Source organism: Canis lupus, chromosome X (assembly GCF_048164855.1).
Source record: "Canis lupus baileyi chromosome X, mCanLup2.hap1, whole genome shotgun sequence".
Taxonomy (NCBI): Eukaryota; Metazoa; Chordata; class Mammalia; order Carnivora; family Canidae; genus Canis; species Canis lupus.
In genome coordinates, this window is record NC_132876.1 from 16,703,247 (window position 1) to 16,774,729 (window position 71,483).

At 43.5% G+C, this 71,483-nt stretch overlaps 2 protein-coding genes across 5 annotated transcripts; both read right to left on the reverse strand.

The window, feature by feature from the left end:
- Positions 1-1,024: 1,024 nt before the first annotated feature.
- On the reverse strand, positions 1,025-31,306 carry VGLL1 (vestigial like family member 1). Of its 2 annotated transcripts, XM_072815404.1 has the most exons (5): positions 31,178-31,306; positions 25,441-25,667; positions 11,192-11,635; positions 9,169-9,228; positions 1,025-2,308 (listed from the first exon to the last, which is right to left on the reverse strand). In XM_072815404.1, exons 2-5 carry the CDS (start codon positions 25,640-25,642, stop codon positions 2,268-2,270), a joined length of 747 nt encoding a protein of 248 aa, XP_072671505.1. In that variant the 5' UTR covers positions 25,643-25,667; positions 31,178-31,306; the 3' UTR covers positions 1,025-2,267. The 2 variants fall into 2 exon arrangements, 1 of the variants encoding a protein (XP_072671505.1); XR_012026099.1 differs by lacking the exons at positions 9,169-9,228; positions 11,192-11,635; positions 25,441-25,667; positions 31,178-31,306 and adding an exon at positions 7,063-7,295.
- Positions 31,307-50,170: 18,864 nt separating this feature from the next.
- On the reverse strand, positions 50,171-68,141 carry HTATSF1 (HIV-1 Tat specific factor 1). 3 transcript variants are annotated; one of them, XM_072817287.1, is made up of 10 exons: positions 68,001-68,141; positions 67,560-67,807; positions 65,671-65,851; positions 64,770-64,817; positions 64,085-64,239; positions 60,932-61,095; positions 59,737-59,836; positions 54,094-54,183; positions 52,930-53,067; positions 50,171-52,435 (listed from the first exon to the last, which is right to left on the reverse strand). In XM_072817287.1, exons 2-10 carry the CDS (start codon positions 67,743-67,745, stop codon positions 51,191-51,193), a joined length of 2,307 nt encoding a protein of 768 aa, XP_072673388.1. In that variant the 5' UTR covers positions 67,746-67,807; positions 68,001-68,141; the 3' UTR covers positions 50,171-51,190. The 3 variants fall into 3 exon arrangements, with proteins under 3 accessions (XP_072673388.1, XP_072673389.1, XP_072673390.1); XM_072817288.1 differs by lacking the exons at positions 54,094-54,183; positions 68,001-68,141 and having other exon boundaries at positions 67,560-67,886; XM_072817289.1 differs by lacking the exons at positions 59,737-59,836; positions 60,932-61,095; positions 68,001-68,141 and having other exon boundaries at positions 67,560-67,886.
- Positions 68,142-71,483: the final 3,342 nt, after the last annotated feature.

Sequence of the window (71,483 nt, forward strand, 5' to 3'; positions counted from 1 at the left end):
GGTGGGAAAGGAAACAAAGGATGGGTATAGAAATTCAGGAATCTAAGACTAGGATTAAGTGGTTGATCTGGGCAGGGATTTCCCAGTATGTCAGAGGAGCAGGGGTCTCTCAGAGGCAGGATGCCTTGTCTTCCTCCTTTATTACAGTGGGTAACTTCAGTACAGCTTTCAGCTTCATTCAAGAGAGAGCTTCGGAATTTGCAAGGAAATGTTATCAGATTTTACCAGGCTACAGAAGATGCCAGCCTTCTTGGAATCATTTCTTCTTTTTTCCTAAAGAGTATATATTAAGGGTTCAATCCTGATGGTACATATTATCTTTGAGCACAGATCAATCTTTCCAGCGTGAGCCAGAAGAAATACACACTTGGATAATTATGCATCACAAGCCTCCACCCTGAACTTCTCTCAGCCATCACCAAAAAGAGAAATGGCTTTTGAAGGTAACTTTGAGAGAACCTGTATTAGCCAAGTTTCTTTTCTCTTACTAAATCTAGGAAACAGGGACACCTGGGTAGCTCAGTGGTTAAGCACCTTTGGCTCGGGGCATGATCCTGGAGTCCCGAGGATCAAGTCCCATGTCGGGCTCCTTGCATGAAGCCTGCTTCTCCCTCTGCCTGTGTCTCTGTCTCTCATGAATAAATAAACAAAAATCTATAAAAAATAAAATAAAATAAATAAAATAAAATAAAATAAATAAAATAAAATAAATAAAATAAATCTAGGAAACATATGTAACACATTGTCTTGAGACAGATTTACTGTATTAAACTGCCAAGGTCATGGACTCACTCAAGCAAGAGCTGTGGTCTTTATTTACACAGCAGATGGGAGGAAACATATCCAAGAGCCATGCTGATGTTAACCCTTGAAAAGTCATATGGTGGGGAGACGTGGGCAGGTCATTTACCAATGCTAAGCCTCAGTACGCACATGGATTACGTGGAGGTAATACCAGTCCCAGGGTTGCTGGGAAGTTGGCAGGAGATCATGGATGTGAAAGAATTTGAAACAGAGAATAGCATAATCTAAAAAAGTAGTTTTATTGTTTATTCACCCTCCGAGCTATTACACAGGAGCAAGTGGGGGTGCTGTGTGGACAGCCAACACTGCCAGCAGGGGATTCTGAGGTTGTCACAGGCTACCTGCCAAGCTCACGCTGACTGCAAGGCTATCTACTAGATTAGAGACATGAGGGAGTTCGAAGAAATTTGTCATTTTATCTGGAACAATCTGTAGGGAGGTCCTGCTGCCATGTCTTGGACTAAGCCTTGTCTTTCACCTCCAATTTGTCTAAGATGCTGTGGGTACCTATTTGGGTGGCCCTAATGGCTCTGTGCCAAAAAGAGAGCTAATGGCTCCCAGATGTCACTAACAGTGAAAGAACTAAGGGGCAGGCTTCATGGTCTGTAGAAGCCAGTAGAGGTCCAGATAAACACCTGCAGGGGGTCAGATGCGAGAGTCATCCTCAAAGGGAGGGCATAAAGCAGTTGGATCCACAGCTAAGAGATGCTCTTGGCACAGAACTGTCTAGGCCCAGCTCGAGACAGGGCAGTCTGTTCCCTAACTTCCAATAAGTCAGCTCTCAGGTTTCTCAGCAACTCTATTTGGAATCCCTTTTTCAGAACTGAAGAATCAAACATTCCCAGCGAAAGTACTTCATTCATGAGAGCCCTTCTGAACCTTTTCTGCTTCTTTCCAGACTCTGAGGATGCTGGCAGAACATGCCCAGCCTCAACTTCCTCAGTGGATCTTGCCCACCCCTGTTCTCATTTTGCTTTTGGTGGAGGCAGGAGTGCAGCCCGCCACAGTCTGGGCTCAGGCTAGAAAGCTTCAGGCCATTGCTGGTATGTCATCCATTCAGTTGGCAAACTAGGACAAGCCCATAGGACACCACACGGTCAGTCTCGGTCTGAAAGACTCTGCTGGTAGGGGGTGAGGGGACTGATTTCTAAGTAGGGAGGCAGCAGATACAGGGAAGGTGGGATAAGCAAACAGGGGGCCCTCTAAAAGTTCCCATCACTGAACTGCTCTTTTAACCATTTCATATGCTGAGGAGTCACTGATGTTTGAAAAACTCCTGCCATAGGGCACAGGTACTAGGGAAGAAATGTGTAGAATTTTAGGGAGAACATCAACTTGCTCCTGGCGCAATGCTCTTTAGTGACGGAAAGAGAAAAAGGCGGTGCAGTCTCTAGGCCCTCTAGATTCACAGTAGAAAATCATGAGCAGGTTTGGAAAAAAAATTCTCTTCTTCAGACTGAGTTTCAATAAAAGAACACATCTCTTCTCTCTGGAGATTGGCTTTCTGAAAAACAAGATAAGCATGATGAGGAAGAAGCTGGCTCTGGGGTCAAGTGAGCCCAGATCTGAATCTTGACTTCTCTACTAGGTGCCTAGTTGTGTGACTTCAGCCGAGTTACCTAGCCTCACATTCTCATCTGTTAAATGGGACTACTAATGCTACCTTCCTTCCCAAGATCCTGGAAGGGATTAAGTGAGTTAAACACATGGAAAGCCCTTCAAACAGTGCCTGGAACAAGTATGCTCAATAAATGTTAGCTATTATTTTGAAAGAGGCAGTGTTGGGCAGCCCGGGTGGCTCAGTGGTTTAGCGCTGCCTTCAGCCCAGGGCCTGGTCCTGGAGACCTCGGATTGAGTCCCGCATCGGGCTCCCTGCATGGAGCCTGCTTCTCCCTCTGTCTGTGTCTCTGCCTGTGTTTGTGTGTCTCTCATGAATAAATAAAATCTTAAAAAAAAAGGGGGGCAGTGTCTTTGGGGCACCTGGGTGACTCAATTGGTTAAGCATCTGACTCTTGGTTTTGGCTCAGGTCATGATCTCAGGGTTATGAGATGAAGCCCAGTGCTCAGCGGGGACTCTGCTTGTGATTCTGTCTCCCTCTCCCTCTGCCCTTCCCCCTAACTCCGAATGTGGCTGCTGGCTATCTCTCAAGTAAATAAAATGTTAAAAAAAAAAAGAAAGAGAAAGAGAGACAATATCTTTATATGTATGAAGTAGAATTAGCTTTGTAGGGAAGACCAAGGATTTGGAAGTCAGAGAAAGCAGAATCTGGCACTCACTCAACATTGACCTTAGGCAAATTGACTTAACCTCCTTAAACCTCAATTTTCCCATCCTGTGAATGAGGATAAAAATAGTACCTGCCTTGTAGATAGCTACTGGTTCTTATTTTGCTTCACTTCCACGAATCTTATCATTCTCCTCATCTCTAATGACGACCTTTTACTTCCTTCGACCTCAGCCAGCCGTTCCCATGGCCACACACTAGACTTTGTCATCACCCACAGGTGGTACCCTTGACATTTCAATTTCAAACATCTACTCTCCACCCACCACCTCCCACATCATTGGTGTAAGTAGTCTTAGCACTACATGTTTCCATAACCTAATGCTCTGGTCCATCAACCTCCACTACCCCTCTCCCTCATCGGCCTCCTCCTTCTTTGTGCCGCTCAAAGACCAGGCTCCCTTGTTACAATCACTCATTTGCAAATACCCTCAGCAATTTTTCCTTTCACCCCATCCATCACGCTTAGATGCCAAAGCCAAAGCCTCCATCCCGGATGAACCTCGGATGAACCTCACCATCTTCCTTCTATGCATCACCCTAACCAAACAGCACTCAGGCAAATCACACTACCCAGCTCTTTCTACTTGTGACTCTTGACCTCAGACTTCAGCTGGGAACTCAAGAAGTTGGGATCCCTGGGTGGCGCAGCGGTTTGGCGCCTGCCTTTGGCCCAGGGCGCGATCCTGGAGACCCGGGATCGAATCCCACATCGGGCTCCCAGTGCATGGAGCCTGCTTCTCCCTCTGCCTGAGTCTCTGCCTCTCTCTCTCTCTGTGACTATCATAAATAAATAAAAATTAAAAAAAAAAAAAAAGAAGCTGACAACTTTCATATTTGCCCACCTTTCAACACTCAGATTCATTCTCAGCTGATGTTCTTGCCCCAGAGTTGATGGAAAAAACAGGTCATTTGATTGCACCTGTGTCCTTATTCTCCTTTTGTACAGTTTCAGTGCTATCATGTCCCCTCTTTCTAGCCATGTCAGTACTTTCACATGGCCCTTCTCTGGTCTCAATGACCCCCTAACCCCACAAAGTTATCCTCATCCTCCTCCATCATTATTTTATCTCTTCATCTTTGTTGGATCATTCCCATTACCATACAGATAAAAGGCAAATATTAGAGCCTTTAAAAAATATTTTATTTATGTATTTGTGAGAGAGCAGGGGAGGAGCAGAGGAAGAGGGACAGCAGACTCTACACTGAGCACAGATCCCATGACCCTGCGATCATGACCTGAGCTGAAAGCAAGAGTTAGACGCTCAATGGACTGAGCCACCCAGGAGCTCCTGCCTTCTTTTTTTTTTTTTTTTTTAAAGACCCTCTCAACCCCACTAAGTCTCTAGCGACTACATTTCTACTCATTTGGGGCTAAACTTCTCTGAGGGGCTGCTGGTACCTACAATCTCCACTTTCTCATCTTCCATTCAGTCTGCCAGCCACTGCTCCTATGAGGAAAACTGCTCTTTATTTATTTTTTTTTAAGATTTTATTTATTTATTCATGAGAGACACACAGAGAGAGAAAGAGAGAGGCAGAGACATAGGCAGAGGGAGAAGCAAGCTCCATGCAAGGAGCCTGATGTGGGACTCGATCCCGGGTCTCCAGGATCACACCCCAGGCTGCAGGCAGGGCCAAACCGCTGCACCACCGGGGCTGCCCAAACTGCTCTTTAAAAAAAAAAGATTTTATTTATTTGTTCATGAGAGACACAGAGAGGCAGAGACACAGGTAGAGGGAGAAGCAGGCTTCCTGCGGGGAACCCAATGTGGGACTCGATCCTGGGTCTCCAATGTCAGGCCCTGGGCCGAAGGCAGCACTAAACCACCAAGCTACCAAGGGATCCCAGGAAAACTGCTCTTAACAAGGCTATCAAAATCTGATGCCACAGGCAAGAGAAATTTCTCTCTGTATCCAGGAGAAATTTCCCACTCTTCTTGAATATCTCAGGAGCCTAGGGCAGCCCGGGTGGCTCAGTGGTTTAGCGCCGTCTTCAGCCCAGGGCATGATCCTGGGGACCCGGGATCAAGTCCCATGTCAGGCTCCCTGCATGGAGCCTGCTTCTCCCTCTGCCTCTCTCTCTCTCTCTCTCTCATGAATAAATAAAATCTAAAAAAAAAATTTCAGGAGCCTTTGACCCAGTGGATCATTCCCCCTGTTTTGAAACATCACTCCTCAGTATCCTCTGCTGGTTCCTCAGAGCCCCACCCTCTGAACATTGGCACACTCTTGGAGTCTCTCCTCTGTCTTATCTACACTTTCTGCTAAGGTGATCATTCAGCGACTTGAAGTACTGTCAATTTATATATTGATCAACCTCAAAGGTTTACCTAGGCTTCCCTTCTGAACTCCTCACTTATATACACAACTATTTAAGAGATATATCCCCTTGGATGTCTTATAGGCACCTTAGACTTACACGGCCAGAGTTGAATAGAGTCAATAGAATTGTGTTCCCCTACAATTTCCCTTGTTTTGACACATGTACCACTGTCCACCCAGTTGCTCAAGCAGGAAACCTAAGAGCTACCCTGGATTCTTCTCCTTTCCTCAGCACTCCCATCTAAACCATTAGCAGATCCTAAGAGCTAAACCTCCCACATAGGTCTCAAGTGCATCAACTTGTCTCCATTGCAGCCACGTAAACCAAGCCGCCATCTTCTCATGTGTCTTCCCTCCTAACTAGTCTGTTTTCTTTCTTGCCTTCCTCCAGTGTGTCATTTCCATGATGGCTGAGGTGACCTTAGTAAGTACAAATTGGATCACACTTAAAATCCTCCCATGGCATGGCTTACCAAGTCACTTAGAGCATAAAATCCAAACTCCCAATATGACCCATTAAGATCACAGGTCACCTGGCTCCTGTCTACCTCTCCAGCCTGGTCTTGTGCCACACAGCCCTTTCTCACTACACTCTGGCCACACTGATCTTTCTCCATTCCTCACAGACATCTAGACCTTTGCATGGGCAGCTTTCCCCACCCTCTCCATCTCCATGCCAACACTCCTTCAAGCTGGCTCTCCCCTCCCCCTTTATTTGGGCCCCTGCTCACACATCACTGTCTTATTTTTTTTAAGATTATTTATTTATTTATTCATGATAGACAGAGAGAGAGAGAGAGAGAGAGGCAGAGACACAGGCAGAGGGAGAAGCAGGCTCCATGCCGGGAGCCCGATGTGGGACTCGATCCCGGGACTCCAGGATCACGCCCTGGGCCAAAGGCAGGTGCTAAACCGCTGAGCCACCCAGGGATCCCCACATCACTGTCTTAGAGGAGCCCTCTGACCACCTTATCCAAAGTTGGTTCCCATTTTCCCTTATTTCAACACCCTGTATTTTCCTTATAGCACTTATAACTTGTAAATATTTTTTCCCTTTTGGGGAGAGTGAGGTCTTGCCTTCCCCACTAGATTATTAGCTCTATGAGGGCAGGGACAGAGAGGGTCATTCACTAATATGTATGTGCATTGTAACACCATGCCTGGCAGTTAGCAATGTCAATGAGCAATATTGATGTATTATTATCTGTAGTCATTAAAGCAATGCAGTGTCTATTTCTACAGACCAAAAAAAAAGAAGCAAATTTGCTAAAAAATTTTGGCACCAAAGTTTTTGGGACTCACCTCCAGAAAGGTCTGACTACTTTTCTGGCTGATTGCTCTGCTCCACACGGCTCTGTCGCACAGATGTATGACAGATAGCACAGGGTACTGAGCCCATGTTGGAGGGGCAGCAGACTCTACCCTCCTTCCTTTGACAAATCTTTATCTGGGGCCTCACTCAGGAAATCTTTCATAACTACTGAAATTCCTACTGAAAGGTTCATCCAGTTCATTTTGAAACCAGCTTCATATAAATTATACAAAGAATCAAACACATAGAAGTGACAGAGTTCTATGCCAGATCTATTGTAACAGGAAGTGAGGATGCAGAGTCTGTGCATTTCACAAGCTCCCCCAAGATACTCACCATCAGTCAAGACTGGGAGCCTGGTGCATGCTGAAAAGCAGGGGCTTTGCTGGAGTTCCTGGAGGTGGCTCTCTTTCCCAGTTCCCGTGCCCTGCTGCCTCCCTCTGCCCAGAGCCACAGTGGCAGGATAGCTGCCTTGGGACTGTTGGCATAGCCAGTAGCCACTCCCCATCTCCCTTCAACTACTCTCCCTTCAACTACTCTTCCCTCAGGGAGTCCAACCCCTTGCCCATTTCCATAGGTAATGTTCCTGTGCCTGCTTTCCAAGCATCCCCTCCCCTTATTCTAGCCAGTGTCCAGGCCATAGATAGACAGTGAATCCAGATACAGTGGAATGATTTTACCAGTTGCCAATTCCCACTGTTGTACACTTGTTTTAGGTTGGAATTGTTTTTCAAGATTTATGTTTATTGTAATTTAGGATTCGGGATGGCTTCAAGACTGAGAGCAAAAGAGAGTAGTACCCCTGCCACCTATTGCTGTGTGACCTTAAGGCAAGTTCCTGTCACTCGTTTGAGACTCAGTCTCTGTGTCTATAGAATGAAAATAGCTATGCATCCATTCAATCCCTATTTACCGAATATCTGTTGTGTTAAGGCACCTAAGATACGCACATACATAATTCACAAAGTCACTGTGGGCACTGAGCCTTCCGGCTCATTGTCCCCACCTGTACATGTTGTTGCTGTTGTTTTTGGCCTGTAAACAATTTAAAGCATCAAGTTTCCAGTAATTCTAAGGCTTAACATTACCAAGTGTATAAACTATTAACAAGTACTTAGAGAAGACTTTATAATCCTGACTTTCATTAATTAGTAGGCTAGAAGAGCTCCTCTTGGGTAGAGATTAATGCGAAGCCTAACTCAGCCATGCTAAAGCTCTTGAACCAGCCCTAAATCCTCACTTGGGCATGACAAATTAATCACCGAGGGTGGTTTATGGCTTTGTCTGTTGGTCTGTCTTACAAAGGGGCATCAATCAAAATAATCTGTACTATATAGGCAGATGTATTTTTACTCTTTCCTTCTTCAGCATTCTTCTATTGTTCCCAGCATTCACTCATTCATCCACTCAACAAATTTGCATTCACCTCTATTCCAGGATTTGTTGCAGGTGCTGGGATGTGGGTGTACACCCCACAAAGTCTTGGCCCTTGAGCAGCTGACATTCTAGGGAGGTCTACTATTGCCCTCACCCCACTCTATACTAGACTGTAAAGTATTTGAGATTGGGGCCATGGCAGCAGCTCTTCCCTTCCTTACACACACAGCTTGGAGCAACCTGAGGCACACAAAATACCCTATCCTCCCAAAAGTCACTTTTTGATAGCTTACTGTGTGCCAGTCTTATCCTGTGTGTTTGGTGGCTCGTTTTTTACGGCTTACTGTGACTAATTTACAGTGGAATGTCAATCCTCAGCATTTACATATATTATTTTATTTAATCCTCACAGAAACTCGGGGGGGGGGCACAGTATTTTAATCTTCAGTTTACAAATGAGGCAACTGAGGAATGGAGAGGTTAAGAAATGTGACCAAGTTTCTGAAGCTAGTAAGTAATAAGCCCAAATTAGAACCCAGGCCATAAAGACCCCCAGGCCTTTCCATCCAGATTTTCCCTTTGTAAGTTCCTACTGACACCACTTAAACATTGAGTGTGGAGCCCAGAGTCCTGGCCTTTAGCCTCAGGTGACATTTTCCTCGTCCGCAGAGTCCTGGGGTGGCCCTATGTTCCAGGCTGAAAAGTGAACACCTGGGACAAGTAAACTCACCCTCATGAATTTGTTCATTTTGCTGAGTCATCTGGGTTAAATCTAGCTAAGGTGAAAGAACTCAATAGAGCTACTAGGATAGCAAAATAAAGAGAGAAAAAAAGAGACAGAGAGAGAGAAAGAAAAGAAGAAAGAAAATGGCCAAGACATTTTATAAGGCACCAAGTGCATGTGCTCTTTGACACTAAGATGAAACAAATTCCAACTATGAAAATACTAAATAATAGAGATCAAGGTATTTTCAGCTGAGGAGCCTGGTTTTCACATTGGGAGCTTCTCAGGTTTTGTTCTCAAGATACAGAAACGTAGTATCAAAGGCAGAACCAGATACCTACTTTCACTTGCAAGGTTGGCACTGGCAGGTCCACCATCTGGGGGGAAATATATTTTCTTATCTAGAAAGGAAGAACACATGATTAGAAATCTCCAGGGACCCCAAATGGCCTGTCCCTATTTGTTCTTTTTTTTAAGATTATTTATTATTTTTTTTATTTGAGAAAGGGAGAGGGAAAGAGCATGAGCAGGGAGAGGGGCAGAAGGAGAGGGAGCAGCTGACTCTGCTGAGCACGGAGCCCACAGCTCCTGCGGGGCTCTATTCCAGGACCCTGAGATCATGACCTGAGCTGAAGGCAAATACTTAATTGACTGAGCCACCCAGGTGCCCCTGCCTCTCAACTTATAGACTCTGGGCAGATTCTCTCTTATCAGAAGTCACAAAAACAGAGAAGCTTCTGTTTTTAAGGTACCTTGGGTCTTGTTCCCATCTTAGAGGCAGTGTTCCTGACTTCCCCAACAGATCCTAAGAGCATCAGGTCAATTAATACTACTGACATCAATGTTAGTAGGAGAGTGTGAAGTTCGCAGTAGTCAGACTTGGTGATAAAAATTTGAGAACGGGTCTACAGGTTTCAGAAATAGGATCACACCTGCATCATAATTTTGCCATGATGTGCCTGGCATATAGTAGATGCTCACTAAATATTTGCTGAATTGGGTTTGAACTGTATAGTTGTTATGTTTGGGAGGTGAGGATTTGAGCCATCTGTGTTCTAACCAACTATTGAAACGGGGCTCTGCTGTGTGTATGCACAGGCATATATGCAGACACAGTTGGCCTAATTTTTCTTCTGAATCTGGGAGGACAGATTTTTGAAAGAGTACAGGGATGGGAATTTTCATAGGTTTCCCAAGCATGACATTTTTATGATTTACTCTTGAAGTACATTCCTTTTTTTTTTTTTTTTTTTTTGAAGTACATTCCTAATCAAACTCTGGAAATGACAGAGTGGTGTTTTAATGGAAAATTTGTTTTCAACATTAGGCTGGAACACAGTGCCTGACTTAGGTAGGCTACGCTGAACAGGCCCTTTGTGTACTGTATATTTAGTTCAGAGTAAAGGCAGCTTCTAGCAATTTCTTTCAGGCATGGAACACTAGAACTACTGACACATACAGACTAGGGGGCTGTAAAAGAAAATTCGTCCAGAGTATAGAATGCCAGAGGATGCAGAATTGGCCCATTGAAACCATAAAATATATATTATTACCAATGTTTCACATGAAAGGCAAATTTTGTAGCAGATTGGGTTGTTCTGTTGGTGAACGTATACTTCAGACCAATTCTTTTACAAAAAAGGGAGTCTTATTTTTTGGTAGGTATTTGGCATCTAGTAGGCACTAATTAAATAGTTGTTGGGTGAATGAAGAAGTAAATGAGCCTTAGGGGATTTTAGTTCAGGGGTAGGGATAGTGTCCAGGGAGCAGGAACCCAAGGGAGACAGCGCAGGAGGGGCCCAGTTCACAGGCACAAGCCACCGACAGCCAGACACTGTGGCGGTCTCCAGGCAACAATGGGACCGCCTCTATGGTGGCTTTGAATTTTAATATTTGGAACAGATGGTTGGTATACAATGCCCTTGTTTTTACCCAGGAACCTGGAATCACTGCTAGTCACCAACCTGTTTAGAGGATAGAGTTTGTGCCTGTAGGTATGTCACAGAGTTCTGTTTTACAAATGGATTATTTGGTGGCTTATGTGGTGAGGTAAATGCAGGACCCTGTGAGTTTAGGTAGTAGCCTAAATCATTTTTCTAGAATAAGTCCAAGTCAACAGACTGGGGTGAATATTTGGGGACAAGTCCATCTGGTTGGTTATCTATGAACCCTTAATCATTAAACTGTGAATGTCGATGAAGCTTAGTGAAGATCTATGGAAGTTGAAGCAGAACATTCCATATCACGGAAACCCCATGTCTGAAGCAGGAGCAATTAGCCTTAGCACCCCTTCTCATAGCCAACTCCCTCTCAACTACAACCAATCAGAGACCATCCTCCAAGTATCTGGAGGCATTTTCTTACAGTGGGCTGAGCTGGGAGGCAAGCTGCAGAGCAATCCTGTGCCTCCGGCTATCTGGGCAGAGTTGCAATCCTCCCACACTGCAGACTCCTGAGGATGGGCTAGGTGTCGATCTTGCTGGAGGAGACTTAAGAAGGGCTCATAGTTCCCATTGGGTTGGGGCTCTGGAACCATGTGCCCAGTGGAGTAGGCCTGAGAGTAGCCAGGCTCTGAAGAGCTGGGGCTGGCTAGGGAGGGGTAATGCCATGGCTCGTCAGACTCAACAGGGGGGCTCCCCGCCAGGGATGCTGGGTACTGATCCATAGTCATGAGACTAGGCCCATTCAAGTTGCAGTTGGTGGCACCATATGCAAAAGATGCTTCTGGCTCTAGCTCTGGCTCTGGCTCTGGCTCTGGCTTTGTCCACTGAGACGAGAAACGCCACTGGTTTGGAGGCATGTCACTATCTGGGAAGGAAAGATGTACAAGACACGTTAGGTGTTTATTGTTTTCAAAATGGAAATAGCTAAATTTTTTTTCTGGTTACTACACACTCTATTTTTTAATGTCAAGAAAATGTAGAAAAAGTAAAAACAAAAACAAAAACAAAACACCACGCTACCTATAATATCCAGAGACCACCACTGTCCACTTTTAGGTATACTTCTTTCTAGGATTTGTTTCTATTCAGGTCCACAGGTTTTCACATTACATAGGAATTTTTTTAAAGATTTTATTTATTCATGAGAGACACAGAGAGAGAGAGAGGCAGAAACACAGGCCGAGGGAGAAGCAGGCTCCATGCAGGGAGCCCGACGTGGGACTTGATCCTGGGTCTCCAGGACCACACCTTGGGCTGAAGGCGGCGCTAAACCACTGGGCCACCCGGGCTGCCCATCTTCACATAGGATTTTTAAGGCGGCTTTTGCATTATTAAAATACCACAAATATCCTCCCATAGCAATGAACAAAGCCAACACCAGCAGAATATTCAGTTATGTTAACAACACTGCGATGACCATCTTTGTATACACATTTTTGCAACGATGTCCAACGAGCCCCTCAAGGAAACTTTTCTAGAAGTAAAATTGCTTGATTAAAGGTGATTTGTGTTTGGTTGTTGCTAGCTGACTTTATTTTATAGCCAGTGGCTTGAATACACCAAATAAAGGATGCCAAAAAAAATTGTAAAGGGTTTAACGCCTGTGTAAGTCACTCACACAAGTCTAAGTGTTCAAACCCCATTTTCTAGAGGCATCAGGGGCTTGGGGATACTAAGACTGGACCAGGTTAGCAAAGCAGATTAGTCAAGTAGGGAACTGAGCTAGAGCAATAAGTGATGGGTAGGGAAGTGATTGCCCGGACCCCTTCCTGCAAAAACAAAAATGCTCAAGGTCAAGCAGTGATGGAATCTCCTTTGGTCTTACAGATACTATTCTAATTGTGCCTATGGTAGAAGCTGAATCTGAGTGTTCAAAAAGTCTAGGGCAGCTCTCAAAATGGATGGATGTTTTCCCCATTCGCAACACCCACACAAGCAAGAAGGGAGGAGGGAGAGAGCTCTGGCAGATGGTGCTTAAAGCCTAGAGCCTCTCATCTATCCAAGATAATGAAGGGGGGCGTGGGCGTGGAGACAAAGGAAGATTGGAGGGCTGGAGAGAATGTCTGATCCCCTTCCCCCCCAACCACGTGTGCCTCTCCCAGATCTCCTGAATGTTCCACTTCTTTGGGTTTTGTACAAGTTAAAAGCATCTTGAGTGGTCTGCACAGGGACACTGCAGCAACCCACCCTCCCATCATAGCTTTTCATGTAATACAGATGATAAGGGCAAAATAAGCCCTACCCTATGTGGCATAGACAATCTACCCAACATTTCACATCACTTACAATGAGCGGAGGGCTATGGTTGGCCTCTTTTAATGAAACCAAGGGCAAGGAAACATATTAAGATTTGTTCCTGGGGATAAATGCTATTTTTGAAAATTGGTATCTGCAGACCGGTAGCGATTCAGGGCACTGTGTAGCACAAATAGAGCGATTAAGTGGACTTAGTATAATCACTCTGCTTGCTTCATGTTGAATAAGGGTACTGCATGTTCTGAGCACAAGTTAGAAACAATGTGTAGCCTGACAAGCGGGCAGTTTCCATCTGAACTGGCCTTACAGATCTCATACATATGACCTAGAAGCTGAATGCTTGAAATGTGCAAGGCAGGGCCCCAGTGGTTTTTAAATATTTCTTTTAACTGCTTTCCTTCCAGAATTTTCTTTTCAATTTTTTTAGGCCCTCCAGAATTTTCTTTTTTTTTTTTTTAAGATTTATTTATTTAGGGACTCCTGGGTGGCTTAGCAGTTGAGCATCTATCTATCTGCCTTTGGTTCAGGGCGTGATCCCAGAGTTCCCGGATCAAAGTCCCACATTGGGCTTCCTGCATGGAGCCTGCTTCTCCATGCAGATGAATAAACCTTAAAAAAAAAAAGATTTATTTATTCACGAGAGAGACACAGAGAGAGAGAGGCAGAGACATAGGCATAGGGAGAAGCAGGCTCCTGGCAGGGAGCCTGATGCAAGACTCGATCCCAGATCCCAGGATCACGACTTGAGCTGAAGGCAGATGCTCAACCCCTGAGCCACCCAGGCGTCCCATAGGCCTTCCAGAATTTCTGATCAAAATGTTAAGGGGAGTGGGTGGTGTGTCACTGTCCAAGGACCATTTTGTCCCTGAGTGCACCAGAGCACAGTTTGGATGGCAGCATGTGGTGGGGGGGCAGTGTCCCAAATCCCAAATTCACAGCAACCTTATAGTGAGCCTTGGGTCACCTGGGGAAAGCCATCTTTGACAGAGCAGATTTGGATGGTGGTGTCCCAAGGAATGGAGGCCCTGAATTTTGGGGGGCCATTCTTTCCAGCAACCACGCTCATCTAGCCTGTGAACTATGAAGGTATTATAAGCCACAGCCCTTGCTGCCTCAAGGTGGCTGCTGCCGCTGCTAAAAGTGACCCTGGTGACACTTTCTTACCTAAAGTCTCCTTCTCTCTTAGTTACCTCTAGAGATGAGAGAAAGGGAGCCCCGGGGAAGACTGCTGCTATACCAAACCCCAAACTATATTAATGAATAGAGACCAGTCAAGAACATTTTGGTCCTGCGACATTTGAGGCAGTCTGGATTTTCCTTTCGGTGGATACAAAAGGCTTCCATCCCATATACTCCCAACTCTGAGCACCTAGGCCCTGCCTCTCGGTCCCATCCTAGCCTCAGAGAGTACTGGTCCCCATTCCCCACCCCACCCCTTTAGGGTGAAAGCGGCAGTCCATTCCCTTGCCTCCTAAGCAAACACAAACAGGACCCCCACATCCACCCAGATACACTTCTTTTTTTTTAAGATTTTGTTTATTAATGAGAGATAGAGATAGAGATAGATGAGGGAACATCTCATTATTATTATATAATGGCAGTTATAATTATTGTAAATTATTGTTCTCTCAGAGAACAAGCAGGGAACTAGCAAACTCCCCAAGCAGGGAGCCCAAAACGGCACTGGATCCCAGGACCCTGAGATCACGACCTGAGCCTAAGCCACCGAGGTGCACCTGGAATAATCATTCCTAGTGTTTTTTTTAAAAGATTTTATTGATTTATTCATGAGAGACACAGAGAGGCAGAGACACAGGCAGAGGAAGGAGCAGGCTCCATGCAGGGAGCCTGATGTGGGACCTGACCCCGGGTCTCCAGGATCATGCCCTGGGCTGAAGGAGGCGCCAAACCACTGAACCACCAGAGCTGCCCTCATTCCTAGTGTTTATTAAGTGCACTATGCTTTATGTGTAGAGGTTAAAAAATTCAAAATGCTAGTATTTGATTTTTTTTTACCTACAGGAATGAGAATTTCAGAAGGTTCAATCTACCATTATCACATGAAATTCTAACAATTCTATAAGGTCGGTAATACATCCTGTCCACTTTACAGATGGGGAAAGGAGGCTGAAAGAAGGTCAATAATGTAGCCACTTGGCACAGCCAGGCTTTGACATTGGATCTGTTTGATTCAGGATCCAGAGCTTTTCACCTCTACACTATGCTGCCCTCCTAAGTTAGTGTCACTACCTCCCACCCTGCTGTTGGTCGCCCCAGGGACCATGTCATCAATTGCTGATATATTCATTTAAAAGCAGAAATGTGGACTTCACAAATCTAGAAGTTCTAATGAAATCGATTATACTCATTGTGTAGCCTTGATCTGAAGTGTCAAAATAATTCCTGTGAAATTTCTTATATGAAAAGTTTTTTTTTAAGATTTTATTTATTTATTCATGACAGACACACACACAGAGGGGGAGAGAGAGAGAGAGAGAGAGAGAGAGTGAGGCAGAGACACAGGCAGAGGGAAAAGCAGGCTCCATGCAGGGAGCCTGATGCAGGACTCAATCCCAGGTCTCTAGGATCACACCCCGGGCCGAAGGTGGTGCTAAGCCACTGAGCCACCAGGGCTGCCCTACAATTTCTTTTTAAAATATATTTTATTTTATTTTTCTTAAGTAGACTCCACCCCCAATGTGGGGCTTGAACTCACAACCCCAAGCTCAAGAGTCACATGCTATATTGACTAAGCCAGCCAGGTGCCCCTCCCAACCTGCAATTTCTTTTTTTTTTAACATCTTTTTTTTAAGATTTTATTTATTCATGAGAAACACACACACACACACACAGAGAGAGAGAGAGAGAGAGAGAGGCAGAGACACAGGCAGAGGGAGAAGCAGGCGCCATGCAAGGAGCCCGACGTGGGACTCGATCCCGGGTCTCCAGGATCATGACCTGGCCTGAAGGCGGCACTAAACCACTGAGCCACCCAGGCTGCCCATAACCTGCAATTTCTTAATTCACTCACTCACTCACTCACTCACTTGATATTCCCCACTAGCCAGGAAGCTTGGGGAACATGGAGAACTTTTCTCTTTTGTTCACCATCATACCCTCAGGGACTTGCATGGTGCCTGGCACATAGCAGGCTCTGACTGAACACTATATTCTAAGGAATGCAGACACACACATGCACTCATATGCTTGCACATAAACACACACGCACACTCACAAACATGTATCCCCTCTCAAAGACCTGCACACTCAAGCATACACTCACATCCCCACTATATCTTTCTATATTGAGGTGACCAGTGTGCAAAATGGCTAAGGACAGAGGCTTTGAAGTCAGAGAGGCTTCTCCCCTCTTCCTGGTCCAATCCCAGCTCTGCCACTTTCTAGTTGTAGGACACTGAGCACATCTCTCATCTCCTTCCAGGATTGTTGGGAGATTGAATGGGATGATCCTCGATTCCCCTGAAGGGCTTAGCACAGTGCCTGGTCCCTAACAGCCCCCACTCCCTCTACCCTGGCCATTGCTATTGTTGATTATTACTGATCCTTATCTGGGTTCATACTCATGGGCTTCTTTCCTGGTTTGCAACACTCCATGTACATTAGCCCAGCCCAGGAAAAAGGAAAATGATAATGGCCAAGGTCTGAGGGTCGCCCCCTGCCATTGGCCACCTAGTCCCAGGGAAGGGAAGAGTGCAGGGCTGAGCAGAAAAGCCCGCAGCAACAGCAACAGCAACAGGAGCAGCACCTGAGGGCTGATGTGGAGGGTGGATGGTATAGATAGTGGTTGTAGAAGAGAATTTTCGGAAGCCATTGCTCAGTGCATGTCCATTTCCAGGAAATGATACACCAGAGGTGGGCTGGAGCAATTGCAAATCCACAACAGTTTTGTTTACTGAGCACTTACTATAGGCCAAGCGCTTCACTTAGCACTCTGCCCACATGAGCTCATGTGATCCTCACAGCAACCCAGATGACAAAATAAAGACTTGGAGTGGCTAAGGTAACTTGCCTAAGGCCACAGAGTTGGCAAGCACTCTGGCTGGCTGATTCTAAAACTTGGCCCTTAGCAGCTATGCCTCTCTGGTATTGCAAAAATGCAGTGAGCTGGATGCTCTTACATACTCTTGGGGTTAGAAAGTGGCAGGTAGGCGTAATATTTCTGGGGGCAATTTGTATGCACCCTTTGATCCAGTCACTCCCCTTACAGCAATTTAGGGATCAATGATGTGTGCAAAAAATGTAGCTATAAGGATATTCAAGAGGATATTTATAATATAGTGAAAAATTGGCAACAACCTAATGTCCAAAAATTGTAATAGATTTAGTATATCTATAAGAAGGATACTCTGGGGCAGCCCTGGTGGCCCAGCAGTTTAGCACCGCCTTTAGCCCTGAGTGTGATCCTGGGATCCCGGGATCGAGTCCCATGTCAGGCTCCCTGCAAAGGAGCCTGCTTCTCTCTCTGCCTGTGTCTCTGCCTCTATCTGCGTGTGTGTATCATAAATAAATAAAATCTTAAAAAAAAAGAAGGATACTCTGGAGCCATTGAAATGATGTTATAGGGGCGCCTGGGTGGCTCAGTCAGTTAAGCATCTGCCTTCTACTCAGGTCATGATCTCATTGATTGGTATAGAGCTCCTTGCTCAGTGGGGAGTCTGCTTCTCCCCCTCCCTCTGCCTCTGTCCCTCCTCCCACCCCACTCGTGCTCTCTTGCTCTCAAATAAATAAATAAAATCTAAAGAAAAATGATATTGTAAGGATGCCTGGGTAGCTCTGTCAGTTAAAAAGTGTTTGCCTTTAGCTCAGGTCATGATTTCGGGGTCCTGGGATTAAGCCCTGCTTCTCCCTCTCACCTGCTTATGCTCTCTCTCTCTCTCTTAAATAAATAAATAAATAAATAAATAAATAAATAAATAAATAACAAATAATATCTTTTTAAAAAATGATGTAGTAGAACATGTAATGGCATGGAAAGAGAGAGAAAGAAATACGACTTACGTACAAAATGATGTTAAGTTGTAAAACTTAGCATGTGTGCATAGATGCACATGTGGTTATGTCCTGAATGCTTATCTTTGTTTTCTAATTTTCAAACAATAACAGTACTTTTGTGATTAGAAAAAGTTATTTTTTTAAGTAAGAACTGAGGAAACCACTTGACTCATTGAATCTGAGTCATGGTTGTAAAAGACCAATCCAAATTGCTGGCTTTCCTTCCACCCATCCTTCCTTCTTTTCCCCTTCCCCTCTCTCTGTCTCCACCTCTAATACAAATCCTAGTTTATGATGATGTTAAAACCAAGCACCCTCCAAACACACACTCACACCCCACACTGTGACAATCCAACCTTTGGCCTGTCTGATCTAGACACATTGACTCTCCCTTCTCTGCCTTCTTGGCTAGTGGCTCTGGCCTCTTATTCATTCACCCCAGAAACAAAGAGGATACTGTTTGTATTAGACGAGGTTGAAACAACACTGGGGACAGAAGGACAGCTTATGGGACACAATCCTGTTCCAGGGCACTAGGGTAGCCTGCTCGATCCCACTGCCTCCTTTACTGTCACCTCCCTGGGGTATCCAGTCTTTTGCTGATTATCCAGGGCCTTTTCCCAGATGAAAATGAAGATGAAACACAGAACATGTGCAGTATTTGAAAGTGGCTAAGAGCTCAGGATCTGAGTCAAACTGGCCTGGTCTCAAATAGCCACACTGCTAGATGTGGGATCTTGTACAAGTCACTTGGCTCTCTGAGCCTCAGTTTCCTTTCCAAGATAATGGGCACAGTGAGAGTTAACCAATAGCTGGTGTGAGAATTAAATGAGATAATCCTTGTGAGAGGCCCCAGCAAAGTGCCCCCCCAGGACGCGCTCCATAATAGTTAGCCATTGTCAACAGTATTAGCTACAGTCCTTCTGGGCATTAGCCCTTTCACTGGGGGTGCTGTCATGGTCTACAAAGGCAGGACAGTGGACTAGTAAAGAGTCCAGTGGACCTGAGTTTCCATCTCTAGCTCTCACTGGCTGTGTGACCCATTTCAACACTTACCCCTATTTGGGTTGCTTTTCCTCCTCTGTGAAGTAAGGATATTGATACCCCTTGTAAAGTGGGTAAAGTGTGAAATACAACAGGCATGCAGGAAAATACACAAGTGTGCTGCTGGGGGGGAATGTTCACGAACTGGGTAACGAGGACCCAGATCAAGGAACAGAACCCGGCCGCCACCCCAGGAGCCCACCTCCCCAAAGGTAACTGCTCTCCCGTCTTCTGACACTATATTCAGCTTGTCTATCTGTGACCTTCGTAAACCACAGTGGCTTTTGAGGACTGAAGTGGATGCAGTCACTGTAGCAGGTGCCTAGCACCCAGCGGGGACTCCCTCTATGGTGCCCCGGATTCCTCTGCCTCTCCGGAAAGAAAGATACAAGAAAGATACAAAGTTGTCAGTGTTCACAAGGGCCACAGACAACTAGCATGACTGGATCTCAAATGGATAGTCACACTTAAAGAAGAAACCAGTGTTTCTTCCCCACCCCCACTGGATTATGGTTAAGGGAAGAGAGGGGAAGATGTGAACTTTTGGGTCTTGCTCCAGAAGATCTCTGGAGGGGCACCTGGGTGCTTCAGTGGTTGAGCATCTGCCTTTGGCTCAGGTCGTGATCCCAGGGTCCTGGGATCAAATCCTGCATCACCCGCGGCTCCCTCTGCCTATGCCTCTGCCTCTCTCTCTGTGTGTCTCTCATGAATAAATAAATAAAATCTTAAAAGACCTTTGGGTGCTCAGTACACATTCACTCACCTTCTCACAGCAGCCCTTGAGCAATGCTGCCAGGCCTAGGGCTGGGGCGAGAAGAATATGGAGTAGGATGGGTACACCCAGACCCTGACCCCCGCGCCCCCCGGAAGTGGTAACTACTGAAGCTTCTCTGGTTACCAACTCTGAAATCCCCAATGTCCTCTTTAAAAGGGAGATAATCCAAAAATACCTTCAGCCTGTGTTTTCTTTTCTAAAGTACGGCCAGTATAAAATATACATAAGTAAATAAAAAAATCATTTGGACTTGGGAAAAAAAACAGCCAGGAAATTTGATGGCATTTCCTAGCCACATGGGCCTCTGTGTTTGGGCTTTGCATATTTGGCTTGACAGAGCTCTCTTAGAAAGTGGCCGAGGAGATAACTGGAGCCCGTGAATGGGAGCCTGTTCTGTTGGGCATGGTTCAGTCAGGGCCCGGTGGCCTGGGGCTGGCCTGCAGGGAATGAGAGGATGCTAACGGTCAGTAATGAATGGCCACTTTATGGATTTCCCACCATTTCCGAAGGTGCACGTCTCTCACATAACACCTCTTCTGAGAACCACTGGGGGGCTGGCCTTCTTTCATGCCCCACCCCCAACCCTGAGGCAGCAGAGCTTGTGAGAAACTTGACTCCTCACCATAATGCGAGGTCTTGAGGAAGACAGGCCTTCCTTTGCTCACTCAGCTGGACCAACATTTGCCCAGCCCGCCCTGCTCTCTTGTGAAGAAAACGTCTTCACAGTCAAGGGATCTGTGAGAGTCTCAAAGGGTAGATGCAACCAAGGAAGTAGTTGGTAAAGATGGCCACCTCTCTGTTTGGCCTGGAAAGGTTGGCTTGGGCAGGAAACAGGGCCATATTAAGTTGCCTTCATGCACTGGGGTGTCACGGGATAGAACGAAGTCAGAAGGCACAGGAAACCATACAGCTGCCACAAGGCAGAAGCCCCTCGAAAACATGCATGCTTCCAAGAGGGGCCTGCTGCTCTCTGATCTTAATGTTTTGAATGCAGTCCCTCATATCCACTCTAACTTAAAAACATGTCAAGCTTTCATTCCACCACACAAAAATAACGAACTATGTCACTATGTGCCAGTGGACATGCATAATCTCACGGACTCCTCCTATAGTTAAATAATACTCAGTTTTAGAGAGGGGGAAGCTGAGGTACAGGCAGAGGACATGAGGTGCCCTGAGATCACATTGTTAATAAATGGTGGAGCTCACTTGGCCCCAGGCTGCCTGGTTCTAAAGCCATACACCACATGGTGCTCACCCTCTATGGAAGACATCAGTACCCTGTGAGCTGAATCACAATTTCATTCATTTAAGCGATATTTACTGTGCACCCTCCATGTGTCAGACTTTGGGTTAGGTACTTGGGAAGTAGCCATTAACACAGAGTCCCTGCTGCCATGGAATTCAGAGTCTAAAGGATGGGAGGAGACAAGAAAGAAAATACATAAATATATAATATGCCCAGTGGAGACAAATGCTAAAAAATAAAATAAAATAGTGTAAGAAGACAGAGGGTGACAGGGGTGAGGGGGGGGCGCTTCTTTTTTTTTTTTTTTTAAAGAGGCTGTGCAGAGAGGGCCTGGCTGGAGAGGTGACATTCCAATGGAGACCTGAATGAAGAAAAGGTAAGTCATGCAGTTATCTGGGGAAAGAGTGTTTCAGGGAGAGGGGTGGGGAGGTGCAAAGGGCCTGAGGCAGTATCATACTTGGCATGTTCTACAAATAGCAAGGAGGCTGGGTTGGATTAAATGAGGTAGGAGGGGGCACCTGGGTGGCTCAGTTAGTTGGGTGTCTGCCTTCGGCTTGGTCATGATCCCAGGGTCCTGGGATCAAGCCCCACATCAGGCTCCCTGCTCTGCCGAGAGCATGCTTCTCCCACTCCCTCTGCTTGCCCTCTCTCTCTCTCTCTCTCTCTCTCTGTCAAATAAAGTCTTTTTAAAAATGAGGTAGGAGGTGATAGGATATGAAATCAGAATGAAAACAGGGCCTTATTCAAGACTGGATTTGATCCCAAGTAAGAGAGGAAGCTACTGGAGGGTTCTGAACAGAAGGCATATAGGATGAGAATTTCCTTTTAGTGTTATCATTCTGACAGCTATCTTGAGAACAAACTGGTGGAAGGTGGAAGCAAGGAGACCAGTCAGGAAGCTACTGCAAAAATCCAGGGGTGAGCACTGGGTGTTATGCTATATGTTGACATATTGAACTCCAATAAAAAAATATATAAAAAAAAATCCAGGGGTGAGATGATGGCTTCCTGGACCAACACAATAGCAGCAGAGGTGGGGAGAAATGGTCAGAACTTGGATATATTTTGAAGGTAAAACTGACAGAAAATTTCAAAGGACTGGACATGAGGTAGGGGATGAAGAGGAGTTAAACATGACTCCCAGTTAACTGGAAGGGTGCAGCTGCCATAATTGAGATGGGGTGAGGTTGGACATAGCAGGTCGTGGAGGAGATTAAGAGCTCAATCTGAGACTCATTTAGTTTGTGACTTCTAGTAGATATGTGAAGGGATCAGGTGGGCAGCTGGATAGACAGGACAGAAATGCAGTCTGGGCTGGAGGTAATGCATTTGGAATTGATAGAGATGGTACTTAAGACCAAGAGACAGAAGAGATCCCTTAGGGAGGGAGGGAGTGTATGTACATAGAGAAACTGACACCCAAGTACTGAGGCCTCCAAACATTTATTTAGAAAAGCTGAAGAGAAGAGGATGTCCAGCAAAGGAGACTGAGAAGGACTAGTAACCCAGGAGGAAGGAGGAAAACCAAGGGAGTGTGATGTTATGGAATCCAAGTGAAGGAGACATTTCTTTTTCTTTTTTTTTGAAGGAGACATTTCTAAGAGGAAGGAACAACCAACTGCAGCCAGTGTTGCTGACAGGTCAAAAAGAGATGGAGGCAAGGATGGAGACCATTGATTTGGCAAGTGGAGGTCACTGGCTAACCTTGATGAGGGTGGTTAAAAAGTATGAAGATGAAAGCCTGAGAGGAGGGAGTTCCAAATTGCAGGGAGGGATTATAATGAATCCAAGCCAATGTGTTCAGAACTAAACCAAAGTCAAATAGCCACAGTCCATGCATGTGAAGTCCCTGCATGAAGAACTCGAGGTTTTGACTCTTCCAAGGAGCTGGTTAGAACCTCTGAAACCTGCTTATCCCATATTTCAGCTCTTACTACATGCCAATTCCCCTAAATGACTCAGTTGGAGTCATTCTTGCTCCTGCTCTAAAGTACTCAACAGACTCTTGAACATCATTTCCCCACCCTCCAGCCACCCCACTGAGCCCATTGCAACAGCAAACTCTACTACATCATTTCCTTTAACTGTCTGCTGCTACCACACCCCCTTCCACATGTTTACTTAACTCACTAGAGTCTCAGAAAATCACATCACCTAAGTGGAAAAATAATTTCTAGGACAGAAGTAAATTCTGCAAAGGTGAATACATGCGATATACACCAACACCCCGTTCAGGCCAAAAGAGCAAAGCTGGAGTGATGGTTTCTGAAGAGAGGGGAGATCTCCCAGCAAGCAGATGCCCCACCTGGCAGCTTCATACAAAGCAAACAACCATTTGGAGGCATGTAGATTCTCCAGTGGGGGCCAGGCATTCAATGTGGGTGCTGGGCAACTACACCAGTGAGTTCTTAAAAATCAACCAGACCCTGGTTTATTGCACATTTCAAAATGTTGGATGGATTTCCATCCACCTGGTAAGGCAACTTCTCCATTAGGCACAGCAGATACAGTGCTTAGGGCCCACGGATACTTTCAGGAGCCCTTGAAAATGTTTTAACATCTTTTAAAATTGGAAGAAAATGAATATAATAAAATAATGAATACATAAAAATGAATCCAGCCTATATCCCTTCTGTTCAGAACCCTCCAGTACTTAAGACCAAGAGATAGAAGAGATCCCTTAGGGAGGGAGGGAGTGTAGATAGAGAAACTGTCTAACACCTGAGTACTGAGGCCTCCAAACATTTATTTAGAAGCTGAAGAGAAGAGGATGTTCAGCAAAGAAGTCTGAGGAGGACTAGTAACCCAGGAGAGGAAGCAGGAAAACCAAGGGAGTGTGATGTTATGGAATCCAAGTGAAGGAGGCATTTCTAAGAGGAAGGAACAACCAACTGTAGCCAATTTTGCTGACAGGTCAACAAAGGATGGAGGTAGGGATGGAGACCATTGATTTGGCAAGTGGAGGTCACTGGTTAACCTTGATGAGGGTGGTTAAAGAGCAATGAGGATGAAAGGATTAAAGTTGTTTTTATACCAATGCAGTCACAAGATGTCCTTTTTCTTGGCTGTACCAAGGAAGAGGCCCTTAGAGCCAGATATGTCTAGGTCCATCAAAGTCCTACTACATCCCTGCCAACTTAATTTTTATAGCTTTCTCCAAACTTGGGTGCTTTGATGAACACTCTTTGACATAGCTTTCTTGAAATAGTTGTTTAGAGATGTAAGAATGTTTATTTATTTATTTAAGAGAGAAAAAGCACACACAAGTGGGGCAGGCAGGCAAAGGGAGAAAAAGACAGTCTTAAGCAGATGCTGAGTTGAGCACAGAGCCTGATGCGGGGCTCGATCTCATGACCCTGAGATCATGACCTGAGCCAAAACCAAGAGTTGGACACTTAACAGATTGAGCCACACAGGGACCCCAAAAATACTTACTTTAAAAAAAAAGTCACCAGGGCAGCCCCGGTGGCACAGCGGTTTGGCGCCGCCTGCCGCCCGGGGTGTGATCCTGGAGACCCGGGATCGAGTCCCACATCAGGCTCCCTGCATGGTGCCTGCTTCTCCCTCTGCCTGTGTCTCTGCCTCTCTCTCTCTAGCTGTGTCTCTATGAATAAATAAATAAAATCTTTAAAAAAAAAAAAAAGTCACCAAAGAGTGTGTGCAATTGATGCCCAGATACTGTTAAGGTCAGGGAGGCGGTTCTGTGAGACACTTCTTGGATTCCTCTGGAGCCCTACCCTTGCTCACCAAATCATCTGCTATTAGATGAAAGGAGGCTGGGTGCACCTACACAGGACTCCCTGTCAGACCAGTAGTAGTAGTAGTAGTAGTAATAATAATAATAATAATAATAATAATAATAATAATAAAGGCAAGGCACCTAGATGGCTCAGTCGGTTGTATCTGCCTTCAGGTCATGGTCCCAGGGTCCTGGGATTGAGTCCCAAGTCAGGCTTCCTGCTCAGTGGGGAGTCTGCTTCTCTTTCTCCCTCTGCTGCTCCCCTTGCTTGTCTCTCTCTCTCTCTCTCTCTCTTTCTCTCCCTCCCTCCCTCAAATAAATAAATAACAAAGGCTGATAATAGCGAACAGTTGTGGTGCTCTTACTGGGTACTAAGCAGTGAGCCCAGCGTTAAGGAAACAATGAAATAGGTGAACTGGCTTGATTAAACAGTGTTGATTTTCACACTAGATTTCTAAAAAATGGGTGCAGATTCTTACAGTGTGATTTGCCTTCTGCAAATACACACACACACACACACACGTCAGTGCATCAAGGGCATCGGAGAACTGGTCTTTCCATGATAGCCTTGATAGGGAGTTCCAACATGCTCACCATTCCTCAGGATCACGTCTGCGCCCTGGCTCAAGGGGCTCAATCCCTGAGGGCTCCTGACATTGCTCAGAGCTCTGGAGAAGTGTTCGTCCACTACGCTGCCGATGTCTCCTTGGAAATAGGTGAACAGGACACACTGGGGGTTCCACTCGGTCTTTATAGGTCTTTGTAGCTGGATATCTGTTTTCTCCATTTCTTCCATTGTGAGCGACACAGGTAGGTGATAGCTGCGGATCAAACACAAAATGTTAACTGCCACTGTTTTCCTAAGTGGCTTGGCTGTAGTTTGGATGAGAGGATGGGGGCCTGCAGTATAATTGCTCACAGTGGTTCTGGGGAGCCACTAAGCACCTGAGTGATGCCAAGAAGCTCACCAATCCCACCATGCTGGGCTGAGTGAGGACCAGGTGCTGAGCCTTGACTGATCCATGCTCAGGGAACAAGACAGAGCTCTACAAAGCGCAGAAGGGGCCCTCAAGAGCCTCACATAAGAATTATCTGGCAACTCAAGTAGAAAAACAGCAGGAAATTAAAAAAAAAAAGGCCATTGAGGCCAGAAGAGTAACTTGCCTTCTGGGGAAGTGACCCAGAATTGCATTTAGATGCCCCCAGAACTGCCCCTGGATGAAGGCCTGGCCCAGCCTGGAGAGCTTGACTAAGCAATCCAGTGGGTATTCCACGACTTCACTTTTCCTTAAAAATGTTGCTTTCCATCTTGATCATTTGCATGCGAGAAAAAATTCTCCCACTTCCCTGTTGCTGTTGACCTCTGTACAATGGTGTCCTACACCCACCACCCATCCCACGCTAAAAATGGGTAATTGCAAATACCAGTCCTAAGGCCCCCAGACAAATGTACCCTGAACCAAATAACAGATCTCAAAAACAAACTTTCTTTACACTAACATATATGGCAACATTGGTGAGAAGTTCCTGAAAGATTGTCAGATTGTCAACCCTGGTCACCGCTATATCCTCTGCACCTAAAACAGTGCCTGGGACAGAGTAGATGTTTAATAGCTGTTTGCCGAATTGCCTTCGACTTGGCTTCCATCATAGTATCCTAACCATGAGCTCCTGTAAGATCAGGGGCTGTGCTCGATGTTTATAGCAGCAATGTCCACAATAGCCAAACTGTGGAAGGAGCCTCGGTGTCCATCGAAAGATGAATGGATAAAGAAGATGTGGTTTATGTATACAATGGAATATTACTCAGCCATTAGAAACGACAAATACCCACCATTTGCTTCAACGTGGATGGAACTGGAGGGTATTATGCTGAGTGAAGTAAGTCAATAGGAGAAGGACAAACAGTGTATGTTCTCATTCATTTGGGGAATATAAATAATAGTGAAAGGGAATATAAGGGAAGGGAGAAGAAATGTGCGGGAAATATCAGAAAGGGAGACAGAACATAAAGACTCCTAACTCTGGGAAACGAACTAGGGGTGATGGAAGGGGAGGAGGGCGGGGGGTGAGGGTGAATGGGTGACGGGCGCTGAGGGGGGCACTTGACGGGATGAACACTGGGTGTTATTCTGTATGTTGGTAAATTGAACACCAATAAAAAATAAGTTTATTATTAAAAAAAAATCAGGGGCTATGCTCTTGCACCAAAGCCAGGACCGGGCACACAGTGGGCACTCAAGACATGCCATGTGGCCTTCTTTGACTCAAGAAGTAGCCTGTCCGGATGCTTCTTCACCATTGGCCACTCGACCAGACTTGCCAGGGTGCTCGGGTTAAAGGCACCTTTAGTCTATTCACTCATTCGTTCAGTTGCAATGCAACTGTTTAGTTTAATAGTCTCTGTTCCGGGATGCCTGAGTGGCTCAGCGGTTGAGTCTCTGCCTTCGGCCCCAGGGCATGATCCTGGAGTTCCAGGATCGGGTCCCACATTGAGGTCCCTGCATGGAGCCTGCTTCTCCCTCTGCCTCTCTCTCTCTCTCTCTCTCTTTCTCATGAATAAATAAATAAAATCTTTAAAAAGATAGTCTACGTTCCACTCTAGTCCCTGAGGGTGGGGGCCATTTCTTATTCATTTCTTTATCCCTAGCACCTAGCATAAGTAGGTCAGTAAACAATGGCTGAATGCCTGAGTGCCATTTCATGCAGAGAAAGCACAATGCAAGGAAATCAGACCAATTAAAAGTCAGAGGACCTGGGGTTTTCCTCAGCTGCAAGATTTTGGGGGAAGCACATGGCCTCTCTAGGATTCAGATTCCTCTTGGGTAAAATTAAGAGGCTGGAGAATATGAATTCTGCAGCCTATTCTTTCATGGTCTGGCTAGAAATGTCAGGAAGGAATCTGGCAGTGAGCAGGGCACCCTTCTAAAAAGGTCTCCTTTCAGACCCATTCTGGCCCCAGTCATGACTAGGCTCTGCTGTCTACAGAAGCTTTCCACTGAGCACATCACTGTTTCCCCTCGGTTGACAGCCATGCTAAGCATAACCAGGCACTACCTGAAAAATGAATCCATTGTATCCTTATTCCAAAGGACATGCAAACAACCATTTTGGCAGTTTCTTACAAGGTGAAACACACGCTTACTATTTGACCCAGTAACCCTACTTCTGAGTATATATAACCAAGAGACACGAAAACGTATGTCCACACAGACTTGTACATGTTGTTCATAGTAGCTTTATTTAAAATAGACAAAAGATGGAAATGAGCCAAATGCCCACCATTGGAGGGATGAATAAAAACCAGCTGCAACACTGTCATATACCAGTCACTGAGCAATGAAAAGGAACAAACACTAGCAATCCACACCACAGCATGGATGAATCAGAAAACCACTATGTTGCATGAAAAAAGCCAGACACAAAAGACCACCTATTATAGGATTCCACTTAACACAGGGCAGGCACAACTAACCCATGAGGATAGATATCAGAACAGTGGCTGGCTGTGGGGTGGAGACTGGGAAGGAGCTTGAGGAACTCCGGGCAGTGTTGGAAACGTCCTACATCTTGAGGAGGGTGAAGGTTATACATGGTTGCACATGTCTGTCAAAACTGATCAAGTTGTACACTTAAGATCTGTGCATTTCACTAAAGGTAAGTTATTCCTCGATAAACATACACACACACACAACACATGCCATATATTCAGATTCTCAGAGCTGCAGAAATAAAGCAAAGGTATCATCCTTGAGTACAATATAAAGAGTTCAAGAAAGACAAATACCATCGACCCTTGGACAATGCAGGGGTTCAGAGTGTTGATCCTACACAGTCAAGAAATCTGCATATAAAATAAATAAAAAAAAAAAAAAAAAAAAAGGGATCCCTGGGTGGCGCAGCGGTTTGGCCTGCCTTTGGCCCAGGGTGCGATCCTGGAGACCCGGAATCGAATCCCACGTCGGGCTCCCGGTGCATGGAGCCTGCTTCTCCCTCTGCCTGTGTCTCTGCCTCTCTCTCTCTCTCTGTGACTATCATAAATAAAAAAAAAAAAAAAAAAGAAATCTGCATATAACTTGAATCCCCCAAACTTAACTACTCACAGCCTACTGCTGATTGGATGTCTTATCAATAATATAAACAGTCAATACATATTTTGTGTGTGTATTATACACTGTATTATTACAATAAGGTAAGCTAGAGAAGAGAAATGCAAAGAAAATCCTAAGGAAGAGAAAATACATTTATAGTACTGCACTGTAAGATATTCACGTACAGTCAAACCCATGTAGATCAAGAGTCTACTGCATTTTATAATATCACTTCTGTGTGGAATTTTAAAACAGCAGAACTCAGAGTAAAATGGTGGTTACCAGGAGGATAAGGGAGTGAGGGGACCAGGCAGGTGTTTAGGGTACAAAGTCAAGAGCAGTAAACAGGCCCTAGAGATCTAAGGCACAGTACAGTGAACATACACAACAATATCGTAGCATAATCCTCCAAATTGCATAGAGATTGGAACTAAATTATTCCAGCTACTAAAAAGAAAAGATAATGATGTTAGGCAATAGAGGTGCTAATTATCGCCCCAATAGCAATCAGATCACAATATATAAATTTATCAAATTAACACATAACACCTTAAATTCACACAGTTATACGTCATATCTGTTTCTGAAACACAGCCCAAAAAGAATAAGAAAGCGGAGGTGTTACAAATTATAAAGTAATGATAAATGTCGGAGCCAGCACTTTTCCAAAAGCCTACAGTTTACAAAATACCACCTCTGTGCCAGAAGCTCTGCGTACATTTTTCTCTAGTCTTTACAACTCTCAATGTAGGTGCTATTTTTTTTTCAATGTAGGTACTATTATCTCCATTTTATAGAGGAGCGAATTGGGGCCCAGAAAGGGGAAATTAACTGCCCGTGCCACCTGGGTAGGTGGGGGCCGAGCTGGGATTTGAATCCAAGGCTCTCTGGCTTCAGTGTCTATCCTTTCCCCACCGTCCCTTGCTATCTACCTGGTGAGACTCACAGAACCCCTCTATGAGCTTCAGTCTTCCCATTTATCAAATGTGGAGGCTTGGCTTCCGATCTCTGAGGGAACCTTGAGCCAGGCCCTTAGCCGGCCATCTGGTTTCCTCTAGGGAACGCGGGCAGAACATCTGTCCACTCCCTCCAGGCTTCTTAGAGCCTCTACTTGCAAGGGCTGCTTAGTACCTTTGTAAGATTCATGGTTTTACCCTTGGAGATGCCAGTGGCCGCTGCTCTAGGCTCAGGCTTGACATAGCTTGCAAATCTATCTTTGTGGAGACTCCTGGAAGCTACAAAGGAGGCAGCCGGCCAGACCCTTGGGACATCAGAGCTGTGGAGCACGCTCTACTCTCCTTGGGGAAAGACCATAGAGACCACAGGCCACCGGCCATAGGCAGGAGAGGTTCGACAGGGAGAAAGTCAGAGGCAAAGTCTCATCCCCATCACCTTGGGGGGCTCAGAACTTAGACAACCAGGATGCTGATTAAAGCTACAGATGCCACCTCTGTCCCTTCTCTTCCTCCCCAAATGCATGGGCACACCTCCCAAGGGAAATCCATGGTTTACTTATCTGGATCTAGTTCACAAGCAATTCTCTGGGCTGCACTCAGACCTCAGTAGAGAGGATGTGCATTTGAGAGCTACTAAAATTCTTAGAACGGTTATCCGCCACAGCCTTTGCAGAGCTGCATCTCACTGCACTGCACCCCCGGAGAAATAAACATGGGCAGTCCCATCCTCGGGTGAGCCTTCTGTGTGAGGTCTGATGCAGGCGTGAATTAGCTGAGGTCCAGCTCAGGAGAACGGGTGCTGCAAAGCTGGAACCGAGGGGGCAGCTGTGAGGCAGAGGGAGGATAGGACTTTCCAGAAGATGTTCCTGACCCAGTCCCTGTCTTGTGATAAAAGACTCTTGCAGACAAAACCCTAAGGTCAAACTTTGCCAGCTATTCAGCTAGAACGGCATAATTACAAAAGTACACTGTAGTTCAAAATCTTTCCCCAGCGCACAAATTATAAAGACATCTAATGCTCCAAATGATGACCTCAAAATGATGCCCAATATTCTAGCATGGAATCCAATGCCAGCAGTTTGGCCTCAACTCTACTGCAGTCAGCCACTCTTCTGCAGAGAGGTTGTCACAGTGATACTTGGAACGAAAGCCCCAAAGGGACCAGATTGTATCGCAGTGAGTAAAGCATGTGATGCTCACCGATCCACACCGCACCCCCCCATTCCTTCCCAGTTAATTTTCATCCCTCCCTGCCCCCCCAAAAATGTCTCCAGCTTCTCCTACCTTAATTCCTGACCATCAACTGAGACAGCCAAGATGCCACAGCTGAGCAAAGGCGCGTAGTACTTACTGGTCAGAGTTCCCTGGCCCCCTTTGGAGGAGCTCAGTGCTGGCGGAAGCAAGTCCTGGGGATTTTGTATCCTCCCCTTGCTACTTTCTATCCCTCTAGCCGGGGCTATAAGAGGCATTTCCTGCTGGCTATCTATTAAGAATGCAGAAAATGCGCTCCAACAAGTCATTCGGGTTGGGCACCTGCAGGAATGAGGAAAATAGGTAGCTCTTTTTTTATTTCTTCTTTTTGCATTAAAAAAAGCATTTAATGATTTTGTCTCTTAAAGTAGGTGGTCAGTTGTTTGCCGGAAACTACACACAGAGTCTAAAACATCAGTTATAGGGCTCGTGTTAGACTGCTGTCACCTTCACTCTCAGAAACTGGGAAAGTCTATTGGGCTCATCACAACTTTCTCCCTCTCTCCCCGTGACAAGAGAAGGGGAACCCAGACTCCTAGAATTCTGGACGTGTCATGGGCTTCCATGGGCCCCAGAGGGAAGGACTGCATCTCTGAACCTGCGACAGAACGAAGCAGCTCAGAGACCGCAGCCAGAGGTTTGGAGCAAGGGGGTCCTGATGCTCACTTTGAAAAATCTTCATTATTGCCTTGGGTTGGTGGCACCGTCATTCAGGTCCCAGACCCTAGAGCCATCCTTTGCTCCATTCGTTCTCCATTGCAACAGTATTTAGCAAACTTTTAGTAAACACCTACTGCATGCCAGGCACTGTTCTGGGCATTGTGTTCTATGGTGAATGAGACAGACCAAGTCTTTGCCTTTGGGGAATAAACACACACACACACACACACACACACACACACACACCGCTTATGTGTCTGGGTGTTCATATACTGGTGTATGGTATTTGTGTATGTCAGATGGTAGTCAGCGCAACAAAGAGGAATTGGCCAGGAAAATAGAGCAGGGAAGGGGAATATATAAGATCATCTGATAACGTGACATTTGAGCAGAACCCTGAGGGAGCAAACCATGTTGGTACCTGCTCTCCTGATATCCGAAGGAATACGAAATGCAGAAGGGCTCTCATGCTTGGTCTGTTCACAGAAGGGTGAGGAGGCCAACGGGGCCTAAGAGGAGGGGGGGAGGGAGGGAGGGAGGGGAGACAGGCCTCACGGGCCCTGCTGAGGCTTTTGACTTTTGCTCTAATGAAAAGGAAAACCCACTGGAAGGTTTGGAGAAAACACATGAGTAAATCCCGAAAGTTCTACCTTCAAACTGCATTCCATCCTGTGCTTTCTCACCACCTCCTCCAGGCTCACTCTTTTCTGAGTACCCATCATTTGTCCTCAGCATCACGCCAGGGCGTAACGGTGCTCCCTACTTCCACCCTCGGCCCTTCTCAACTCGTTCCCCTCCGGACAGAGCCAGTGGAGAATCCAGTCACTCCTTGTTTAAAAGCTTCTAACGGCTTCTCTTCCCAGGTTTTGGCTACAAGGCCCCAAGGGGATGACCTGCACCCCCACCCTCGATCCCGATCTCACCACCCTCCCCTTCGCTCCACTCCAGCCCCACAGGGTTCCGGGCAGTTCCTTGAATAGGGTCAACATCCTGTGGTCTTCACCCTCCCACTTCCTCTCCCTGGGATGCCCATCCCCCACACGCCCTCCGGACTTGCCCTCTGGTTGCATTTACATATCTGCTCGGAGGCCTGCTCCCAGCAGCCTTCTCTAACCGTGCTTTGCGAGTCAGCAGCCTCCTGTAGCCTCTGCCCTATTACCCCGCTTCCCCATTCTTCACAGCACTTTTCACTGCTTGACGTCATATTGCGTATTTATTTCTTTACAGTGTGTTGCCTCTTCTAAAATAATGCCTGGCACACAGTAGGGGCTCAGTACATGTCTCTTGAATGAATGAATGGTGGGGGAGAGAGAAGTTATTCAGTCACACAAATAAATTTAAAACTACAATGGTACTAAGTCAGTATCTGGTACTAAAAGGGACTCTGATAAGAAGACCTAGCTTCGGAACACCTGGGTGGCTCGGTGGTTGGGCATCTGCCTTTGGCTCAGTTTGTGATCCTGGGGTCCTGGGATCGAGTTCCGATTCTCCACTGCCTACGTCTCTGCCTCTCTCTCTGTGTCTCTCATGGATGAATAAATAAATAAAATATTTTTTAATAAAAAAATAAAAATGAGGGGTGGGGGAAAAAAACCCTAAGACCAAGCCTTGAGTAACCACAACATTGACTGGCAGGTCAATGTGACAAACCAGCAAACATTACGGAGAAGGGATGGGCAAGGAGATGGGATGAAAGACAGGAAGGTGTTGGTGTCCCAAAGCCCAAAGAACAACAGGTTTCACGATGCTGGAGCTGGTTACCTGGGTGCAATGCTGCTGAGAACTGGGAGGATCTGGTACCTGAAAATTTTCTGTCAGATTGAGTGGCATGGAAGTCACACATGATCTTAACGAGGGATGTTTGCTGGAGTGATGAAGCCAGAGGCAGATGCAAGTGGGGTGGAGGAAGAGAAAAGCACTGGCAGTGGGGAGGGTACTTTGCAGGAGTTTGGAGGTGAAAAAGAGTGGAAAGATGGAGCAGAGTCTAGGGGTGCAAGGAGGGGTCAGATAAGTTTATTGTTCATTTTTTTAAGATTTTATTTTTTTAAGTCATCTCTATAGCCAATGTGGGGCTCAAACTTACAACCCTGAGATTAAGAGTTGCATGCTTCCTTCGGTTGCCTGGGTGGCTCACTGGTTTACTGTCTGCCCTCAGCTCATGGCCTCATCCCAGGCTTCTGGGATCAAATCCAGTACCTCTGCCTATGTCTCTGCCTCTCTCTCTGTTCTCTCATGAATAAATAAAATCTTTTAAGAAAAAAAAAGAGTTGCATGCTCCCCTCTGCCTACACCTGCTCACCACCCCACAGACTGAGCCAGCCATGCTCCTGTTGGTTGCTTTCTCTTAAAAGGATAGATTTCGACATGATTAAAAAAGACCTGGTTATGGGCATCCCGGTGGCTCAGTGGTTTAGCGCAGCCTTCAGCCCAGGGCAGGATCCTGGAGACCCAGGATTAAGTCCCACGTCAGGCTCCCTGCATAGAGCCTGCTTCTCCCTCTGCCTGTGTCTCTGCCTCTGTGTGTGTGTGTGTCTCTCATGAATAAATAAATAAATAAAATCTTAAAAAAAAAGATCTGGTTAAAAACAAGGGGTTGAATATAATACCCAAAGAAGGTATTACTAATAATAGAAAATGCGGAGGAAAGCAGAAGAGGATGGGATGAAAGTCTGGGTGGAAGCTTTAGGTAGAAGGTGGGACTGTTCTGTTGGAAGGGAAGGAAAGGGCAGAAGATGAGCACAGACGTATACTTAATTACTTATTTTTAGCGGTAGGGAATTTGGCCTAGGAAGCAAGGATCTCTTCCTCTAAATAGATCCACAAACTTGGGGAAGATATTTTTCATTTCTTTGCTCATTTTAGAGAGAGAGAGTACTCTATTAGATGGTCTCCAAGGGTTCTTATACTTATGCTGTTCTAAGTAAACAAAGAATGTGAAATTCAAAATGGCAGAAAATTAACCACCTAGAATGTTCATTTTTACTATTTTTAGAGGCAAGTGCTCACGTCCAGTTCAAGGTGATGGACAGAGTTCATGTATTTCATCTCGTCTTCCTTCCAAAATCCCATTAAAATGCCAGAAGAAATATAAAAATAAGAACAAATCCAGAGCGGTGCTGGAAAACCAGAAAAGGTCTCACTAGCAGACCAGAGAAATGTAATGACTGATAGTTATTCAGTGTTTCCAAAGGGCTAGCCACAGCACTAAAGAATTTACATGTATTAAGCCATTTAAATAATTCTACAAAATAGGTCCTATTATTATCCAAATTGAAAGATGAATAAACAGAGGGGGATGGGTGAAAAAGGGTTAAAGGATTAAAAGGTACAAATTTCCAGTTACAAAATAAGTACGTCAGGGGTATAACATTCTGAATAGGGAATACAGTTAATAATATTGTAACAACATTGTGTGGTGATAGATGGTAGTGAGATTTATCATGGTGATCACTCCATAATGTATATAAATGTTTAATCACTAAGTTGTACACCTGAAACTAATATGTCAACTACACTTCAACAACAACAAAAAAAAAAAAAGGAAAGAAAAGGAAAAGATGTTTGCTGATTCTAGGGCTAGCCCAATGAGGCAATATCAATAAAATAAAATTTAACACTGTAAAAACAATTAGTAAACAGAGCCACAGAGAGGTTAAGAGCTTGTCCAAGCCAAGGAGTCTGACTCTAGAGTCTGTGCTCTAAACCACTGTTATGTGACCCTTGAAAACAATAAGAAATTTCTGGAGATTATAATGTGGACCCCCACAGCCTACTAGCACAGGAAAAAGAGGAGGATATTGGAGAGATGATTATGAATCTTCCAAATGGACCCCCAGAAAAACCTCTGAATTAGTAGGGGCTAGAGTGAGTCATGGAGCAGAAAGCAGAGAAGTTAGTGAAAGGTCGCCAAGGCAAACGGGCCCTTCTCCAAATCTGTGTACAGTGTCTTGCTGTAGTGTTCATCCTTGGCTACAGCCAGTGAGAACAGCTTTCTAAATAAAGCACTTCTTGTGCCCAGAGAGGGGGCCCAGCATGGACTCTGTGGTTGGAGAGAGTAGGGAGTGCCCAGGTGATTGGGGGCCACCCCAGCTATAAGAATGGAAAGACAAAAGGCATCCTGGCAGGACAGTTAAATCCCCCCAAGCTCTATACATCTGGTAAGACACTGATAGCAACCTGTTCCCTATGGAGGCTTCACACCCTGGGATCCTCCTGGGGGCACGCTCCCCAACCATTCACCGCACAGCTCTGCCACATTCAGAGAGAAAACCTGTCAGGTGAGCAGGGATCTTCACAACTGCAGAGGACCCCAAAAGCACTTACCAAACTGTAGCAATCTAGTCCTTCCTGTGAATGGCCAATCACCAGACATTTAAGCAAAACCAACAGCACAGCAGAGAAAAACTCCAATGTGCAAGCAAAACCACTGACTTTTCAGGGGGAAAGTTAATGTCGAAAATGTTTTAAAATTTCAGATCAATATCTTGAGAGATGTCCAAGAGAATATTGCATCCATAGAACAAAATCCGTCTGCTATGAAAAAGAAGTAATGGAGAGAGTAAGACAGAGTTCTCACAAATTGGTAATATAATTGCTGAAATAAGGTGATTAGCAATGGACATAACCTGCGAACTGTCTTAGCAACTTGGAACTAGTCATGGAAGATCAGTGGAACAATCTGTACAGGACACAGGGTGGAATTTCTTTTCTTTTTCTTTTTTTTTTTTTTTAGACAGAGACAGAGGGAGAGGGAGAGAGAGAAAAAAATCTCAAGCAGGCTCCACGCTCAGAGCCCAACTCAGGGCTGGATCCCACCACCCTGAGATCATGATCTGAGCCGAAACCAAGAGTCAGTCCCTTAACTGAGCCACCCAGGCGCCCAGAAAATTTTATATTTTTAAGATTTTGTATCTGTGGGGAACAGATGAATTAATCAATTGATGATGTTGAGACAATTGCCAATTCATTTGGCTTATCCTAAACCTCCATTATCCCCTTTCTCTCCTGCTTCTATTTCTCCATCTCTACTGGAGCATTTCCATCGTCGTTTAAATATGCCCACATATCTCCCATTTTTCTCAACCACCTGCCTCCACTTCCATTCCCCTGTTCCCCTTCAGCAACACTTCTTGAACTTGTTGTCCATGGCTGGTCACTATCTCTGCTTCCTCCCCTTTCTTTTCACTCTTAAAACCCCATTTTAGGGGAGATTAAACACATTTGCACACTGCTGCTCTGAGTGGTGGTGTGAGTTTCACACTTCTGGAGGGCAATTTGGCAGCATCATTGGAAACATAAAATACACATGAGTTATGATGCAGAAAAGCTACTTTATGAATTCAATTTTTTAAAGATTTTATTTATTTATTCATTAGACACACACACACACACACACACACACACACACACACACACAGAGGCAGAGACCCAGGCAGAGGGAGAAGCAGGCTCCATGCAGGGAACCCGACATGGGACTCGATCCGGGTCTCCAGGATCACGCCCTGGGCTGAAGGCGGCGCTAAACTGCTGAGCCACCCGGGCTACCCTATGAAGTCTATTTTAAGGAAATACTAAAAGATATGCAAAAAAATAAAAATAAAAAAAATAAAAGATACACAAAAATAAGCTTGGATTTAACAAAAACAGATTTTTTATTTTAATGTTTCATTTTTTGAGAAGCCTGGGTGGCTCAGTGCTTGAGTGTCTGCCTTGGGCTCTGGACATGATCCTGTGGTCTGGAATCAAGTTCCACATTGGGCTCCTTGCAGGGAGCCTGTTTCTCCCTCTGCCTATGTCTCTGCCTCTCTCTGTGTGTCTCACATGAATAGATAAATAAAATCTTTAAAAAAAATAATGTTTCATTCTTTTTTAAAGGAGGCTCCATATCTTTTTTTTTTTAATTTTATTTATTTATGATAGTCACATAGAGAGAGAGAGAGAGAGAGAGAGGCAGAGACATAGGCAGAGGGAGAAGCAGGCTCCATGCACCGGGAGCCTGACGTGGGATTCGATCCGGGGTCTCCAGGATCGCGCCCTGGGCCAAAGGCAGGCGCCAAACCGCTGCGCCACCCAGGGATCCCAGGAGGCTCCATATCTAATGTGGGGCTTGAACTTGCAACTGTGAGATCAAGTCGCACGCTCTACTGACTTAGCCAGCCAGTTGTCCCCAAAACATATTTCTGATTTATAATAAGATAATTGCAAAGCAACTGCAAGGTTTCAACATGAACACTGTTCATCTGCATTAACATCCAGAGAGAATGATAGCACTGTTGGTCTTTGCTTAATTTAAAAACAAGATAAAATTAAAGAATGTCAATCTATAGGGAGGTACAGCAAAACTCTCTTCATCAGATGGGTAGAGCCTGCAGCTATAAAATAAGGAAAGGTTTTCTGGAGGAGGTGAAGTGGATATTTATCTAAAGTATTTATTACAATTTTATTACGTTTTATAGTAGGAAATGAAACATGTTCATGTCCCTCTTTCTTCTCAGGTAAACGAGTTAGGGGGTGCCTGGCTGGCTCAGTTGGAAGAGCACATGAATCCTGGTCTCCAGGTCATTAAGTTCGAGCCCCACGTTGGGTGTAGTGATTACTAAAGAATAAATAAATAAATACACTTTTTAAGAAGTGTTTTAAACGAATTAGGATTCCCATAATCTAGATTCACAGTACAGAAATAATGAAGGGACATTCAAATCTTCCCCCATCGTATTTATTTACTAAAACTAACACATCCATTAAGATCACATCACCTGAAATTAGTATTTCCTTGGAATGGTTGCCAGCACAGCAGATGTGTTCATTATATTTGTGTTAACAATCAATGTCAATTGCCACATGATCGATTTGGTTTCAGTTGCCAACACCCCAAAAAATAAATGCCCTTCAACTCCTCCTGGTGTTAGCATGCCCAAAACTTATACATCTTTGCAGCTCACATACCTTGCCTGTGAAGCTTTTCCTGATCTCCTCCACTGAGGAGGATCTGTGTTTCTTTGATCGTGACTGCTTGCAGGCCAGACTCCTATCAAGACCAGCAGGAGCAGTGGCCCTTAAGAGCTTGTTAGAAATGCAGAGTCTCAGACTCTACCCCAGACCTATTGAATCACAATTTCTGGGGAGGGAGTCCGGTGTTCACTAGCCCTTTGGAGTTTGCATGCTAATGTTTAAGAAGCACTGACTTAAGAGCACTTCACCAGAGCCTCAGCAGTTTCTGCGTACAAATGAGGTCACATTGACATTAGTGCTCAAATGATCTGAGCTCCCTTGATCACCTACATTTGCAGGACTCTGAAATCCTTTTCAGGTCTGCTTCCTCCCCCAAGAGTATTTCTGGGAGTCCTGAGGGTCTGCTCATACATGCAGCAGAACTGATCAGGATTGCTACTGATCTCCACTGCTATACAATACTTTCAAGCGGACAATTCTGCACAATCCACTTAAAAGCCAGTCCAGTCCCCAAAGTGATAGAAAGTACAAAATGCATTTTGGCCTGATAGGGTGAGATGAGGAAACTACTGGACACAATGTGGAGCTATACATGATGTTGGCCGCCAGACAACTCGCACCAATCTATCGAATTGCCCAGCCAGAGGCCACTTGATTGCATCCCTCCAACTGAAATAGCCTACTCCAGGGCTTCAACTCAGCTATTCTCCTCCCTTCTCCTGTACATCCGTTCATCCCTTCTGCAACATCCCAGCAGCATACATGTGATTTAATATAACCCACTTAAAAAAAAAAAGATTCTTCATGCTGTTCTGGCAAGTTAAAAAGCTTGGAAGTCACCACTCTGTCCTAAAAACAAGCAGAAAGCTGAACAAACTGAAAAATCACCAACTTTTCTTAAAGAAGATAAGTGGGGTCACAGGGCAAACTGCTGCCCTGAAATTGGAGAGACTGACAGGCAAATACAGAGAATCACAACTTACTGGAGCAGAAAGCTCCAAGGGATGCAGCTCTGGGCAGGAAACCCTGAAATGTAATTGACACATTGCTGGAGGCTCGACGTGACAGAGACCAAAGACTCCAGGGGAACCCAGTCATCACTGGGTCCCCACAGTCTTGTGAGTTTTAGCTCTAGGAGCTTGATCAGGTTCTCACATTGAATATCCAAGAAAAATCCCACCTCCTGCTTCTGGCAGTGGGAGGGGAAAACGAACCACTTTGAACACATCAGAGCATTCTGGAATTTTTGTTTGTTTGTTGGCATTGTTTTTCTTAACAAGGTCTGCCCTCAAGAGAAGCAAGTTACTAGGATTTTTATCAGAGCCTAACTGACCTTGGGGAATGGAAAGTTGATTCTTGAACAACATGGGTTTGAACTGCACAGGCCCACTTATACATGGATTTTTTTCAATAAATATAGTATTGGAAATGTATTTTCTCTTCCTTATGATTTTCTTTTTTTCTTATGATTTTCTTAACATTTTCTTCTCTCTGGTTTTACTTTATTGCAAGAATACAGTTTATAATACATAGACCATACAACATGTGTGTTAATTGACTATTTTATTGGTAAGGTTTTCAGTCAACAGTAGCCTATTAGTAGTCAAGTTTTGAGGGAATGAGGGGTCCCTGGCTGGCTTAGTCAGTGGGGCATGCAACTCTTAATCTCAGGGATTTGAGTTTGAACCCCACAATGGGTATGGAGATTACTTTAAAAAATGAAATCTTTTAAGAAAGAAAAGACAAGAAGAAATTACAAGACATATTAAAAGGCAAAAAGCAGTTTGAAGAGACAGAGCAAAGAGAACCAGAGTCAAATATGTCAGGAATGTTGGAAGGCTGAAGACTCCTCATCCAGGCCCCTGGCTTTAAATATCATCTCAAAGCCAATGTCACCAAATTTAAATCTCCAGCTCTGACTTCAACCCTAAGCTTTATAGACATATCAAATTGCCTGTTTGACATCTCATGCAGATGTCATATAGACAATTCAGGCCATGTGGTTGGGACAGAAGCCATCGCTTGCTCCCCTCCTAGAACCCTTCCCTTCCCTACTCTTCCCTGCTACAGCTAGGAGCACCAGCAGTTGCTTGCTTGGCCAGGACAAAATTGTATAAAGTCATTCCTGATTCTTCTCTTTCTCTCAAGCCCACATCCACTCCATTAGCAAATGCTATTACCTCTACCTCCAAACTATATGCAGAATGAATGCAGTAGTTTCTCACCATCTCTACTGCTATTTGTTTAGTCTGAACTATCACTTGTCAGCTAGACTCCTGCTCTCGCCTTCATTGTTTTCCTTCTCTCCAGTCGCAGTGATCTTTCTTTTCTAAATTAAATTAAATTTATTTTATTTTTTAAAAATAATCTCTACACCCAATGTGGGTTTTGAACTCATGACCTCAAGATCCAGAGATGCATGCTTTACCAACTGAGCCAGCCAGGTGCCCCACAATGATCTTTCTTGAAGCATAAACCAGACCACATCACCCTTCTGCTTAAAAGCTCAAAAGAGGGATCCCTGGGTGGCGCAGCGGTTTGGCGCCTGCCTTTGGCCCAGGGCGTGATCCTGGAGACCCGGGATCGAATCCCACGTCGGGCTCCCGGTGCATGGAGCCTGCTTCTCCCTCTGCCTGTGTCTCTGCCTCTCTCTCTCTCTTTCTCTCTCTCTCTGTGACTATCATAAATAAATAAAAAATTTAAAAAAAAAGCTCAAAAGAATTTCTTTTGTAGGAACGCCTGAGTGGCTCAGCGGTTGAGTGTCTGTCTGCCTTTGGCTCAGGACATGATCCCAGAGTCCCAGGATTGAGTCCCACATCGGGCTCCCTGCATGGAGCCTGCTTCTCCCTCTGCCTGTGTCTCTGCCCCTCTCTCTCTGTATCTCTCATGAATAAATAAATAAAATCTTAAAAAAAAAGAATTTTTTTGTACACTCTGTTTGCTACAGTGTGTGTTTCTTTGGTGGGAATTAATGAATAAGCAATAGGGGACTGACATTGATATAACACAGAAATTGTGTTGGTTCACATGCTGTTTTTCTAGCATGGCAACATTTTGAAGCAATCTGCAGCAAATTTCCTCACCTTTAAAAAGAAGGTCTTAGAAACGTAGGAAGACTCCAAGCAAAAATCAGGAAATCTACAGAGAGACCTTCCTTTAGTACTAGTGTGGCTAGCTTAGTGGTTTCAATAATGGGTATGATCTTTTCTATGGTAAGCTATATCTCAAAGCTGTGATTACAGATGAAGATGCTATAAAGGCATTTCCCCTATGTTAAAATGAAGAAAAATAACAAAGCCCATGTCCTGGATTATTTACTTTCATTGAAAACAGTCTCTATTAGAAGGGAATACCCTCCAGGACTCCCATCCTGACCCAGGGTTGGGTCAGGAAAAGGAAGCTGGCCCAGGGTTGAAGGCTGCAAAAGATCAACCGGCTGGGATACAGGGCACAAATGCCATCAGAGATATAACTCTATCAGATATATTGCTATTATTGGAATTGGTGTTGCTCTTCTTAATGCTTTGGTTATAATGTTCTATGGTTTAGAAGTGATTTACCTTGACCCTACATTTTTCCTAAACTCTATTATTTTTAGCAAACACTTTAGCAGAATGCAGTTTTTCAGGATCATCACGATAATATAAATACCTGTATTAACAACACCAAAATTTCTTTTTTAAAATATATTTTATTTATTTATTCATGAGAGACACACACAGAGAGAGCCAGAGACATAGGCAGAGGGAGAAGCAGCTCCTTGCAGGGAGCCCGATGTGGGACTCAGTCCCTGGACCCGGGATCACGCCCTGAGCTGAAGGCAGATGCTCAACTGCTGAGCCAAAATTTCTTTTTTAAAGATTTTATTTACTTGTTAATGAGAGACACACACACAGAGAGAGAGAGAGGCAGAGGGAGAAGCAGGCTCCTTTCAGGAAGCCTGACATGGGACTCGATTCCGGGTCTCCAGGATCACACCCTGGGCTGAAGGTGGCGCTAAACTGCTGAGCCACCTGGGCTGCCCCCCAAATTTCTTAACATCCTCATCCCCCACATTATACCTATCTCCAAAATATGTTCTGAACCCAATCATTTCTCACCACTTCCACAGCTATGACCTATACTACCATCTTTACTTGCTTGGACTACCAAAATAGTCTCCTTTCTACTCTTTCTTCTAGTTCGTTCTCTACACAGCAGTTAAAAAAATCTCTTTGAAACAGAAGTCAGGTTGCATTACCACTCTTTAAAAATCAACTCTCAGGGATCCCTGGGTGGGTCAGTGGTTTAGTGTCTGCCTTTGGTCCAGGGCGTGATCCTGGAGTCCCGGGATCGAGTCCCGAGTCAGGGGCCCTGCATAGAGCCTGCTTCTCTCTCTCTCTCTCTCTTTAATAAATAAACAAATAAATAAAATCTTAAAAGAAAATCAATTCTCAGGGCACCTGAGTGGCTCAGTGGGTTAAGCATCCAGCTCTTGATTTCTGCTCAGGTCATAATCTCAGGGTTGTGATACTGAGCTCCATGCTCAGCAGGGAGTCTGTTTGGGATTCTCTCTCTTCCTTTCCCCTTTCCCCTCAAACAAACAAATAAACTCTAATGGAGTCCCATGTTATTCCAAATAAACCCATGCCCTTCCCATGACTCTCAAGCCATGCCTCAGAATCTTTTTGGTCATTATTCCCTCTGTCTGGAATCATCTTTTTCAGCTCTTCACCTAGCAGGTTCTTTCTCATCATGTGGGTGCTGTCTTAAATGTCACCTCCTCAGCAACCTTCTCTTCTTACCACCCTAAAGAATGCTCTCCTGTTACCAAATTGTGTGTAGCAAATCATCCTGATTTGTTTCTGTGCTATCTGAATTTATCTTTTAAAAATATATGAGTATTGTCTATTTCTCCCCCAATTTCCTCTTGTTAATCCCTGTAATCTCAGACCTAAAACAATGTCTGGCCCATAGTTTGGGTTCATTGAATGAATGAGCAGATGAACGAATAGTCTAGAAAGTTTTTTTAAGACTTTATTTTCAAGTAATCTCTATACCTAATGTGGAGCTCGAACTCGACCAGAGTTCCAGAGTTGCATGCTCCACCAACTGAGCCATCCAGGTGCCCCATTTCAGAAAGTTTTATAAACAAACTCCCAATTGCATGGGACTCAGATATAAAAAGCCTAAGATTTGTAAACCTGCTCTTGTATTCCATGCATATATACTTGAACACTTCCACTCATTCATTTGAAGAGGTTCATTGCCTTCATCATTATCCCTATCATCATTCTGCGTGATTTCAACATCAAAGTGGTTGATGAATTTCACTGCCTTGGTATTGAGATAGTGAATTTCTAACAGAAATATAAGTAAATGTATGAATAAAATATAGTCTTCTTGCCAACTTGTCCAAATCCCTATAGTAGTGCTGGCATCTGCATTTGAATCTGGCTCTCATTTCTTCATTGTCATCAAAGATGAAGATAGTTCTAATGGTTAATGATAATGTGTCTAGTCAAACTGGAAGGGACCCAAACACGTTTGTAAAGTCACAGAATTTTGGTAAAATTTTCCAGTTTGTGGAGCAGGTGGAGAGAATAAATAACAGAGAGGAAGAGTGTAGGGAAGTTAGAGAATCAAGTCATTTTAGACATCAAGTCAAGGTATTTTCCAAAGGAAATTTTGTATGATTCATTTAAGAAAGACATTTTATATCCAGGAAGATTTCCAGAAATGTGGATTCCATAAGCTCCCCTCTGAGAGGCCCAAGTGATTGTTAGAAAGCTTAACATGTCTTACCAAGGCCTTTTACTATAATTCAAATCCAGTTCTCCATGAAGATAATGAACAAGAATATAATGAAACTGTAATAATATAATCTTTATGTCCCCAAATGGTGATTAACTCTACCAGTGAGCCTTGTATTTTCAAAATCTTATCTCATTGGTTTAGTATTATAGATAATTGTTCCTACTCCACTTCTTTTGCCCCACTTAAAGTTCTTCACATTTCTCTAAAAATGTGGAGCTCCTCACAGAATACAACACATTCAGGATGAATTATTCCCAACCCTGAAAAAGTATTTGATTGTCTATTATATTCCAGTTACTGCTCTAGGCCCTGGAGAGACAGAAGAGATCAGGAGAAAGCCTGGCTATTGTGGAGCTCACATACTGCTACGGTGAGGGGAGGAGGGGACGAGACAAGTAAACACATAAACCAAATAGTATTAGAGTGTATAATTGCTCTGGAGAAGATTCCACAGTGGAGGCTTGGAGGGGGAGCTGGGTGGAGAGGAGGGGCAGGGGACCACAGGACGGTCAGGATTTCTAAGTAGGTGATACTTAAGTAACCTGAAGGATGACAAAGATGTAGCTTGGCTGGGGAAAGGGCATTCCAGGCCAAGATACATGCAAAGGTCCTGAGATTGGGTGAGAAACAGCTAATGCCCACATGACTGAAGAGTGGTACAGTACACTAGAGAGAGGCACTCTGCAATGAATCTGGAGGGGCAGGCCACAGTGAGGAGTTTGGATTCTATTCTAAGAGCTATTGGAGCATGGTAATAGAATGCTACTCAGAGCATATTTTAGGCAGTGAAGTTTTAATTGCCCTGGTTGTCATGTAAGAAAATCCTTAGAGGGGGACAAAAGTACAAATGGGGAGTCCAACTTGGAAGTTCTCTGATGGGGTGATGGTGCTTTGTACTACTGTGGTAGGATGGGGGCATGGGGAGAAGTATTTAGATTCTGGGTATATTTGGACTTCGAGGCTCTGTCAGGGCTTGGATGTAGAGGGTGAAGGAGACCGAGAAATCGAAGATGATTCCTAGATTTTTGGTTTTCACAGCTGGGCTGTTGAGATGGGAAGACTAGGGTGGGGGTGCGGGGGTTAGAACAGCATTGTTTACTTCAACACTGAAACCATTAAGAATGTTAACAAGGTAATGGTGAAGGCAATGAACTTCATTGATGATGAATGGGGATATGCAAGTATATCCATAGCATAAATGAATCCATCCAGCAACTATTTATTGAGCCTCTATTATGCGGCAGGCACTGTTCTAGACTCTGGAAATCATATTGCTGGATCAATGCCACATTTTTGGGGGGCTGCCTTATCTTGACATAGATTACAACTGCCATTTGAGGAGGGTCTATACCTAATGCTGCCTTTATGCCCACTGCCCTACCTCTTCTAGCATATTAATGAACATGCAGTAGTCTAATCTCTACTTGCTAATTGAACCAAATTATATTAAACAGATGCTGTATTAAATCTAAATCAGTAAGACTAAATCAATAAGACTAAATCAATAGTCTAACACTACTAATATCTCAGTATGGTAATAAACATATTTCCAGTAAACAGTGCTATCAAAAGCATTGAAGTAATGTATAAATTTTTGAGACCCTAATCTATAATTTCTTAAGTATCACCAAAAAAACCCAAAGTTTATGGGGCACCTGGCTGGCTTAGCTGATACAGCATTCAACTCTTGACCTCAGGGTTCTGAGTTTGAGCCCCATGTGGGGTGTAGATTACTTAAAAAAAAACAAAAAAAAAACTCCCAAAAGCTTACATTGTTTAAAAGCATTATAAGGGCAGCCCTGGTGGCCCAGTGGTTTAGCACTGCCTTCAGCCCAGGGTGTGATCCCGGAGACCTGGGATCGAGTCCCACATCAGGCTCCCTGCATGGAGTCTGTTTCTCCCTCTGCCTCTCTCTCTTTCTCTGTGTCTCTCATGAATAAATAAATAAATAAAATCTTTTAAAAAGCAGTATAAAATACTTTAAGAGAGGTCAAGTTATCACATTTTCAACTTTAGGCATATAGTTGAGTCTAGAAATTTGATGTTGATGCTGCAGTTTTATCATCACTATTATTTTAATCTAATTTCTATGAAAAAAGTTGGAAATGGCCGATCAAAAAATTTATTTATTAACAGATTAAAAATAAATTTTTTAGTAATCTCTACACCCACTGTAGGGCTCAAACTCACGACTCCCTAGATCAGAGTCACATGCTCCACCCCCAGCTGAGCCAGCCAGGCATCCCCAGGTTTTATTTTTTTAAGTTCTTCATTTCAGTATAGTTAGCATACAGTGTGATATTAGTTTCAGGTGTACAATAGAGTGACCCAGCACTTCCATACATCAGCTGGTGCTCATTACAAGTAAACTCCTTCATCCTCCCCCAACACACCCACCTCCCCTCTGGTAACCATAAGTTCTCCATAGTTAAGAGTCTTTTTTGCTTTATCACATGGTATTTGTCTTTCTCTAATTTTGCCCTCTCGCTCCATCCATGTCATTACAAATGGCAAGACTTCATTCTTTTTTATGGCTGAAGAATATATATACTACCTCTTCTTTATCCATTCGTCAATCGACACTTAGGCTGCTTCCATACTTGGCTATTGTAAAGCTGCTATAAGCATGGGGGTGTATGTATCCCTTTGAATTAGTATTTTGAATTAGTATATTTGTATTCTTTGGGTAAATATCTAGTAGTATGGGGCAGCCCGGGTGGCTCAGCGGTTTAGCACTGCCTTCGGCCCAAGCCTGATCCTGGAGACCTGGGATCGAGTCCCACGTCGGGCTCCCTGCATGGAGCCAGCTTCTCCCTCTGTCTGTGTCTCTGCCTCTCCCTCTCTCTCTCTCTGTGTGTCTCTCATGAATAAATAAGTAAAATCTTTAAAAATAAATAAATAAATAAATATCCAGTAGTGTGATTGTTGGGTCATAAGGTGTCTATATTTTTAACTTTTGGGGGAACCTCCATACTGTTTTCCACAATGGCCACACCAGTTTGCATTCCCATCAAAGTGTAGGAGGGGTCCTTTTCTCCATGTCCTTGCCAGCACCTGTTGTTTCTTGTGTTGTTTTTAGCCTTTCTGACAGGTGTGAAGAAATGCTTTCTGCTTAGAGCTTTACTCTTCTCACATCACCATTGCTATTTCAGCAGAAGCATTTAGAAATAGTGCAAATGCTGGCAGCAGCAAAGCCACCTTCATGCTGCTGCTGGTCTAGCTTTCCTTACCAAGCCCAGGACTAGCAGTGCATCTTAGTGTCATAGTCTGGAAGTTCTACAGATAACCCAACTTTAAACACAAGCTGCTCTGTTTTTGCTTTCTATGTGCATGTAATGCATCTGTCATCTCACATCAGAATCCTCTCAGTTCCAAATGAAAAGTAAGACAGGGGCAGCCCCGGTGGCTCAGCAGTTTAAGCGCCGCCTTCAGTCCAGGGTGTGATCCTGCGGACCGGGGATCGAGTCCCACATCGGGCTCCCTGCATGGAGCCTGCTTCTCCCTCTGCCTGTGTCTCTGCCTCTCTCTCTGTGTGTCTCTCATGAATAAATAAATAAAATCTTAAAAAAAAAACACAAATGAAAAGTAAGACAAATCTGTGGGACTCGAAATACCTAAAAGTAAACTTTAAACCATAAAGTAGGGCACCTGGGTGGTTCAGTCGGTTAAGTATCTGCCTTCAGCTCAGGTCATGATTTCAGGATCCTGGGATCAAGTCCGACATGGCTCCCTGCTCAGTGGGGAGTCTGCTTCTCCCTCTCTCTCTACCTCTCCCTCACTGCTCGTGCTCTTTCACGCTGGCTCTAATAAATAATAAAAAAAATCTTTAAAAAAAACCCTGTATTTTTCTCAAGCAATTGATCTCTGTGATAACTGGTGTCCAGGATTTTAGGCTATCTGCAGTTACCAATTTGTGAACTTAGGGGTAATTTTAACTTTTTAAAAAAATTTATTTATTCATGAGAAAGAGAGAGAGAGAGAGAGAGAGAGAGAGAGAGAGGCAGAGACATAGGCAGAGGGAGAAGCAGGCTCCATGCAGGGATCCCAATGTGGGACTCGATCCCAAGTCTCCAGGATCTCATCCTGGGCCAAAGGCAGGCGCTAAACGGCTGAGCCACCCAGGGATCCCCTAACTTTTGTTTTCTTATATCAGACCAGTATTTCACTTAGATGTGAACAAGCCAGTCAAGTAAATGAGGTGTGGTAAGAGGCAAAAATCATCTGAGTGTTCTGATCTTAAATGAAGTGACTATCTAAAACAAAACAAAAGCAAAAAAAAAAAAAAAAAAAAGACCCAGCATGCAGTTTATATGTGACTCCATAAGGAAAAAATAATCTTTAAGAATACTGACAAATACTCACAAGGGCCGCATTTATAAGCCTCTTCCTATTCTCCAAGCCATGGCTCTGTTAAAATGAATTAAGAGCACTTCTTGGCATTATATTGAAATGATTGGTTCACTTTAAGATTCACATTATTTGAGAAAGGCATATTCAGAAAATCAGCTGCCTCCTACCTTTTCTCCAAGCCTCAGAATACACAAACAACTTATACCAGAACGGATTCCATTCTTAAAAGGAAGAGGCAGCGGCTTTCAAATGGACCAGATATGGTCACTTTGGGCTTCAGAAAGAGCCTAGAGTTACCACAAATGGAGAAGGAAAACAGACTTTTGAACCAAATTGCCCCAATTTTACTCTGTCAGGTTACTTTTGTAGAAAGCAGTAGTAACTTCAAATGTCTCGTGAATATTGCAAGGCCAGTAACATCTTTCTTTTGTAACATGGAGTTTCAAGTTTACTCCTCCAGGGCACCTGTAGACTCAAGAGAGCTGGCACTCATACCATTTGAAGGCATCTTTGAAGCCACTTCTGGTTCAGGCATTCAGGGTGGGATGTGTTAAGTAAGCAACATAGCCTTAAGGAACATTAAACTTAGACTTTGTCAGGTAGTTAAGCATTGCTGTGCTTAAAACCCATCCCTGTATTGTTCTTCTTTTGCTACCAGGACATATTGTTGCCTTGCAATAAACTCTGCCAGGACCAATAAAACCCGACTTAGTAAACAGGTGACTGTGTATGTGCGTGTGTGTGTGTGTGTGTGTGTGTGTGCGTGCGCGCGCTTCATGAGCCTTAATGTCTTGTCAAAATCACCTCACAAATGATTTACCATTTTTACAGCTATTTGTGACCTTTGCTTCCAGGGTGTTTATATAAAAAGAGTGTGTTTGATATCAGCCAAATTAATGAGCAGGGGAGAAAAGAAGTCAGAAAGAAAACAGCCCCCTTCTAACGGTCTTGGAGCTTGTCTGTGTTCTAGTTATGTGTTCCAGCCATTGTATATGAAGAGAAGCAGCAGCCTGCCGCTCAGGAAATCAATCCTCCAATAAATGGGACGTTTAAATGCTTCTGGCTTACCTTTAAAGGAGCACTAGTTTGGTCTGCAACTTTTCTATATTTTAGTTTCTTTAGCTCTTTTATGGACTTACCCCTGGTGAAAATCCTGAGATTTTAAGAAATCCCAGCGACTACAAAATTCTCAGCTTTGGCGTGAAATATAAGAACACTTTTTTTTTTTTTTTGTCTGAAGAGGGTTAATGATTACACTTACAGACAGTATAATGAAAAAGCACCAATGCAGTTTATTTTAATGCTTCTAATTCACGAGAGTTACTTCTTAATTCTACATCAGAAGTCATTTCACCAATACTCAATTTGGAAAGCACAATCAAGAAAGACTCCAATTTTTATTCGGACTACACAACTCAGCACAGTACTAGGCATCATGAATCTAGAACAAAAAATCGAAATATGCAGGACACAATAGATCTTAAACTCTAGGGATCCATGAACCTCTGGGAAGTGTATACAAAAAAGCTGTGTAGTGTGTGCTTACATCTTTCTGGGGAAAGCTCCAATGATTTCAATCAGCTTCTAAAAAGGTACCCAAGCAGTACACAAGAGAATTCTCATCTCCTCCATATTTCCAAAAACGAAAGCCGCGACTTCAGGAAGTTCACTTTCGCACATTTCAGAGTCAGTTTCCACAGGGACAGAGGGTGGAAAAGAAAACAAATGAAAGTAACTTGCAAGGACTAGGCAGGGAAAAACTCCAGAGTGTTATTTACTTTATAAGTTTAGTAACATGTTCTGGGTTAGGGAGGGGAAATGGGGATGTTAAGTGCTAAGGGCAGTGGGGAGCAAGAAGACTCCTAAAAGGCTTTTTCAAGTCCTCACAAACACCACACTTGAGTATGAATGAAGCAACAGCAAGAATTTCAAATGCAATGTAACGCCAAGTCCAATTCTTCAGTTTCAGCATATTAACAACTTATTTTTATTTTTGAATATCACAAACTTCAATCAGAATACTTTAAAAAATATTATTCTGCATGCACTTAACAAATTGGACAAAGGACAAGTATCCAGCTGACTTGCATTATACTATGAAGTTTTACCTGAACAGCCAATTAACACAGATTTAAAATCATTAAGTACAGGTGACAGTGAAAACTTCAATGCATTACTCTGCTGGCATCCTACCACTAGGCACACGTTCATGTAACACTACTAGCAATTACCCTGGAGCACGGGCAGAATGCAGATGGAGGAAGCTCCCTACAAAGCAAGTTTAAGGGATTAAATGTCATCATCGACATCGTCGTCGCTACTGAGGACAAAGCTACTGCCTGTGGACAGGGGCCCTTCCTCCTTCACGTTGCCCACACCCCTCACTGTCCCTCTCTCATCAGAGTCGTCAAACAGCTTCTCACTGGAATCCTCATCGTCATCATCAAACAGCTTCCCGTTGGAATCATCCTCTTCAAACATCTTATCATCCACGTCCTCACCTTCCTTTATCTCTACTCCTTCCTCATCTTCTTTGTCATCCGAGTCTTCGAACATCTTCTCATCAACGTCTTCAAGCCCCTTTTCATCTGCATAGTCTTCATCCTCTCTTTCGTCTGACTCATCATCAAATACCTTTTCGTAGGTGTCCTCCCCTTCTTCCTTGTCATCAGACTCTTCGTCAAACTCCCTCTCTGAGACTTCCTCCTCAAACACTCTCTCAGAGCTGCTATCTCCAAATTCTGATTTGTCAGAGTCATTGTCTTCAAACTCCCTGTCGAGAATGTTCTCGCCGAACTCCTTGTCGGAGGCATCCTCATCAAAATCCTTCTCAAGGCCATTTTCTTCAAATTCTTTCTCAGAGCCGTCTTCAAACTGCTTTTCAGAGAAGTCTTCTTCGGATTCCCTTTCCGAGTCATCCTCTTCAGACTCCTTTTGAGGGCTCTCCTCTTCACACTCCTTGCTGGGGCCATCTTGGTCAGAATCCTTTTCAAGACCGTTCTCTTCATAATCATTTTTGAGCCTCTTCTTTTTGGATTCTTGTTCAGGGCCATTCTCTTTAGACTCTGCTTTAGGACCGCCCTCTTCAAACTCTTTTTCAGGGCTGCCTTCTCCAGACTCTCTCTCTGGGTAGTCTTCCTCACGCTCCCTCTTGGGGCAGCCTTCCTCAGACTCTGTTTTGAGGGAGCCTTCTTCAGATTCTTTCTGGGCGCAGCCTTCCTCAGCCTCTTTCTCGGGACCACTTTCTTTGGCATCTTTTTCCGAAGCATCTCCTTCAAATTCTCCCCCATCTTCGGTTTTTTCAAACTTCTTTTCATCGATGGGTTCTTCAAATGCCATTTCCCTTGTGGCCTCTTGTGCATTCATTTTCGATGTGCTAGGGCGCTCTGAAAAATGCCTTACCCTAGAAGGCCCCGCCCTTTCCGAAGCACAGATGGAATTTGAACGCCGAAGGCTTCTGTTAGCCTCGGGAGCATTAAGGAAAGCCTCCCATCCTCTCAGCCTTTCCTCCCTTTCTCTTGTGGTCTCTTCCACCTGTGGAGAAAGGGGAATTGCTATTAAAATGAGTTTTAGGCAAAAATAAATAACTTCTCTGCACACTTCTGATACTGACACAAATACCCTGATTTCATACAGCATCTCTTCTTAGGAAATCAGAGCATTTCCCTATATTCAGTTTTCAAAATTTTACATCTTGATTAATGGGAGTTGAGCTTAAGATCATTTAAACAAAAGCCCAACACCACAGTCCTGCAGAATTGTTAAATAAAGAAATCAAAGAAAAAGTTAATACTTGAATGCTCTCCATCCTTTACTTACCACTATTCTGAGCACACCTCAAAATTTCAGGCTTATAAACTGAAAAACTAAAACATTTTTCTTTCTATGCTCTGGATGCAAAGTATTATTTAGAAGAACTGTTACATTAAACAGATTAAACTGAGCCCAAAACTCATCTGAAGAACCACTAGATCAGCATTTGTTGGTAATGTTACAATTTATGTGCCCTTGATAGTTGCAGAATTTACCTGATAATCTGTAGTCCCATCCCACGCCTGGGCAGTGATTTGACGGCCACCAAACCACCTTCCATCAAGAGTTTGTATACAATAGTCAGCTTCCTCCGGATCCCTGAAGGACACAGAGGCCACACCATCGGGGTGTCTCTAGAAAGGGAAGAAAAGGCAGCAATGAATGATAAAACTAAAAATAAAACATACACATTTGACAAAATAAGTATGTAGTGGAGTTCTTTGATAACTTAAGCTTCAAGATTTTATGTATGAAGCCATTCTTCCTTTTTACTCCAGCCAGTGACTTGAAGCTAGCTGCTTCTTTAAAAAAAAAAAATATTTTATTTATTTGAGAGAGAGAGAGAGAGAGAGAGAGAGATAGTGAGAGAAAGCACGAGCTGGGGAAGGGGCAGAGGGAAAAGCAGACTTCCCACTGAGAGGGGAGCCCGATGCAGGGCTCGATCCCAGGACCCTGGAATCATGACCCAAGCGAAGGCAGTCACTTAACCAAATGAGCCACCTAGGCACCCCAAAGCTAGCTGCTTCTTTAGCTTAATCTTGTATATCAAGAACCAAGCATGATGTTCTTGGAAATGCTTCTACCACTTAGCAGCTAAATGACCTTGAGCAAGGTGCTCACTCAATCTCTAAACTCCGAGCTTCCTCATCTGTAAAATGGGTAGAATAGTACCCACCTACCTCAAAAGATCATGAGAACTAAATGAGGTAACATGTAAAGTAGCCCGTATGCAATCAATAAATGGTGAATCTTTTAGTATGTGTCAATCTAGGAAGTAACAGAGTAAGAAGGGGAACATAGAGAAGAATATTTTGCTTGATTTTTCTTCAAATATGGAGGAGGAGAGTAATTCACCAAGAGGGGTAAATGGGGGCAAATAGGGAACCACAAGATCTCACACGTCTTTCTTGTACTCCTTTCATCTGATCACACACTCTAGGGCAATAAAGGGAAATCACCAAGGCATACCAAGTCTAGCAAGCCCTGACTTACAATCCATGTTCATCTAACTACTGCTGACAGATGACTACTACTAGATAGCAGCCCTACTATAGAAAAACATTAATCCAAAATTTGTGGCATACTGACCTCTGGGAATAACTTCTCAAAGGGAAAGAATGCTTGGCTTTAGGAATCATTTGTCTAAGCCACGAACTTACATCAAAGAGAAGAAGCTTCCTAATTTGTCCAAACTTTGAACACTCTACTCGAAGGTCTTCTCTGATTTCATTCAGCACCAATGGATCATCCTGCAAACATACACATGATTAAAACAGGTTTGCCCCCTTTAAATACAAACCCTGAGAAATCACATTTCTTGCTTTGACAAGCCAACATACCGAAAAAAGTTTTACTTAAAAAAAAGTAGTCTTGTCTGAGGCCTACAAAATCTTAAAAAGTCAAAACGGATTAAAGTTAGATCACCAAGACTGCAGCCACTGCTACAGGGCGGCCCTGCTTTCAGCTTGAGGAAAGGGCTGAGAATGGCGGGCAGCAGTAGGACTGTGCTGGAGCAGAGGGGAGGGGAAGCAGGGAAGGAGGACCGGGAATCCCCAATAACAGCAGCTGTACGGGCAGGAAAAGTCCTCTGACATATATGCAATCAGACACTGCTCATTCCTCTGTCCTGCACGGGCATCATGAGTGTACTGACCAGAGCCTTCTGCTTTGGGTTTTGCATAGATGCCTATTTACAGAAATGCTGTCATGGAGAGAGAGATAGCCCTTTCATTGACTAAGTGTTCTAAGATAGTTCTTTGTGCTTCCAAGATTCTATTTTAACTTACAGGGTAAACCTCCCTTATAAGGGTGCCTGTTCATCTTGTCTCCTACCACATCGCACCAGAACCACACAAATAAAGCACTGTTAATAAGCACACGAGAAAATATATTCTTAGGGTGTCTGGGGAGCTCAGTAGGTTAAGCGTCCACCTTCAGCTCAGGTCATGATCCTGGAGTCCTGGGATGAAACCCCACATAGGGCTCCCTGCTCAGCAGGGAGTCAGTCTGCTTCTCCCTCTTCCTCTGCCACTCCCCCTCCCCCTCCCTCCCCCCACCACTCTGCCCTGGCTCGTGTGTGTGCACGCACGCACACGTGCTCTCTCTCTCAAATAAAATCTTTTAAAAAATAGATTCTTAGCTGCTGCTTTCTTGCAACTATAAGTCTATTAAGAGCATTCAAGAGCTGCTGCTTCTGGTGGTCTTGAGTTCAAGTGGACCATCTACCCCACAACAAAAGCATTTAAGATTACCAGTAGGAATTAACAAACCTTTCCTCAAGTCCCAGTGCATGGAAAGGGCTCATAAAATGTTACATTATCCACTTGAATTTTAACTACATAAACATATAAATGAAACATCCTATATATGAACTTCTACTGAAGTAGACTTATGCTTTTTAAGAAACACTTAACTTCATCTTGCTCACGGGTTTTTATTTTCCTCACCAACTAAAGAACTGCAAAGAACAAAAAAAAAGTGCCTTTTCCCTCCTGAAGTTCTCTCAGAAAGCAAAAATAAAGAACTGATAGGTAGTTACTGATATCAACTTTAAAATAAAAGAATACCCTACAAATGAGCCTTCTAAAGGCACAGCTGGCAGCACTCTGTACAAAATCTCATTTTAGAGAAGATGCTGTTTGTTTTAGATAGATTTGTCAGCCCTATGAGGAATGGGAACCAGAGCATGAAAGTCATATGGTAGCCTATAGGAATGTGTGCGTGGTTGGCTCCTACTGGACTACATGCTTTCTAAAGGCGGGAATCTTGTTTGAATGAGTTTCATATGCCTCACAGAACCCAGCACCGGTGTTTCCACATGGTGAGCAGTCAATAAAAAGCTTCTTCAAGATAAACAATTGCCAATACCTCAAAACTTTATTCACCAAGGGAAATCAGGATTATAGTAAAACCACAGAAAACTGTTACAAAATATTCAACAAATTTAAGTGTGATTCCATTGTAGGGGGGGGGAGGAACCACTCTATTTCTGTACCAAAGTCTCAGTGCTTTTCCTACAAGGATGTCAGATTTTAGCCAAAATCTTTGTACATTTCTGTTTTCATTTATACCAGCTTGAAAAACGAATCTAGCCTCACTGCTGTATAGTAGCCTGAAGCATAAGTATAACAGTCCTCTCCTCTGGAAAATTCTTTAACATAATTAAGAATGGAAAGTTTCTAAACACAACACTTTGCAAGCAACAGACTTGAGACAAAAATCAGACAGAGGAGTTGAAACCTCCTGTTCAACACTCTTAGTTTTTTTTTTTTTTTTTTTTTTTTGCCAGGGTGGTGTTTTGTTTTCCCAGGAAGAAATAAATCATGTTTCTCATTCCTTTCCAATCTAAACTTACACTGGCCATGACGGTGGCCACTAACCACATGTGGCTACAGAGCACTTAAAATGTGGCTAGTCCCAATTGAGGTGTGTTCCAAGTATGGCATGAACACCAGATTTTGAAGATTTAGTACCAATGGGGAAGAAACAACAATGTAACTCATGAATATTTTTATATCACATGTTGAAATTAAGAATATTTTAGATATACTGGGTTAAATAAAGTTCATTATTAAAATTAATTTTCCCCATTTCATGTTATAGTTTAACCATAGCTCCTGGAAAAATTGTGGCTCACATTCAGTTGCTTTGCTGTTGGCCAGTTCTGTGTACGCAATGAGAAACCTAGAGAAACCTAACACACTGGCATCACAGTTTTGGTTCTTCATCTCCTAGGATGCAAATTTGCCAGGCATGCCGTTTATTTTTTAAAGTTCAATGATTGATTTTTTTCGTAATCTCTATACCCCACGTGGGGCTTGAGCCCACAAGCCCGAGATCAAGAGTCACATACTCTTCTGACTGAGCCAGCGAGGCATCCCCAAGCATGCATTTTTAAGTAAGGTGTTGAATTAAATACTGAAAACCCTCTGAAGTTACATGAAAAATATTAGCCTTCACATCGTTCACCCTGATACCAAATAGTATTTTTAGGTATTTTGCTTCTCACACTGGTCAATTATTTAGAATAAAAATATATTCCACTCCCCACCCCGAATCTGATTTCATTCTGACACCCCAGGGAACCTGACCATCAGTTTTTGTTTCCCACAACAAAGCTCAGTGCTGATGACTATTCTTTAGATTCACATGGAATCTTTAGTCAAATCAAATACTCTCTCCAAAATGCCCAATAGCATGTTCTCCGGCTGCACACCTCTATGACAAGCCATACAGTGTCTACACCAGCGTGTCCAACAGGACTTCCTGTGGTGACAAATGAGTATCTGCATTATCCAAAATGGAGGCTGCTAGCCACATGTGGCTGGTCCGACTAAAGAATTCCATTTCTAGTTTTCTTCTATTTCAGTTAAATTTAAATAAGCACATGTGGCTAGAGTAGACCCTATTGGACAGTCTACTATGTTGGACAGATTTATACTGATACACTTTGAAGTTCAAGCCCACAGAGACCCAGAACAAAAGACAAGATCCCTCTATTCTTTCTCTCCCTCTCCCTCTGCCCTCCCCCTGCTTGCGTGTTCTCTCTGATCTAAAATAAATAAATCAAAAAATAAAATAAAATAAAATAAATAAATAAATCTTAAAAACAAAACAAAACACCAAAGAACAAGATCCTCTGACAGGCTCTTATCAAGCTGGCAGGCCACACAAGAGCAGGCAGGTAGGCGAACAAGGATAGCACCCAAGAGTTTTTCCATCTGTGAGCACTGAAGCCTGTCCCTGCTCTCTCAGCTTCTGTGGCACAGTGTCTGAAAAGAACACTTTCCTTCATTTGCAAAGATGCTCAAAAGAAAACGTTTTATCCATGGAGTGAAGCAAAAGACTCTGCCTTCTGAGTAACAGGGCTCTCATTCAATCATTCTTTTACTTTTTTTTCATATAAATATTGAGGGTCTGTAAAATAAATACATATTGAGGGTCTACTGGATGCCAGGCAGAATTCTAACCACTGGAAATATTATAGCACACAAGGGAGGCAGAGCCCTGACTCTCATGGAGCTCACATTCTTGTAGAGGACATCCAATTATTTCAGATAATAATAAATGTTATGAATAGTTTTTCAAACCAGCATAAATGAAAATGAAAGTCTAAGATGACTTTGGCTCTAAACAGGGTAATTTAAAGACTTACTATAACTCAAAGTAAGGTTTACACTAAACCAGTGGGAGTGTTTGAAAAAAAGAACAAAGATTTTACAAGCATGTAACATCTATCTTTAAAACTATCCACTGGAGGGAATTTGTAGGGGTCAAAGTAAATTAGATGTGGCTTTCTGGAGGAAAGAATACTCATTAAGCTAGGAGAAACTAAGTCTGCACAATGTGATGGCCAGATTCAAATTAGGTGGCTCAATGAGCAAGGCAAGAAGCAAAACACAAAAACAGATGTAATTACACAACAGACTTCTACTCACAGAGGTTCCAGACAATTTGAATTAAGTTTGCATTAATATTCACATTCAAGTGTTAAGAATATGGAATGCATGCATCAAACCAAGGACATGAAGTCATAGACATTAATAGGTCATGTAATTTTAAAAAGCCATTTAATATTTAAATGAGATGAACTCTAAGAAATTGGGAGCCATACCTAATAGATAGGGATACCCTGGGGTCCATCTAAATTCCTTTCAAATCTCTATTTGGCAGGGGAACGGTTTCAAAAAGTGTTTCAAGATGAGTCAGGATTCTACTCAGTAGAAACATCAAATGTTACAAATTGACCACATGTATCTCCCCAGTGATCTCAAAAGATGCACAGACCATATGGGTGCACAGCAAACTCTACCACATGACTCTGGGCTGGGATGGAGCTCAACAGACCATAGGGGGTTCTCTCCAAGGGGGCTACAGTGAAACTGCCATGCTCACTGTTTCAATGCACAGGAGTGAGAAAGGTCTTTGGTTGCACCTAGATCATTTGTAAATCTGGAGTTTCACAGTATGAACCTTCTTTGTTGTTGTGTGACTTGTTATTTTTATGTTTACTTATGTTGACTTGTGGTCTTTATCTATCTTGTGTGTAACTGGTTGTCATTAATTTCAGATTCCAGGGAGAGGAGAAAGACCTGATGCCACACAAGTGCCGTCTGTGGTTTGGATAAAAGACTAGCCCCAAGGACAAGAGGCAGACCAGCGCAAGGTGCCCCGGCGGCATGCTATACCTTGCACACCTCTTGCACCTGTCCAGCTCTTCTTCACTCTGTTCACTTTTGTTCGCTGTTCTTAGAATTTTACCTGGACACTAAGTATTTATAAAGTCCCCCTAATAGCCACAAAAGCATTGTATGAACGTCAGGTCTCGAAAAACCACCTTTAGTATTTAAACACCAGGAGCTGTCTTTCATTAACCTGAGGGTTTTTTTGTTTTGTTTTAAGGATCAAATTTGTGGTACCAAAGTGAAGTTCTCATTTGCCAAGTATAAAATGACTCCCCGCCCAAACCGGCCTGTGCTTGTTGAAATGCACTCAAAATCCATAAGCAGCGCCCAGAAATCTTTCAGTGATTATATTTTTAATGATTTCCCAGAGTAAGTAGCTGCTGTTTACAGCTGCAGTGTGGGTGTTAAGCAGTGTTCCCTGGGGGACAACTAAAAGAACCCTAGGCTGAATGTGGGAAAATTTAAACATTTTGATACACTCTTAGCTCTATTTTCCTACCTTGACAACTACATGGAGGGGTGGTATGTGACATGTGAAAACATGGGGTGAAGCAAGCTTGGGACTCCCTTGAAAGAAAACACATCAGTGTTTCCATCAGTGGGAATATCACCTCCTACCTCAAAATCCATCGGATGAAACATATTTTTGATGATGACAACTCGCTCATGGCGCATTCGAGATGGGCCAGCTCTTCTCTCAGGTCTCCAGTCCAACTGCCTAATGCAATAGAGCAGGAACAAGATACTGAATTTTGTTTCATACTTGCAGGACAGAAAAAAAGGAGTTGTTACAATCAACCTTTATTTGAGTATATAGTGATGCTAATTATTCGATTCTAAAATAACAATATGTATTTCTGGAGAACTTTCGGAAGTAAAACTAATGGGCAGGTGAAAGATGGACCCAGTGTCTGAAATTCCCAGAATGTATCTTTTTTCAGGGCTGCTGTCTGGTTACAAATGTTCCAGTAAGATTCCTGTAAAGAGCCAATTATTTAATATTTATGACTATCTGGTATCTACGCCTACACTTTGAGGGCAAAAAATACATTCTACTTGTATTGGTTTTGAGGCATTTTATGATTATAAGGACCAAACTACATTGAAATATGTAAAACTACTGTTACATAACCAAAAATTTTATTGCTAGGTGTTTATAAAATTGGTAGGTATCTAGCCTATTCCTGTAAAAACTATAGGATATCACAACTCAACTCCTTTATCAGCACTGTTATCATTAAGTTGAGTGCAGTGTTAGAAGTGTTATTAGAACTCACTGTGATAGAAGAAAATACTTATCATTTCAGCCAACTTCTTAAAACCAGCATACTTCAAAAAACCCATTGACATGAATGGATTAGTAGACATTTGATGATGTTTACTGTACACACCGTGTACAACCCTATCAAATACAGTCATAAAAGCTGCTGTTTCTAACTCCTACTGATGAGCCTACACAGACGCCTTAGCTCCTGGCGTAGCTGATGTCAATTCACATTAGAAATGAACTAATGGCTCTGGTAAACAAGCTTCAACTATTTTATTTAACTTCATGTTCAACTTCTTCCAGAGATGGCCCTCTCATCTCATTGAAGCCCGGTTTATATTACAAATTAACACTCCAGGAAATAGACATGCTGCCACTGCCAGATCATCCTGCAGTAGAGATGACTGAAGGTTTCTGATGATCTAATGAAATTCTTTGAAAATAACTTCTGCATACATTTGATGGAACACAACTAAGGAGCTACACCCAAAACATAGTCTAGGATATGTAAATGAAATCATTCAAAAAGCGAAAATCAACACAAACTTCTGTTGCAGAGACAGCTTTTTCTTGTAGTCTTTGCACTTCTTCTTCTTCTTTGAGGCATCATACTCTCCCTTCAGTTGAAACTTGGCCACTTCGACATGCAATTTGTAGCCTCTAATTTCATCTTCGTCCAGAAGCTTTAACGCGAGATCCACAGATTCCCTCTTTATAAAAAGGTAAAATGAGATAGAATTTCCATGCTGAAATGAAACTTGGGGAGGTTTTTTAGGCAAACGATGACTATATGGACAATAAAGATTTCATCACAACTACCTCCTTTGAGATAAAGAACTCTAGGCTGCCTTATCAGGAAACCTGCACTCTAGAAACAGCTGTCCTCAACCAGTTTTGTGAACTTGGGCAAGTTATTCAATTTCTTCATCTGTAAAATGGGAAGAAAAATGCCTTCTTTGCAGGGTTCTTGACAAAATCAAATGAAAGAACGCACATAAAGGATAGGGACTGGCATATAGAAGGTACTTAAACTGCATTATTATTGGAATAAGAGTATTACCTCTTGGGAGTCTCAATTTCTCAATGAGGCAAATGGACTTGTGTGACTTTTAAGGTACAGTTTTATTTATTTATTTATTTTTAAAAATGTATTTATTTATTCATGAGAGACACACACAGAGGCAGAGACATAGGCAGAGGGAGAAGCAGGCTTCATGTAGGGAGCCCAATGCGGGACTTGATCCTGGGACTCTGGGACCCCGCCCTGAGCTGAAGGCAGACACTCAACTACTGAGCCACCCAGGCATCCCTACGGTACAGTTTTAAAATTCTCAAGTACTACTACTTAAAAGACTACATGACTCAAGGAACTGGGAATAACATAGCCAGCCTTTAATTTTTTTGTTCACCAATTAAAATGTAGGTCTGTGATATTAAACAAAGATGATTATATGATGGCTAGTAAATTAAGTACATTTGTGGATTCTGGGTTCTACACAAAGGGGGCAGTTGTCAGACCTATGCAGACCTGAGGAAAACACAAAAAAATACCTGAATTCAGCTGCATAATCAAATATGGATCTTAGAACAATTACATATTTTTAAAAGATTTATTTATTTTAAAGGGAGAGAGAAAGAGCACTCAGGAGTGTGTGTTGGGGGAAGTGGCAGAGGAAGAGGGAGAGGGAGGACTCCATACTGAGTGCAGTGCCCGATGAGGGGCTTGATCCCAGGACCCTGAGATCATGACCTGAGCCAAAACCAAGGGTCACATGCCAACTGACTGAGCCACCCAGGTGCCCCTTAATTATATTTTTTTGGAACTTAATTTACTGGCTGGCCAATCTTGTTCTTTTTATAAAGTTACTCAGAACTCCATTTTTCTTTTGGAAAAAATAGAAAATCGAATCAAACTCCCTAAGAATCTGTTCACAGATTAATAACCCTTTAATAACTAGTAAAACTCTCAAAATCTCCTTGTATTTGAAAATTAATAACTACCTATAATGACCATACCCACATGTAACTCCATTATGTTCAAGAACCAGATTCAAAACGTGTCTTCCCAAGAGCTGTCGGCTTAACCCTACCCCTTCCTGATTTCAATGAAATGCTGTACACTCACAACACACCTGTGGTATTAATACTGTTGTTTAATCATTTTGATATTGTTTTTTAAAAGGATTTATTCATTTGAGAGAGCACACGCGAGAGAGAGAGAGAGAGAGAGAGAGAGAGAGAGAAAGAAAGAGAGAGAGAACAGATGGGGAGGAGGGACAGAGGGAGAGGGAGAAGCAGACTCCCCACTGAGCAGGGAGCCTGACGTGGGGCTCAATCCCAGGAGATTGTGACCCAAACCGACAGCAGATGCTTAACCGACTGAGCCACCCATGTGCCCCTGATTTTACTTTGTAATTATTTTCACCTTCCATGACATAGGTACATGTCATTGTTGTGCATATTTCTTCTGTATTCTGCAGTAATGCATAAAACATGCTTCTAAGGTGAGAGACGTTCTAGAAATGATGACTGCCTTTGACACTGAGCTTTCCCTGTGCAATTTATGGTACCATGAATACGTAAAGTTTTGCAAATTTCTATTAATACCACTCTCTCTTCTCTTGCATTCAAAATACATTTCAAAGCAGTAAGCATAGCTATCATTACATTTATGGTCTAACTCAGCACTCAGAAAACTTTTGTAAATGGACAGTTAAAAAAAAAAGTAAAGGGACAGTTAGTAAATATTTTAGGCTTTAAAAAAATATATTTGGGGGATCCCTGGGTGGCGCAGCGGTTTGGCGCCTGCCTTTGGCCCAGGGCGCGATCCTGGAGACCCGGGATCGAATCCCACATCAGGCTCCCGGTGCATGGAGCCTGCTTCTCCCTCTGCCTGTGTCTCTGCCTCTCTCTCTCTCTCTCTGTGACTATCATAAATAAATAAAAATTAAAAAAAAAAATATTTGGGATCCCTGGGTGGCTCAGCAGTTTAGCGCCTGCCTTTGGCCCAGGGCGCAATCCTGGAGTCCCAGGATCGAGTCCCACGTCAGGCTCCTGGCATGGAGCCTGCTTCTCCCTCCTCCTGTGTCTCTGCCTCTTTCTCTCTCTCTGTCTATCATAAATAAATAAATAAATCTTTAAAAAATGAAATAAAATAAATATTTTAGGCTTTGTGGGACACGTGGTGTGTGCTGCAGCCACTCAACTCCACTGCTGAAACACAAAAGCAGCCATAAACAAATGAGTAAATGAATGAATGAATGTGGCCACGTTCAGTAAAAGTTTACTTACAAAAATAGGCAGTGGGCTGGAGTTTGCCAAACCCTGGTCTAATTCATTCCAGTGGGCAAATAAAATGTTACTGGCTTTCTTTTCTTTGTGGATTTTTAAAATGTGTTCTGAGTTGATACATGCATATAGTCCTAAAGTATATATTCTTTGCAGTGAGAATTCTTTTAAGACAAAAGCAGCACTTCAGTCACATAACTTACATAATACCTTGACCTGATAACATATTTTCCTAGAACAAGTAAATAACCTCATCAATGCGATACACACAGGCACAATCTGAAATTTCAGTTTTCTTCACATCCTGTTTTGAATAGTTCTCAGTCTTAGTTATCATCTATACAAAATTATAGCCCTGGTTCCTGAGTTAAAAATGGAAATACAAGAAACTTATTTGACCACATAACTAACCTTCAAATAACAGCAAAGACCATCTCCTTTAAGATTTCCTTGATTATCTTTGTAAAGTTTGACCTTAAATTCTTCTGTTTGAGGATCTCTCATAATGATGCCAAACTTGGACATGAGCTGTATAAATTCATCCACTGTAATGTCTGGAGGCAAACCTGGAACATTAGGGAAAAAAACTATAAAGGCACATACAGTAACAGTGAGGGTTACTTAAACATTCTACCAATTAGAAATCTGCAACTCAGATTAACATAATTTTGATTTTCTAAATGTATGTAAAAAATCTCACATCTATAGAACTGAGGAAATTTCACATTTTAATGTATTCAAATATACATTAAAATCATATTTGCTTAAGTCTTGTATCACTGTAGGGGCAAGCTGCCATAAGTTACCTAAAGCAGACAAAAAGGATATTATACAAAGTTACACACTCTTAATTTTTCTTAGTTTTTTTTTAATAAACAAAAAACATTTTCCTTACAAATGTAAATAGACTCCAAAGAAGCTGAAAAGTAAAAATCATATGTTCTCTACTCTAAACTTGTTTAAAAGAGGAAGGAGGGGATGGTTCCTGGATGGCTCAGTTGGTAGAACATGTACTCTTGAGTTCAGGGTCATGAGTTCAATCCCTACGCTGGATATAGAACCTACTTAAAACAAACAAACATAAGAGTATACATACCAGACACATATACATTTGTATTTCTGTCTTCTTCAACATGAAACCATCCTAAAAATCAAAATGAAAAAAAAAAAACACATACGAGGAGAGTTAAGAGTCATATTATGAAATCTTGACAATGTAGCAGTTTCTTGAAACTTCCAGGACTTTTTTTTTTACCCTTAGAACAAGAGAAACTAACCCAAGTCACTGTCTAGATTTCAAAGTACTTGAATCTTTTGACACATAATTAGTTTCAGAGACTCGTCTGAAAAAGGATGACTAGTGGGACACCTGGGTGGCTCAGCAGTTGAGCACCTGCCTTTGGCTCAGGATGTAATCCTGGGGTCCCAGGATCGAGTCCCACACTGGGCTCCCTACATGGAGCGTGCTTCTCCCTCTGCCTATGTCTCTGAACTCCTCTCTCTGTCTCTCATGAATAAATAAATAAAATCTTTAAAAAAATGAAAAAGGATGGCTAGTTATGTTAGATATTTATGATTCTGATACTACCTTAAAAAAACTCATCCTTGCACTGACTTTGGGCCTGCATGCATAAATTGCTTCTGACTTCAATCTACTGTGTTGGATATGGCCAAGCTGAGGCAATACTGCCTTGAGTTCAATTTAATTAAACTCAAAAAATATCAGAAAATTACCTTAAAAAACAGAATTTCTGATGATCCCCTAATAACAGCTCTATTTTACAAAGGAAGAAACTGAGGTACAGAATTGAAATAGCCTCCCCAATGCCCACAAGTCAGTGTGCAAGCCAATGGATAAATCTAAATAATAATAATAAAAAAACCCTTCATCTTATGATTCCTTCAAGACTATTATAATTCTTCAAATAGTAATCATATATACACATGCTAACATTTAACATTTTTATGTTCATATTTTGCAAGCTAAATCCACTTGCCTGGTTCAGCCTTTCTCTTTTCTCCCCTCTTTTTGGGATCATTGGGTTCAGGGGTTTTTCTTTGTGGCGGTTCTTCTGCAGTCCTAGCACTGACTTCTTGCACATTTGCAGTAGAGCTAGATGCCCCCTCATTAGAAAAGCCATAATTGGCCTGATATGTAGCAATGAAATCTTCAGTGATCTAAACAAAAAATTCAGCACACACACATATAGAAATTTGAAAATGACTTCTTCCCATAAAAAGTGTACATTGTGATAAATTTCTGCATATTTGGTTATACAACTGAACACAGAAATGTTTCTACAGATAATGGCTGTAGTAAATAAAGTGTAAATGCAAGAATAGTCATGTTATACAGAAAATGTGCATAAAATGACAAAAAAAAATAAGATGGGTATTTGGATTATCAACACAAAACTCTTAAGGAAATTATTGGCACTGTAAGTGGTGTTGGCGCATTTTCTAGTTGATTCATTTATAAATCACTACCTCTCTACAGTCTACTTGAGTAAGGCTACAAGTACATACAATAAAGGAAGTACCAGATAACAATATAACAAAAACCAACAGTCAATAACCTAACAACAGAATCAATTTTTCTTTTGCTACAGAGATACACAAAAGTATACACGCATTAAATATTTGAGTGTCTGTATGTAGAGAACACACAAGATAAAACTGATTTAGTATATAGAGAATAGAACTAACGATTGTAAAACTAAATGCTTATTTTCACTCTCTCACTAATTAAATGACACAATCTTTTAGTGTCAGAACAAACTAAGAACAAATTCAACTCACATCCATCTATCCTCCTGGCTTTTAGGGGAAAAAAAGCCCAGTTGCACAATGAAAGAAATAGGAGTCTGCCTTCATTCTGGTCAATGTTACGCACATACAGGAGTGGGGAATTTTTAAAACTCAAAGTTTCAAGAGGTATGGGTTTCAATAACATAAAAAGATAAGAGTCACAAATGAATCCATTATCAGACTATTGTTAAAAGTCCTCAGGAAACCAAATCTGCTCTGGAGCTGGGATGACCAGAACCAGCAAAATAATAAATGTAACAATGTAAAGGGAATGAAGTATACAAAAACAAAAAGGAAAATAAAAAAATTGAAACAAATAATTTTAAGAATAACAGTCAAACTACACAATGGAGACATGGCTTATATTACCAGCTTGCAAGTTGATTGCTACTGGTATATTTTCCCACCCACATGAGACTTTGATTAACAGGGTACTTTTGCTGAAAAGTTTGCAGAACCAAGTTAACACCGGTTACATTACTTACAACCTGGAATAAAATACTTAACAATTTCCAAGCACTCTACACAAATATACACAGATATCTTCTATCCATATTCCGTGCCTGTGGTTGTATGGTTCGAACACACATGCCTAGGGACAAAATCTGATAGGAAAGAGAGGTGCAGATCAAGTTCAATCTATAAAGGGATATAAATGGCTATTTTTTTTTCAAAACCAAGAAGCTGCATTTTGCACAAAGTACACAAGCTAAGCAAACATCAGAATTCCTAGGGTATATGAGGTTGGCTATCCAAGAGACCCACAGCTACTAAATTTGCTCTCGGTGTTTTTCCTCTTTGCAATAAAAAGCAGTAACCAATGCAATAACCAACCATGACCTTCACAGACAAAATTAATAAGGCATAGAAGAGATTTAAGAATTAAATTACATTCGAGACATCTCGGTAAAGATCTACGTTTCTCTAACATCGGTTCGGCAACAGAAACAACAAAAAGAAACGTCACTATCCATGGGGCCCTAACTCAAGACCTCAGCAAAGAAAAACGGAAAAGGGGCGCCCCGCGAGGCTGGCCAGGCGGGCCCGCTCTGCAGTGCCGCCCGTGCCACCGTCGTACCTTGGGGAACCAAGCCTTCTTGTCCAGGTCCCACTCGTACGGGGTGTCAGCCGGCTGCTGCCCGAAAGAATCGGGTTCTCCACTGGGATCTTTCTGGGTGTCGCCGTCCTTGGCGTCGCCGTACAATTCTTGCATTCGCAACTGCTCATCAAACTCGTCGTTCCCATCCAAGTTGTTGCCGCTCATGTTGCCGACTTAGGCAAGGGACAGGGTCCGCGCGAGCAAAGAGGCCGAGATGCAGCCGGAGGCTATAGAGAAAGGGAGGTCAGTCGCACTGGGCCCGCGTCCCGCCGCCCCCCGGCACGCCTCCCCGCGGCGCCCCAGCAGCCCCCGGGAGGTCGGGGCCGACCGGCGCCCGCGCCGCCCCCTGCTCCGCCCGCTCTCCCACCGCGCGCGCGCGCGCGCGCCGCAGGCTGCAGCCCCTGCCGCGCCGCCGCCCACCTGGCTCGCTCCACCGGGCCTCGGCGCCGCGGCTCGACCCAGGGCGTGGCGGGAGCGCGCACGCGCGCCGCCGCCGCCCCCGCCGCCGACCGGGTCGGAGTCGCCTGCAGCCTCTGCAACCCCCGCGGCTCCCGCGGCTCCCGCGGCCCCCGTGGCCCTCGCGGCAACGTCAAGAGGTTGCCGGAAAACTGAGGCCCGCTCAGGCTGACGCAGTCGCCATTGTTGGCACGTCGAGACGTCGCGGGTCGCGCCGACACGCCTCCAGTGGCGTCAATAAGCGCCGACGCGGGCGGGCAGTGCTGGACCCTAGGGGCGGGGCGTCTTGCGGGGAGCGCTGCTAATCGCCCGCCGCTGCCCACCCGGGCCTCCTGGGCGGGGCGGGGCGGGGCGGGGTGGGGGCGCGGGGGCCGCTGCGCTTAGGGACCTCGGGCTCGGTGGAGGCCGCGGTGGGCGGCAGCCGGAGGCGTGGGAATGTTCCCACTCGGCGCGCGCCATCTTGGGGGAGTGGATGGGGCGGGCGGGACGGATTTGTGTTCCTGAGAAAAAGACAGGCCTCCTTCCCCCGTTCCGCTTGGGAAACGCGACTTTGGCTTATTTCTTTATGATTTCCCTAGGATGGGCGCCGGCTCTTGTTCAGCTTCTTGGCCTAAGCTCCCAGCCCAGGGTGTGGTGTCTAGTGCGTATTGAATGAGCGAGTGAGCAAATGAATGAATGAATGAATGAACGAACGAACGGGGTGGGGACCAACCTTCTTTTCCCAGCCTGAGGCCCCTCCTTTATCTCTGGTACTTTCTCAGGCTGAAGATCGACTCTGGAAAGGCGGAGGGGGACAGGGGGGAGCAGTAGTTTTCTGCCTCTTGTACGCCACGATTCAGAGGTGCTCAAGCTCCAAACCTGAAACTTAAAACATCCAAGTATAAGCACCAGCTTTACTGGCCCAGCAACTTCGGGTTTTTTGTCTTTCTTTTAGAAAAGTACAGAATATTTTCCCTCTACACAGCTTTTTATCAAATTACATATTTATCGTAGAAAATAAAAAGGTCTGTATTTTTTTTTAATCGGGCAGATATTTATTGAGCAACCAAATGCCAGGGACTGTGCTAGGCTCTGGCGAGCCAGCAGCCAACAACACAGGCACAGCTCAAGGGAGACGTACTTGTTTATGTAGATGATTCTATCAACATTTGTTGTAGTAAAAACAACAGTTTAAAAGGGTTTTTAAAAATCCCTTTAAAAATAACAATGATAAACTTCTTATGTACAAACGTAAAATTTTATAAACCAGACGTGAGGGTAAAAAGCTTACCAGAAGAAATTAGTTCTGCTATCCCAGTGATCTTTTACTTCTAAATATAGCAGTTGCGTATGGGCTCTAGAAAATCTTAACTCCCCAAATACCGACTGTGAGAATATGGTTTCAACCCTTAAAGCGATTTTTAAATAGTAGCTTGGGTTTGAGTTGGTTTTTTTTTTTTTTAAGTACATTTCTTTTTCATGAAGTTCTTGTTCTGTTCCAGACTACAGGAGAACTGAACTTGCATGCTTTTTTATATATATAATATAGATAACATGAGTTTTATTAGGCTCACTTATTTAAGCATTGCTAAGTATTTCTTCCTGGATCCCAAAATAGTGTACAGCTGTTTTCAGCAATGTGTTATTGGGCTCCCATTTCATTCCTGAGTGAGTTCACAGCATAGGTGATAATATGTTACACAGCCCTACTACTGCTCGTGATCCTCTGAATGCCTGCTGTATCCACAGGCCCCTCTGAACAGGTGGCCAAAAAAATTCCTTATGCGTAGGTCCCATGTGACCCAGCCACTGTGGCCCACAGGCTGCCCAGAGGCCTGTGAGGTGACCTGATAGGGTAGCCCTGCATCCTAGACTGAATTTGGCTATATGAGCCAATAAACTGCCTTGTCTAGAGACTGGAATGAGTATGGAATGGGCAGGGACATGGTCAGAGTAGCACAGAGGCAGGGAGGCCCACATAGGCAACCTAATAAGCAGAACAGAGGCCTGCTGTGAAGAAGTTCCCCAGAGGTGAGAAGAGAAGCTGAGGAAGGGACAGAGGGTCACTGAGTCACCATAATAATGGAGCAGTGGAGTTGGGAGCTAAGCACATTTGTGCCTACAGTGGCATTCTGTTTGGCCATGAGACCTGACTATTGTTTTTGCTTTAACAATGCTATTGTCTCTATGAGGCCTGGTTCCTGTGTGTTATCTCCCTGTGTACTCCCTGGTAACTGAGGTAGTCTGTAAGCCTCTCTGTAATCTTTTTCAAGATTTTTTGCAAGTTACAGAAACACTCAAGGTAACAAGCAAAACAAAACAACCTATATATTTCTTACAATGATGAAGATAGCACCTGAAATTCCAGGATTGAAATGTAGATGGGTCTCATGAGGGGCTACTGGACCCAGGAAGCCAAACCAGTTCTCAGGACCTGGAAAGCCAGCTTCTCTGAATATCTTCATCTTTCTGTCTTTGACCTGTGTTAGGGCACTGTGTTATGGCCCTAATAGGCCATGGCCTTCTTGGTGGATAAAAAAAATACATTCGCTTGTAAAAGCAGAGACTCCTTGGCCAAAGAAGTCTCCTGCCTGGGTTAGGAACACTGGAGAATTACTGAACTATACCAACTAGATTTTTTTAAAGGGCCTATTCAAGTTCATTCTGTTGCCACTTCCTGTAATCTCAAGGTTTAGTGGAAACAAAAGTAACTCCTTTTACAAAGTTACAAAAGAGTGATGGATCCCTGACCTCAGAGGTTTGAAACTACAGAAAGTCTTTAACCTCAAACTTGCTACTTTCAGTGGATATGCCAGTGTTAAATGTTTGCCAGCACTTTCAGCTTCAATGACAAAGACTCACCCATTGCACATTTTGGGAATACCTGAGTTTGTGACTTTGTTTTCCTGTTTTGTTACATAGTATTATGGTCCCGTATCCTAAGATGGGTTGGGGCAGACCCTGAGCAAAATTGGGACATATACAGAATTTGTTTTCCATGTACCAACCTTTTGCCCATTTAGGACCCTCTGCAAAGAAACAAAATCTAGCATAATAACATTTCTGGCACCACAGTAGGCAGTGTGAAAGCAATTGTGGACATTGGGGTCTACTTAGGTAGGTTAGGACCATTTGTTAAAAAAAAAAAAAAAGAGACCACCCCCTCTAAAAACAAAATAAAAACAAAGCCATAGATTTTAATCCCAATTCCCCAACTCTGGATGGGGGGGCTGATGCCCTATAAAACCATTTAGGGAATTATTTTATATCAGAACCCCAAGTCGCCTACAGATTGCTAAGAGGGAAGAAAATGAAAGTTCTTTGAGTTCTAGTTTTATCAACTGCTAAACAGCTTTCTTGGCTTTTGTTATCTGGTACTTTTATCTATTTCTAAAATGCTATGTTTAGGAAAGTAAAGATGTAGTTTTTACTTAGAGTGAGGAAACAGTAAAATATCCGGGAGATTTA

Excerpts from the sequence above, each read along its gene's own strand:
- HTATSF1 (XM_072817287.1), bottom strand. The coding sequence starts at position 67,745 with ATGAGCGGCAACAACTTGGATGGGAACGACGAGTTTGATGAGCAGTTG. Across the intron at positions 61,096-64,084 it reads GTCTTTGCTGTTATTTGAAG|AGGGAATCTGTGGATCTCGC; the intron begins GTTAGTTATGTG and ends CTTTTTATAAAG. Across the intron at positions 52,436-52,929 it reads ATGGGACTACAGATTATCAG|GTGGAAGAGACCACAAGAGA; the intron begins GTAAATTCTGCA and ends CTTTCTCCACAG.
- VGLL1 (XM_072815404.1), bottom strand. The coding sequence starts at position 25,642 with ATGGAAGAAATGGAGAAAACAGATATCCAGCTACAAAGACCTATAAAG. Across the intron at positions 11,636-25,440 it reads AGACGTGATCCTGAGGAATG|ATAGTGACATGCCTCCAAAC; the intron begins GTGAGCATGTTG and ends TTTCCTTCCCAG. Across the intron at positions 9,229-11,191 it reads GCCTCCCAGCTCAGCCCACT|ATAAGAAAATATATTTCCCC; the intron begins GTAAGAAAATGC and ends CTTCCTTTCTAG.